This window comes from Gouania willdenowi, chromosome 19, assembly GCF_900634775.1.
Source record: "Gouania willdenowi chromosome 19, fGouWil2.1, whole genome shotgun sequence".
Classification (NCBI taxonomy): Eukaryota; Metazoa; Chordata; class Actinopteri; order Blenniiformes; family Gobiesocidae; genus Gouania; species Gouania willdenowi.
Window position 1 is genome coordinate 3,775,463 of NC_041062.1, and position 72,089 is coordinate 3,847,551.

General features: G+C 38.4%; 1 protein-coding gene across 1 annotated transcript; it reads right to left on the minus strand.

Annotated features, from left to right (window-relative positions):
• Positions 1-12,719: 12,719 nt before the first annotated feature.
• On the minus strand, positions 12,720-48,501 carry LOC114481386 (heparan sulfate glucosamine 3-O-sulfotransferase 3A1-like). The gene is made up of 2 exons (XM_028476183.1): positions 47,747-48,501; positions 12,720-13,829 (listed from the first exon to the last, which is right to left on the minus strand). The coding sequence occupies exons 1-2, from the start codon at positions 48,277-48,279 to the stop codon at positions 13,208-13,210; spliced, it is 1,155 nt and encodes a 384-aa protein (XP_028331984.1). The 5' UTR covers positions 48,280-48,501; the 3' UTR covers positions 12,720-13,207.
• Positions 48,502-72,089: the final 23,588 nt, after the last annotated feature.

The window sequence follows — 72,089 nt, forward strand, 5'->3', positions numbered from 1 at the left end:
TTAGGGATTTAAGCTGCTTTAATGCCTGTTTTCAGAGCTTCTCTGCGGTATTTGAGCCAACACGTTAGCTAAGGTGCATGGAAAGCTATGAACCGCCACACAAGTGGATACAAAGAGGCCAACAGAAAGTCGACTGTGCTGGAATATTGGCTGACAGAGGAACATGTTTTTTACCTTCTTTTTAATTTCTTGTCCAAACTGACGGCCATCTCATTTATGTCAGCATTTATAATAATCTGATCTGAGCATTAATAAAAAAAATAATAATCTAGTAATAGTCTTGTTTCTAGTCGTTTGGGTGTTTTTGTAGTCAGTTTGTGTGTTTTGTTAATGTTTTGTATACTTTTGTTGAATTTTTGTTGTTTTGTATTTTTTCACGTCATTTTTGTTTTTCATTGTTGGTTTGTATATTTTGTGTATTTGTTGATATTTTTTGTATTTTTTTGTTGCTGTGTGTTTTTGCTGTATTTTGTGTTTTTTCACAATTTTCACAGTTTTTGTAATATTTCACGTTTACGTATATTTGTCATTGTATTTTTCTGTCATTTTTGTTGTTGTTTTGTGTGTTGTTATTTACACATACCTTACACTCAAGTACAGTATATGTACAGTATGTACATATATATTTTAATTACTTTTTAAGTACTATCATTATTATTGCACTTTTCCGACTTTGGACAGCGAAGTAAGAATTTATGTGTACAGGGAAACATGTTTTCTTTACTGTGCACATGATAAACACAATCTTTGTAGCTCTAATTTTGTGTGTAACTATTTGTTTACATTTATATTTCTGTCATTTTGTGTAGTATCTGTTGTTGTTTTGTACGTCTGGAGTCATTTTATTCATTTTTCTCATGTTTTCTTTGTTTTTTGGAGTGATTATTTGTGTTTTTACAAACCTTTTGTGTATGTTTTTTAGGGATAAGCCTAAATTAGGCCGAATGCGGCCCAAGGTTGCATGTGTTTGTCCTAGATGGTAGCAGAAACCCCAGAAGTCAAAGATTTGCTCTGACCTGGTTGACTGAGAACCTACACACACACACACACACACACACACACACACACACACACACACACACACACACACACACACACACACACACACACACACACACACACACACACACACACACACACACACACACACACGCCTTTTGGTCCGGAGTGACGGCGTGTCTCTGTTTGGAAACAAATGTAAATGTGATACGAAGCATTCAGCGTCTTATCAACTAAACATGTTTGTCTGCACATGTGGCTTTGTGTGTTTCTTTCTGTCGTTCTTGTCTAACCTCTCAACTGAGACTTTTATCTTATATCATATAAAACTCTTTGTTCTGAAGCTGTAAACAAGAAAACCAACCCAGCTGCTGGTTACTTCGGAAGGTTGTTCCACAAAGTGGGTTATGTTCAAACTCTGAGTCTGTTCGGGCTCAAATGAGGGAAACTGAGTATCCCATTCCTGAAGGCGAGGAATGTTCTTCTCTGAGTCTGTCACCATGGTAACATTCTCCATAAAATGAACCTGCTCACTGGCAGGTTTTATCAAATAAACCCTGGGTTTCTTCCTGGCTCCGCCCACCTGAACGCCACTTCTCAAGGAACACTTTAATTAACTTTGACACTCTTCCTGACACACATTAGTAACGTCACACACCACAGACAAATGTTGTGCTGCTTTACGTTTTTTTTTTTTTGCAAACGGCATTTTTTTTTTATAACATTGTGGATGCAGAGCATTTAGGAAAATGCTTCCTGGTGGTTGCCATGGCAGCTCGTGTGATCTTTGCTCCATTGATGATGGCTTTTTATCACGCTCGTGCATGTAAGTAACCCATTGTTTACATACTCAGGGTCGACTGACCCACTTCATACCAGCTGTAATGAAATCAGATACCCAGAGTTTCTCATTGCGGGGTATGATGACCTACAGTTTATGGATAGACTCAGAGTTTGTTGAACCTTCTTTCTGGAATACACATTGAGCCCACATGTGCTTGTTTTCAGCTCCATGATACAGAAAAGCACAGTTGAATACAGGTCTTTTTCAAAAATTTTAGAGCGAAGTGTAATGTTTTAATGCACACATTCTAAGGACTTCTACAACATCGGTGTGAAAGGCTTTTGCCTCTTTTATTTTGAAGGATGGGTAATATTCACCTAATACTCATTGAGAGCTGGTGATAAATGGGCCAGGTCCTAAAATCACACAAACTGGTCACTGTGTTTTATTCCAGACATGGGCCAAACTAGGCGCCCTCGGAATAACTTTGTGCAGCTCCCCCAAAAAATACAAATAACTCCGGAAAAGCATACAAAATTACAGGAAAATACACAAAATGACAACAAAACTAGACAAAAAAAGGACTCGTAACAAACTCAACAACAACAAAAATACTTAAAATGGATCTAACAAAAAAAAAATAGACAACAAAACATTAAAAATACACAAAAATGAGTCATAACACACAAAAAAATAACAAAAATATATAAAATTACTCCAAAAATACACCAAAAACAACAACAAAATACACCAAATGACTCCAAGAAAACACAAGATGCTCCTGATGCAGTGGACCATAAACATTTTATCATTTTAACATGTAACACTTTGAGATTTTCTTTTAACATAAAGCACATTACAAGTAAAATGGATTATTTTTTATTTAAAAGTGAATTAAATTAATCTAATCAACATTTTCACCCATTTTTAAATGTTTTTTTTTTTTTCTTTGTAGTTGTTTTCTCTAACTTTCTCCTATTTATGTTGTAGAGTAACTGTTCCATTCTCCTACATTTGTCTTTCCAGATGGAGAACATCTTACACCTTGTGTTCCTGAACTGTAAAACCAATAAATTGTCAGGGTTTGTTTCGTTTTGTTTGTGTTTAGCCATTGTTGTCCACTTTTAGTTCTGTTGTGTGTAGTTTGAGTTTGACCTCGTGTGTCTATGTGTTCCCAGGCTTTTGTCTCCACCTGCCACTGATTGTGAGTGATTCGCTGCCTCGTGTTTTGTACTCAGGTGTGGCTCGTTCCCAATCAAACCTCCCTCACTCGTGTTTGGACTGGTTGCTGGTGTTCTGCTTCGAGTTTACATAGAAATGGTCATTCCGAATTGAGGTTTCCATGGAAAACCGGTTTATTCGGCTTTATTCACTTCTTTAGGTCTGGGGGATGAGAAGGCTTTAATTGGACAGGGGGCAAACGTGACGTAGTCATGTCTATCGGGAAAAGAACACATAACGAACCTTTTATTGTCGGATACAACACAGAACACCACACATGAGAACTGTTTTCACCTTTATTTTGATTGCTCGACAATAACACACTTTGTTCCGTGGAGCAGAAGGAGATCTGATCACCGCTAAGTAAAGCCCAGTAAAACACTGGAACACAATAACATGTATAAATATTTGCTCCCTGGTAAAGACAGTAGCTCTAACAACTGGTACAATGATAAACTTGGTGATATTACAGCCTGTGACGCACCCGTCCGGTAAAGCCTGTTCCGTTTGCCGATGTCTGTATTTTGTTTACAAAATAGAGGAAATATTTAATTCAGAATAAAAATCGGAATAAACCAGCCAGCTAATTCGGAATTAGGTTTAATTTGGAATTACATTTGTATTAGGAATTAAGTGTTTACAAGGTCAGTTTAAAGAGGATTTAACTTTAATTCTGAATTAAAGAGGAATTAAAGCTCCCATGTAAACGTGGCCAGTGTCCATGTTACCCTGTTTGTTTGCTGTGGCAGTTTTGTCCCCTGCTCCCTGGCTTCCTCGTGCCTCTTTCTGACTTTTGGGTGTTTGTTAGTGATGGTGGGATGAAGCCTCATCAGGCATCGAGAAAAGATACATTTCTTGAAGCTTCATGTGCACACGAAACCACCCACAACTAAACATGGATTGGTTCTATAAATGCTACGCCTGTCTGCTCCCTCCACATCGTTCTACGATTGGGTCCTCCACCACCACATTTACCAGGCGTGACATACATTTCTTGCTCTGCGTGTGTTAATCCCTCCATCGACAGTAAAACAGACATGGCTTCACCTTGTCGTCAGGGGTAAAAAAACATAGAAAACCTCCACATTTCTACGCACAAAACTGACAAGAAAGCAACAGTGACATGAGAGTGCTGCCGCCGTCGTGAATCAAAGCGCGGAGCAGCGAAAGGTTAAAAGCTCCTGGGGCCTGCAGACACATTTTTCTGGGGGTGGGTAATAGGATCAGGACTTCCATAACTCCCCAGCACAGCCAATCCTCCCTCGTTTCTGCCCGTTTAGCCTTCAAAGAGAAAGTTGGTGTGTCTGTGGCGGCTGGTCAGGGGGTTAAAAGGAAAGAGCATTTTTTTGGTCACAAACTCAATTTCCGTGGTGAGCTGAAGAGGCCACGCTTTAGCCCCCCCACCCCTACCCGACATAAAGCCTGTTTAATTTGTCCCACATACGAAGCTCTCCCTCTGCTGTTGGGCCTTGATTGAACGAGCTGGAGAGCGGCGAGCGCTGCTTTTGAAAGGCTTGACCTTTATGTAACTGTAATAATAACACACCCTGTTCTGTTTCATTCTCCTGTCACTCAGTCTTGATTTTGTTATCTTAGGGCGGAAGGGGGGGGTGAAAGGACAAGAAGCCAAACAAATCAAGCCAGCGTCTCATTAGCCTGTGCGTTATTTTATATCACAGCCCATGCACTGTGTTTCAATATCTGTGACTAAAATGTACAGTATTGTTAATCAATGAAGACAAAACAGTGAAACCACAACCAGACGTCTCGGCTTCTGTTTAGAAAATAAAGTGCCATTTAACCCATGCTTATTATTTACTGTTAATAACCTGTATTTAAAGAAACAATCTTTTATTTTATTTTTTAAACTGCATTTGATTGAAGGTAAATCCAGGATTTTAACCATTCAATAATAATTCAATACATTTATGTTGTCAGCGCAAAAATAAGGAATCATGTGATCACTCTCACCCAATCAGAGTCAAAGCATCTCCTCATGTTCAATTATTACTTTCTGCATTTTAGTTGGGTAAGTAATCAATAGATTTGACGTAATATGATCAATATGTGCTAACATCTAGATGAGAAGAGGAATCCCTGGTAAACAACCTCTGACTCCGCCTCCATCGCTGTATCCTTCACAAAAGAGTATGTAGTTCTGAGTAAACGATGAAAATCTTTATCTATGTGTTCATCTCCAGTCCACGGATTTTTAGATGTTCAGCTCCTTCAACATGAAACTGGTTTCTTCGTCTGTCCAAAAGTGCAGAACGCTGTGTCTTATTTCCGCTGCACTGACATGGCTAGATGTGCCGCTATTAGCTTGATGATCAATCGCATTATTTCAGTTTGTTAATTGAGCTAAAGATTGTCTTTGTCCAGACAAGACTAAGACTTCCTGGAGTCAAGACCATAGAAATCAATTTCAAAAACCATGACAAGGTTGAACAGTTAAAGAACTTTCTCTCTTTAAAGGAGGCAGAACACTCATTAAGCTAATGTTAAATGTTGGAAGTCAAATGACAACTAATTTATCAGGAACAGTTCAGTGTTTCTCTTTAAAATCACATTATTGAAGTTGAAGAACAGCAGATCAGTGCTGGTCTTGACTGATCTTAACGAAATATCTCGAGTTTGGCCAGTCTGAGACCAAGACAAGGCCAAGACCGTCAAAATGTGGTCTCAAGGCTGGTCTTCATAACTAGAACCCTATTTGTAACCGTCATATGGTAGTTTAAATGTATTTGGTGTGTCAGTAGCTGGGTTTCCTTTACAGATTTCCGCAAAGTAAAAGCGATATTTCTAAATGTCGACAAAGTATAATTGCTCTTTGAATGTGTTTCCATTGAAGGTTGCTTTGGAACCTTGTAACTCCTGTGAAATCTCATCCCACAAGACTTTGCTGCGGAAAGATGGATGCTCCAAACCTCCTTAAAAAACTCTGTATTCCTTTGTTGTTTCACGTCTAAAGTGGCAGTAATAATTTTTAAGTATAATGTTAAGAAATGTCTCTGTCTTCTCTTGTTTACACGCACCGCGTCATGTTTTCTCTGCATTTCAATATCAAAAACTTCTGAAATTCCTTCTCATGAAAGCGTAAAAAATAGACTTTCTCCAGGTCTGTTTTTCCCTGATGCTCTATGTTAGATCTATGTAGATATTCTAAATATGTCTGCTAAACAACGCTCTGTTAAAACCCGAACATGTCCCTTGTGTTATCGTCATGCCTCTACATCTGCGTGCCCCAGTGTCCGACTTGCGACTAAGGCAAATACATTTTCCCTGTCATCACCATCCAGGATAATTAAAAGAGCTCCATTGTGTGCGGTAAAGTTCTGCTCCCAAAGCACGCAGAGACGGGATCGGGTGACGGCGACGGGGCGAGCGAGCAGCCGAGCCCGGGACACAGCAACAAGGGAGAGCCGGCTCCCCAAGGGTGACCCCAACCGGGCTTCGCTCACCAGCTGCTGCCTGAAAGCAGACACTGGAGGTCTCTTTGTTACCGTCCACCTGGATCACTTACCTGACTGACACACACACACACACACACACATACACACACACACACACACACACACACACACACACACACACACACACACACACACACACACACAGCCTTAGTTACCAATGGTTTCCTTATTAAACCAAATTACTGACTTGGACAAATAGTTTTGTGGTTTTAGCCTCACTTGCCTGGAAACATACGTCACACCTGTCGACCATTATGGTTTACCCATATTTAGTACGGATATCCACCGTTTCCAATAAGTACCGGTGTGCTGATATAATAGATTATCGTACCTTCTAAGTGAGTCATTTCATTGCGAATACATTTTCTTTCTTAATAATTAAAAAGGAAATAAAACCTCAACACAAATACACAAAACAATAACAAATTTTGTTCTTTCCTGTATCATCTTTTTTTCAAACTATACGTGTATTTCATTAAAAAGTTGTTCTCATCCACTACATTTATAGTGGATGTCGATTTCGTGGCTTCCACGTGAACTATTATGTCCGTTATATCACGGAGAACATAACAAAGAAGCAAAAAATGAGTAAGTGTAAGTTCAGGCAGGGACAGAAGTTAAGCTAATCCAGCCAGATGATAGTAGCTATTAACATCTGACAGCATCCATCCCCTAAATCAGTTAATCATCCAGCTGATCATGTTCCATGCTTCCCATTGGATGGATTCGTACGCAAACACCTCGCAACCCATGTCCACCCGAGCTCCTCCTCTTCTGTTTAATTAAACAGTGTCTCCTGTCGCCATCTAACATCTGTGGTTCTGTTTCAGGGAGTCATGCTGACCGCTCTCTCTGCTTATGCCTCTCCGTGTAGCTCATTAAAGAAGGATCCCTTTGCTTCGGTGATCTTGATTGAATTAGAAATCACAGAATGAACGATGTAAAAACACTTGTTAAAGAAACTCCGGCACCATTTTTGCATTCTTCTATGGGACTTGAAATCCCTCAATGCAATGTGCAAAACTTTTCAAAGTTCAAGTTACATAAATGTTTGACAACAAATCCATTGTTTTTATAAAGTCATTGACAAACTTTCGAGCAGCAATTTCCTATCAGAGGATTTATGAGAAGGCAAACAGGTTCATTTTTTTTTAAATATTGTGAGTTATGTGGTTAAGCAGCTGTAAAGGTAACAAAGTTCATATCTGTGGTGAGCAGAGTTCATGCATACTTCCCACATTGACTCCCCTGACGTTCCCATTTGTCAGAATGTGACAAATCTAAAGGAAAAGGTCAAAGAACCGGCAGGTCAAACTTCTGCTTAGTGTTATTCATTCTAAGTCCAGGAAACAAAACATTCAAACTAACAATCATATTGAATCTGTAACATCTCACTAAGATCTCCTCCATTTAATCACACTTAGTTTCTCCGGCGTCGCCTCCGGTGATGAATAATTGCTGAGTGGACCGAGGACTTTTCTTCTGTGGTGTTTGCATGCTGTCCCTTCACTCAGCACTGTGGCACTCTAGCTTTAATTATTAACAGGGTTCTTTAGCTTTGCTTTGCGTGTGTGTGTACTTTTTGTGTTGTTTCTCTGCGTGTGTGCGGTCAGATAGTTCTGTTTGTGTATGAAGTGCTCGCGTTGTGCAATGCAGGAGGGGTTGAAGAGGAGGTGGAGGTGGGCTGACCCACTGTTTGTAATGAGTGAGAGGTAAACAGGGCCAGGCTCTCATTTATTCATAAGGCAAACAGAGACTGCACGCTGAATGGGAATAAGTGTGGGATGATTTATTTAGACCTATTTGTTTCAGGTCACACAGACTAATTTCCCTCCACAACAAACGCCGCTCTTTCTCCTCGTTTTTTGCTTCACTTTATACCAAAAATAAAGCTTTATTGCATCAAAAACTGAGCCAAACAACCCAAGAAGTCAATCAGTCGCAGAACAAAGTAAGCGTAAAGGGAAAATAAGTGACACAGTACACAAATACACGCCTTAACTAAACATTGACTCATGTTTTAGACTTTATTGTCAAGCAGGAACCGGCATGACATCGTTTAGGAACGTCTCCAAGGCTAAAAACGGAGACAATTCCTGGTTGGATTGTGGGCAGGAGGTCAGGATGGGTGGGGAACATCCACATCTTCAGCCAAAACCACTTCACGAACCACTTTATCTCAATCTGTGGCCTCACATTCCACTAACAAACAAATCCCAAAATGATAAAAGCCCGAGGCAGGGACTGTAGTGTAGTATTAAACTATGTTATTCTGGAAAAATATGGATTTGTCTGTTTTTACTTCAAAGCCATCATTTATAAACACACCTTAGAAATAACACACATTAGTTGTCTTACAATCTGATTACTAATATGTTATGGTTTCATTTATTCAGATAACTGTTCCTTAGGAAATCCACTTTGATTGTCTGACATTTTTCGACTGACAACTGCCAGTCTTCGTCAAAGGCGTCTGCTGATCACTTTGATGTTTCCTTGACTTCCACGTAGTAATTCCTGCAATATTCTTTTTATATCATTTTTGAAAAATGTGTTTTAAGGTTTCATTTATTCAGACAACTGACATAATCTAAACACTAGAGCGAACATGGGCTCGTCTGGGAACGGTCGCATTTACAGACCTTAGAGTCGCTGTTAGCTTACCAATAAACAGGAAGAGATTGGTCACCTTTATAATAAGTGCTGACTAGGCGACTGGGAGTGAGGTCCAAGGCCAAGACAGGCTGACTTGATGATAATGTATCATGTTTTTTTGCAGTCAGTGTCTTCTCCTCGCCCTTCTCTGTCTTCTCTATTTCAGGTGTCGTGAAGCTGATGATGGCAGTTCCTGATCTGTGGTTCACGGCTCAACTAGTCTGGGACACTCTGATGTTCTCTCTCTGTTCTGTTGGTCCTTCTGTTCACTAACCCCAACCAGACGACGCAGATGGCTGCCACCTCTGAACCTGGTTCTAACGGAGATTTCTTCCTGTTGAAAGGGAGTTGTTTCTTCCCACTGTCGCTAAATGCTTGTTCATGTGGATCTTGTTGGGTTTTCTCTTTCTTATTATGAATTTTATATTTTGATAAGCACATTGAGATGACTGTTGTAAATTGCGCTATACAAATAAAGTTGAATTGAATGTTTCGACTGACAACTGCTAGTCTTTGTCAGAGGCGTCTGCTTTGTCTTTCTTTTTTTTTTTTGATTCAAAAAGACAAAAAGAATTTTGTAGGATTTTCTACGCGGACGTCAACTTTTTCTAATTTATGCCTGTCCTACAGTTTTTATATTTTCATTTTTGTTTTTTTTATTTCTTCTGTCTGCTTTTTTTTTTTATCGTGTTGCTACAACAGTTACATTTCTCTGGGGATCAATAAATAAATATTCTATATTCTACTTTATTCTATAAATGACTGCAATGACATTTCTAATACCAGTTAATGACGAAGTTTCTAATATTCAGCCTCAGAATGATCAGCTACAGAAGATTCATGTGATTGGTTGATGTCACTTTTCCTGGAATCTCTGAATGGTTAGATATTATTTTAGCGTTTGGATAGATATATATATAGATATATAGAGTTTTGCTGCCCGTGTTTTTTGAGTTAGCATTAAGCTAACCTGTTTCTCCTTTATCCTCCATTTTCTGCACTCAGTGACTGTGTGACTAAAAGCTTCCAGCGCTGCCGTCGCGGTCCTGAAACAGGACATTCCTCCTCCTCCCCTGAGGATAGCTGGGCTCGGCCCGTCAGACGATCTGGCCGTCTTGTTTAAAGTTCTGTCACCCTGAGTTTTGTCCAAGAGAAGGAAAACTTCGCCTTAACATGAACACATCTTCAACCACGCGTCAAACTCAATTATATCCCTTTGACGAGCAGCAGCCCTGATGAAGAAAGCTCGCCTAAAAAGAGGGATGCGTGAAAAGTTTGAAGTCAAAACACACGTCTGGAACGAATCCCGCTCCCTGACGATCATCACAGCTAATTCGGTGTTGTCTTCTTTACTCTGGGCTCCGATGTGACAGTTCAAAGAGTGCCTTTGCTTTTTTTTTTTTTCAATATCGTGCAGTCTGTTTGTAAAATGCTTTTGAGTCATGAAAACAGTTTGTCATCCCCATGAGAACATCGCTACATTTCAAACCAGTAGATTTGCCGTTCCATAGCCGAGCATTTCTCTCTTTGTCTTTTGTCAAGCAATGCTTGTGGAATTCGTGGAAAATATAAGTTACTTTTCATGTTTTTACCTCCACCCTGAGAAAATATGTTCGCCAGCGTTTGTTTATTTGTCTGTTTAGAGGATTACGTCCAAAGAAATTTCTGGATTTTGACAAAAAAAAGACCTTAGGTCATAGTACATTCCATTAAAGTTTGGAGGGCATCCAGATCAATACAAGGTAATTCCATGTCATTTCACAAATGGCCCACACACTTCGGTCTCAAAGTAGTTTCTTAATTATTCAGGCACACTGTACATTTTTAGTTTGATCGAATGAATACTTTTTGAGAAGCGGACAATTTAGCGAGGGGTGTACAGTATGTGTCGATTTTGTGTCCTTAATTTTCTTCCATATTCTGCTTCCAATATCTAAAGAACTACATCACAAAGGAAACTGAAATTTGGTTTAGTAATACAGCTACACATACTCTCTCAGAATATACAAAATGATCTGCTATACTTCCTATCTGGTGGACATGCCAGCCCCTCAAATATTGGAAAAAAGTTAGTGTGTTTGGGTCTGGATCATGTTTGGGCCTTCAGTAAACAACTTTGCATATGTCTCAGCTCTCTGTAATTTGATCAGCTTTGAGCTGTGAACATAGGCTGTTCACATCACTAATGATTAGTCACATATGTGCATTGGTTCTTGGGTGACAGTCTTTTAAAATCCCCCCACAAAAACACCATGACGATTATAACCTCCAAAGGCAATGTAAAATATTTACTTATAACATCTTCTCATTTGTTGGAGCCATAAAAACTACCCTAGAAATCATCAGTCAGAACAGAATGGTTCGATTTTTGTTTGTTTTTAAAATCCTCTAAAATTTGTCCCTGGCGCTTACACTAGAAAATAATAATAATAATAATAATGCTGATTGTGTGTCTTTCGAGGCACATTTGCTTTTAGAAAGTGGCTCATAACACAGGTAGGCAGAAATTATAGGAAAACACTCCATCATTGTTCCCATGCTAACACACACACACACACACACAACCCTGAGGTGAGGAAGGTCTGTGACATCAAGTGTATTCAGTTCACAGGGAGGCATGTTATGGAAAAATGACTCCCGGTTTAGGGAAGGCAGCGCGGGGGTCTTTTCCCTCCCCAGGACTCGATGCTACTCCCAAAAACAGAGAGCGCTAGCTTAGCCTGTAGCTTCATTAGCCAACGGCGAGGAAGCTCGTCTTGATAAAACTAACTCACGGCAAAGTGCAGACAAGTGTTCTTGCAACACACGTCATCCTTGAGCCCGGATTTTTTAAACCTGGGTTACGACACTGAGTATTTTATTCACGTTTTTTTTTAAAGTGAAAATGTAAGGTTTAATTTATTCAGACAACTTTTTTTTTTTTGTAGGAAATTGTAGATCTCCTGCATGTTTCGACTGCCAACTGTCAGTCTTCCTCAGAGGCATCTAGTGATTGCTTTGATGTATCCCTGAGTTTTCTTAAAAGGAAAGCATCAAAGCCTCTACTCTACAATCACTATCATTTGTCCTAGCAATCACTATATACCTCTGAGGAAGACTGATGTCAGAAGATCTAATTTCCTGAATAAATGAAATCTTATATATTATTTAAAAAAAGAAGACAAAATTAACTTGCTAAGTGAAGGTTTTCGCAAAACAATTTCTAGATTCTCCAAGTTTCTGCAAATATTAGGGTGTATTTTAAAATGTGCTTCAATTCTTACATTGAGTTAAAATGTTTCAAGGTCAAACGAATGAAAGCGTTGGATCTTCTAAACAAATCCAGGATTCTCACCAATCTCCTATAATCATTGAACAACAAAACTCAAAAGCACAACACATGAATAAGTCTTTTATCCGTTTTTAATAAATACATTTCAAAAATACACAACATCTGTTCTTTTCATATTATTTTTTCCCTATAAAACATAATTTAAAAGAAGCTGTGCATATACAATATGGCATTAAATATCTCAAACTGGCAAGATACTGTATGTTAGCTGTGATATGCTCCAGTCAGTGTTAGTGAAATAAGGACAAACCCTGGACCAAAGAACTGCAAACAATACTTATATTTTCTCAAATAGTGCAGAAAATTATGAATCAAATACTCATTATATGCATATCTTTAAGGAAGACAAAAACTAAATACATTGCATATGATGAAAACTTGTGAAATCAGGAGAATAAAGTTTGAGAACAACTAAATCTCAATGTCAAGGCTGACATTATGGACAATACGTGTTAAACTTTACAGAATGAGATTACAGAAGTAGATTTTTCCCAAGAATATAAAATAATAATGATTAATTTGATAAATTAAGAAAATATCCTTTAGCTTTCTGTTAATATATATCATATGATAATCAAACAACTTAAATACATCAAAGACATCCAAGATTACATTATTTAAGCTAAAAAAAAATAGCCCTTTGCATATTTCTGATGAGATCATGAGGAAAGAGTTGTATTTCTAACTTCATTCTCGTAATAAAACTTGTTTTGTCTTTCATCAGCTCAGGTTAAAAAGACACATTCAGTCATCCCAGCCGAAAAAACGTCCCGTCATCTGGTAGAACTTCATGTTAAAGGGCCGGTAGAAGTCCCGTAGCCGCTGCACCACCTCAGGGTGGATGTTGGGGTGCGTCCGGCCTTTGGTTTTCCCCAGGCAGTGTGGCTTGCTGCTGCCCTCTGCTTTCTTCAGGCACGGGAATCCCTTGGTCTGGTTGAAGTAGAAGTGTTTGTCTGTGATGATCCTCTTTAGTCCCAGGAAGTCCTGGACGCGTCCCAGCTCTCCGGCCGGGTCGCTGATCAAGCGCTCGCCGCTCACAAACAGGATCTGCTCCATAGGGAAGTACTGCAGCCAGTTGTCCAGGTGCTTGGCGTAAATGCCAATCTGGATGGCGCTCCAGGAGGTGTCGATCAGACCCGTAGTCCTGTTTTTGAAGGTGAGGCTCTCAAAAGAGGGAATGTCGGGTTTCTTGGACAGAGTCTGTGTGTAGTCCGAGATGGCTCGGGTGACGGGGTCCCTCACCACCACGATCAACTTGGTGTCTCGGGACATGGCGGAGATCCTCGCAGGAGCTTCTCTGGTCACAAAGTAACTGGGGGTTTTCTCCATGGTGATCTGGCCCTCCAGGGTCTTGGGCATCAGCTCCCTGAGAGGGAAAACAGAAAGGAGGAAAAGAAGGAAGTGAGACTTTGAGTTGACCTGCACTGCAGATGGAAACACGTGGAGAAACTGTCACAGTCCAACTACAATAAACACTTCCAGTGTATGAACTCAAATATGTTGAATCCAATCAAAGAAGAATAACACAGGGAAGGGTTTGCTTGCGGTAGGTTATTAATGTGATACTTGTCATGTGGTACATTGATTGGCAGTTGGGGCAAAACGCCATGAAAGAATGTAGTGAAGCCCTTTCGGAGCTCATTGTCTTACGTAGGGGGGAAAACAAGAGGGATGCTAATGATTACATGTCCTAAAGGGTTGGGCTTTGTTGCATTTTTACAAACTTTAGGAATAACAAATACGCAATTAAGCCCGGATTCAAATACATACTCTGGACCAGAAAAATGCCATCATCATACACGAAATGTGTATCAAGTGTGTTCTTTACTAAAAGATCCTACTTTTCTGGTTCCTCCCAACGTATGAAAACAGATAATGTTCTTCCTAACTCTAAAGGGTTAGGAAGAAAGGTCTGCTTACAATCTAAGTAAAAAAAAGCAGGGCTGCTTTGTGGTGAGCTCCTTGTTTCTGTCAAGCTCTACGACAGACTGGCGTCCTATCCAAGGGTGTCCACTGGGAGAGACGTTCTCACGCAAGAATGAAAAGTAATGACTCCCAAGTCCCCACACAAAGGAACTTCTATAAGCCAAACATGTTTCTATTGCAAAATGTTTTATAGAGAATCATTTTGTTGTGAAGTTACAGCTTTTATCCATAAAATTCAAGCTTTTACGTCTCAAAATACATTTTTTTTTTTGTCAAAGAGAATGCCAACTTCTTGACAACATGTGAGAGAATGATTGTGTCTGAAGACCACATTAATCAGTTTGAGGTGTAAAAACAAATCCAAAAGTCTGTTTCCATTCGACCAGCAGTCCCAATACTACCAAAACATTGAAGAATCTAGATCTTCTAGATTGAAAACTATTTCTGCTGATGACTTAAACCCTGAGATCTCATGTGTTCATCTTCTTTCAAGCCTTCTCTTCAACTCTCCCTGCCCACTCTCCTTCTGCCTGGCCGCTTTCAGGACAGTCACCTTAAGTAAAGCAAGTAAAAGTAGCACATGAAAGATTAACACGGCCTCTCTCTACCATTTAGAGTCTCTGCAGACCACAGCTTTAAAATTCACCCAAGAACAGAATGCAAGCGTCAATTATTCATCCGCTTGGCGCGAGCAGTTGGAAGTCAGGAATCGCACCGACCGAACAGTCCAAGCTGCTCATTGGGAGGAGCAGGTTTGTGACCTGTGATAGAGCTACTACGACCCGACCCTAAAGCTTCTCTCATAATCAGAGTCCAGTGTTTGCTTCCTGCAGCGTTTCTCTCCTCGAATGGGCCCGGTTCTTCTTCCTTACATGCTCCGTTTAACAAACACAACTATAAATGAGACAAAGGTCACCAAGATGTTGGTCGTTGCTTGAACGAACAAGAGAGTGTTTCACAAAAACTCTCCATGTCTACTTTAACACTGGATTCACTCACAGCTTAGCCTTTAGGATCTCACGGCTTTATTTTCCTGGAGACAACACCTTCTTTGGACAAATTTGGGTAACTTTGATTTACATATTAATGAGGAAAAGATGAAAGGAGATCCCACAGTTGTATGGGAGATGACAATGAACAGCTATCAAACGAATTATTGACTAAGCAAGAAAAATCTTGTTATCAGCTTTAAATTTTGTTGTAAAACCAACATTTGATATTTTATCTAAAATATGTAAACTGAACTTTGCAGCTCATGCATAACGCATATTGATCCAGAAATAAGTAAATAAAAAAAACTCATTCTGACATCGGGCCGGGACGATATGGTTTTGTCTAATATTGTATTTCAATAGTATTGTGATTTCAAGTTCCTTATTTTCCTTCTAGAAACAATACAATATATGAGTCCAAGAATTCCAACAAACAATGTGCATGACAACATTTAGTGTTAACCTATGACCACATTGTGCAGAAAAATGGATTCTGCGAGAAATAGATTTCTAATTTTATAAATCACCATATATTGTGAATCAATATTTTTTCCCACCCTTATTAAGTATTTTCTAATTGATAATCCTTATGTTTACCTCTTTTGAACTCAAACATTTACTGGATTTAATATGCACCTATATTATTCACATGTCACATAATGCCGCTGCAAGCAAAACGATTAAGGAGCACCAAGTACAAATCTATTGGGAAATCTCTCTGACAAAAACTCATCTCTAAATAAGTAAAAACAGAAGTCTGTGTCGGTGGTTTCATACTTTCACAAAGCTGCCAGTGGAGCTCAGTTGACAAAATGAAACTGACCTAAGGAGCTGAAAGTTAAAGCCTTCAGGCCAATGTCAAAACACATCCAGTCTCTGAGGGGAGGATCCTCTCACCTCTAACCAGAAGGAAACAGTCGATAAGATCAACTACATCAATGCGGGATCACTCGTGTCTCAACATTTGCTGGCAAAGTTGACCGTCACCTGACCTCCGAAGGCCTCTCAGTGCCTGTGGTCTCTCGTACATCTGCACAAGGATCCTTCGTCTCACATTAGCTCTACTCCGTCACACCGAGAGTCCAAGGTGAGGGAGGAGAACGTGAAACCGAATCAATGTCACCTGGGACCACGATGCTTCCGAGCTGACATGTCGTTGACAAACAACAGAGAGACTGGCTATTGATAAATGAAGGCGTTCCCAATGTCGCCTGAGAGTCGACCAAGCAAAGCAGAAAACCTGATGCTACAAAAACCTCTGGACCTTCAAATACAACATCACAGTATCGCAACTTCTCGATGCAAAGAAGAACATTATTGTGGAATAAAAAATGAATGAAGCTGTACTAAAGGAAGCATCCATATTTGATGGTGTGCATTGAGCTTTCCGTGTGGTTGATGTTGATGCACTTTTTGCAGAAGATGGCCGTGCAAGGACACTCGGAAAAGGTGGGTGAGTGGGGGTGTATTTTAAGGGTCAGTGAGGTGTGTGCGTGTGGGCATGACAGCTGGGTTAAAAGGTGTGCAGTGCTCGAGCGTTCAATACATTCAGTTGCATGTTTGAAGCTCCGTCATGGAAGGAAAACTGACATTGCACCACGGTTTGAAGAACCTTCTGATATCAAGCCCATGGTTTCGTTTCACCATGTAACGCCTTCGAGTTTCCTTTTCAAAATTCTGATTCAAGGTTTACCCATTTCCGCGTCACGTTACACTTTTTAGTTTTTTTTTTTCCATTTAATCGTATGTTTTAGTTGATTTACAAAAAATGAATAATTGGTGGCAAAAATCAAGCAAGATTAAGTCGCAAGAGTAAAGTTATCTACACTTAGACCCTAAGGCACTTGTTATAAAATACCATGGAAATGTGTGATACAGTCCCAAAATTTGTGAAACCTTAATTACCACCAACTCACCCTCATGTTTTGCACCAAACCTGAGCAGTCGCGTTCTTGGAGATGCTTCTGGTTAAATCACCAGTTCAACTAATACACCAACAGCTAAACCTGTCTTTGTACCAGAGCAACTTCAGCTTTGAATGTCGTCATAATAATCTGTTCATCACAACACAGTAAAAACACACTTCAGATGAAGCTCTACATTCATTTTCATTCACAGAATATTATGATCGCTATTCAATCTTATACACATAGGGAGAGATTTTAAATGACAATATGGGCAAAATTTGACACATTTGTATGGGTTTGTCAAACTTTCTAGATATTCAGTCACTTGTTTTCTGGTGAAAAATAATATGTAAATGTTTGATATTGTCCCAAAACATGCATATAAGGCATTTCCATGATGATTTTAAATAAAGAGAGAGGCAAATAAGAAACCGAATTGCTTTTTCCATGTCAAAATGTAAATTACTTTTTTTTTCTCGACCATTTCATATTAACTCAAGGGCCCTACTTATGACATTTGATACATCTGAAAACCTTAAGATTCAAAAGTTTTAGAAGTGCACACTACACATGTGGGAAAGTCAAATCTAAATTTTGAAATTAAAAGAGTGAAAAAACTCATGGCAAGCAGTTCAAATTGTGGACTTCTATTCTGTGGCACTGGGACCTTGAACTAACATCATCTCTCACTGCCAGTACGTTTTCATTAGTAACAGGACAAACGGTCCAAGTACTGAATATTAGCAAAACCAGATTCTTCTGCTTTAATGTCTTTGTTCTGCTGCAAAAAAAACCCAAATCCCCAAACTCATTGGTGCTTTGGACGGCAGTGGTTAGCACTCACCAAACAGGCATGGCTATAAAACCAAAGAAATCTGCTGTAAAGAAACGAGACGTACAAAGTTTCAGAAACTCCTCAGCTGCAGTTTGTGCACATGACAGAACCCAAACTATGCTGGAATGGTGTGTTATTCACTAACTGGCTGGAAAAGGATGCAAAGACTGTTTCGGGCAGCTCTAGTTGTCATTAAAAACCCAGCGTAGACAGTAAGAGGCAGTGCAGCGCTCAATGAGCTCTTTGTACGATGTCTATAAACCAACCACCTCGGAATAAAAGACCTGATGCCCCACTGCTTTCACTTCCCCACTGAACAACTTTCACTTACGTATGCATGTTGTGACTCATGTCTGCTCTTAATATAATAAGCAGAAATGGCAACACAAGGGATTATTAACTGTATATATACGATGACAGCATGGCATGTGAATTAGCTGGGAGCATAAACTAACAAGCGATCAGCTCCAAATGGCTGTATCCTGGTGTTATCCGTGACCTTTCAGAAGGCGTCTTGGTGCTGAGCCAAAGTCTGTCAATTGATGGGAGTTGTAAAGACACAAAGGCAAGCGGCCATGAGTGCTGTCCACCTCTCCCCCCGCAACCCTTTGATTCATTTTTCCTCTTCCAGCAGGAAGCCCTGGCAAGCATAAATACAATCCAACCGTGCTCGCTCCAGATAATAATCTTGTAATTGGCTCAATATTTCTGCTGTTTGCAGATGGAGAAAGAGAGAGAGGGAGCCAGTGGCACGCTCCTGGTGGCGTAGACTGATCAGATATTTCCAGGTCAGTGGATGTTAATGGAGGTCAGAAGGAAAAAGGAGGTGGAAGTTAGTTTGGGATTTAGAATAATAGCTGTTGGGTGATGAAGGGAAAGACGACCGCTTCGTGCTCAGAGTTTTACGGCTCTGTCAACCTTGAGCAACAACACAAGATGACTTGCAGAGAGGAGACTCAAGAAAATAAACAAGGAGAAGAACGACAAGGAAAGTAGACGACACAAAGAAGATGGCTAGGAAGAAGCCGAGTGGATAACTAATGTTCAGCAGGCTAGTATATGTCCTTACAGTTGGCTCAGAAAAGGGAGAACTGGATCACCTGCCCTTCAAAAACAACACATTAGCTGCTAAACAGAGTTGCCCGTACCCCAAATAACAAATTGGCAGTCAATTGTTGTGAATTCAAGAGGCTCTCTTTAGTTAATTTTAATTCCACATTGCTTCAATTCTCTGCTATGTCGGCTAGGCGTGAAAATGTAACTGGACATGGGTGTTGATCAAAGCGGTAGTTGCAATCAAACTTAGCTCATTTAAAGGGTAAAATGCCCATAAAAAGATGTGAAAATACTCATTATTAGACTCGGAGCAGGAATGAGGCTCAGGTGGGTATAGATACTTGGAGAAACACACTGGGTTTTCAATGTTTTTCTTACACTAAGAAGTTTGTGATTCACTAAGGCAAAACAAGTCAGACTTCACCTTTGCTTGTTCACTCTATTATTGCCAAAAAAAAAAATCACATTAATACTGTATATAAAAGATATGGTGCATCAAAAACCTTCTGTTAGTTTGAATGCAAATCAAGTGTTAAAATAAGCAGCCTTTCTCTGCACAATCCAGCCAAGTCCTGGACTATCCTGGATTGAAAGTAGCCATAGATTTCTGCTTTGTGTGTTTGCCAAGTAGCTTTAAACATTAAGTGAGTCCAAAGAATGGATGGGATGGGTATAATGGGAACCAATGCAAAGAGCTTTAGGCCAGGGATTTTTTATCTATTGTGTTGTAACATGCTCGTATGTAAAGTCAGTCGAAAGATACCTAAAATATTTCGCCATGTGGTGCTGTCAGAGTTATCAATCACTCTTTCAGGCCTTTGACTTATCAAATGATGTGCAAATGAATCTCACATGGTTTATGGTTTAAATCAATCTACAATCTTGTTTCAAAATGTCCTCAATTCCATTTCAGAGTTCACTCATTTCCGTTTAGTTTCCATTTTATTGTCTTTCCCTCTTTACATAACTTTACTGGCTATTAAACTTCCTGAATTCGTAGAAAACATTCAAAATAACAGTATTTGACTCGATTAATCAACCAATTATTTTAAGGGCTAAAATACCATAAAAATGTGCAATATCGTAATACTATTTGATTTTGAGGGAAATACCGACAAGCAGCCGTGCGATTATATTGCGTAAATGCGAAAGATTTCACATTTGTTTTCTGTGTTCTACGGAAAATGTAAGCATCTGGTAGAAAGTTGAGACAACTTTTTTAAGTTCTAGGATATAACTAGGGGTGTCACGTTAATGCGTTAATTGCGAAAATGAACACCCTAAAAAAATCTCTCGTTAATCACTTTTTTTTTTTGCACCGCACACAGCGCAAAACCTTCTCATTGCACGCGCTCCCGGTATACCCATAAATACTGATGCACAGGCTACAACGGTAGAAGCTGAGGAGTCTGAGCATTAATTTTAGTTAAAAAAAAAAAAAAAACACACCGGATGGAAAACTAAAGCCCAGTTGTGTGCAAATTGTGCAAGAAACAGTTTGTGAATCACCGGAGCTCTTCTAGCCTCCAGTGGAGATTTCCCACATCAATGCTAACTATGTAGCAGCTAGCACGGATAGCGGTACTTTGGACGGTAGTCTAGACCAAGTAGTTAGGACACACAGGACAAGATGACAGGGTTCGGAGCCAGAATGAATAAATCCAGGAGTGACAAATGAACAAAGTGAGTGGATAAATGATTGTAGTGGACAGTTGACCACTATCGGTTGTAGTGGATGTGGGCGTGGCGACCACTACTGAAAGTGATTACTTGATGTTATTACAGTACTTTATTTTGCTATAAACAATGTTATTTTTGATGTGCTAATTTATAGCACTGTGATTGATGGGTCATGTTTCATTTATTTTATATTATCTGAAGGAGAAAAAAAACAAGTTTGGTGTTCAATAATTGTATTAATCAGAAAATTGTTCTTACTGTTTATAATGTGCTAACTTATAGCACTACATATGAACCTGATGTTTTATTTCATTTCTGTTTTCTATTATTTGGAGATTGACCAAACTATACATCCATATTCCTCTGATGGTCTAAACCAAAGGTGTCAGTGTCACATACAGAGGAATGAAAATGTTTGAAGTCTGTTAAAAACAATAAATAACTTTATTAAGCCACTTTGTTCTATATCAATGTTTCGATCTGCCACAATCATGTAAATTAAATGAAAACACAAGTTGAGGGCATTTCTCAGCAATTTTATGTGAGATTAAAAAAGAGATGAATTAGATTAATTAATCGCACAATATTTTTAATGTGCTCTGTGATTAATGAATCTGTTGGCAGCACTAGATATAACCACATCTTTGTGCAACCTCTCCCGTCTTGCAGCTCAGATGACAATCTCTGAAAAGGTTGAACATTTCTTTTTGTGACTTTCCTAGACTCAGCCGATGTCCTCTTTCACAAAACATTCTCACGTCTTAGAATTTTTTAAAAACGGATAAATCCAAGGAAGTGGGAGTTGTGGCTGACGGTTGTCCTTTGGGAAAGATTAAACTTTGATAAAGAGGAAGGGAAAGGGACGCTGAACACGGGTGACACGAGATAACGATGTCAAAGGGAGGAAAAATGCAGAATAACAGTGACTTTTAAACAACAGGATATTCATCGCCGGATTGGCAAGTAGTTTTAAATTAAACCAACGGAGATTAATGGGTTTGAGAGGAGAGCAGGAAATTAGAAACTGGAAAGATTGGGGCTTTTATTAAAAACCTTATTGTTGGTAAATGGTAAACACAGACAGAAAACTATGTTCATAGACAAAATACTAAAAGGAAACAAAAAGGGACTGTTAACGGCTAGAAACGCACTTTTCAACCCTTGTTGAATGCCATGTTTGAAAAATACACCATGGCCTGCTGCCAAAGCAATGGCCGCCTTCTATCTGGAAACATATGGAAAATGTCTGCTTTTTATGCCTTCTCAAATATTATAGAGCCGTAGAAATGGCTGAAAGAGAAGAAAAAAAACACACCTATGGGATTTGAATTGCATTATAAATAGAAGTTCCAGAATAATGTTTGACAAAGCTGCAGTAAAAACCTTATTTCTTGTGAATAAATCTGCCTCCTCACACTCACCTTTTCACCGAGCTTTCAGCCGTTCCCTCTTTCCTTACTACGACTGCTGAGCGATTCAGTTAAAGATTTATAGAGTTAGCTTTGCGGTATGTTCTTATAAATTTGTCAGCAGTGTTTTTAACAGAGACCGTCGTCTTCTTTTCTCAGCCCTGCGTGTCCTTTGGTTTATTGCGTAAGGGGGGAAAGTAAGCTCTGTCTTCATGGCAACAAATTTGTGAATTATTCACCGATCTAAACCGCAGAGGAAGAGTGAGTGAAAGAAAGCGGAGCGGAAGACGATGCACTGAAGAAGAAGCACTTTAGATATCAAACCAACACTAACACCAAGAATTCTGATCAACTCAGAGACCGTTTCACATGTAAACAATAAGGACAGCAACTGCAAGGAAATAGGTGAGAATGGTTATCAGTTCGAACCAGAGAGAATCTGTGTTTCCATTACCCTTAGCAATGCACAAAATCTAAATAGCGCAATAAAAACTGGTAATGGAAACATCTGAATTTTGAAAAAGCACTCGTATCTCTCAAAGGTTTTACGCTTTCATGAGGCGTTTCAGGCGTTTCGATATTGAAATGTGTCACAGAAGCGCTATGGGAAGATTTTTTTGCAAATACACATCACAGAACGTGACATACCTGGTCACGTGACCACTTCTCTCCGAGTAAACATGGCGCGGTGGTGTAAACAGAAGGACATTTCTTAGCATTACACTGTAAAATTATTGGTGCCACATTAGACGTGAAACAACAAAGGAATACCAAGTGTTATAAAGAGGTTCTGAGCGTCCGTCTTTCTGCAGCAAAGTCTCCCGGGATGAGATTTCAAAGGTGTTGCGAGTCGCCAAAACAACCTTCAATGGAAACACGTTCAAAGCGCAATTATACTTTGTAGACATTTAGAAATGTGGGCGAAAATCTGTAATGGAAATCCAGCTAGAGATACTGCTTGTGAGGGCACATTCTAGTGATTCCGAGGAGGAAAATGCCACTAGAGATGTGCGCTATGTGAAGAAAACTCATAACTTGAACGCTTTAATACAGATTCAATGGCTTTCTCTAAATTGATGTTATAACACCAAATACACTTCCAAAAATTGTGTTGAAAATGCCTAAAAGCGCATGACTACATTAACTTTAGCCAATAATTTTATCTTTCTTTGCATCAGAAGTGTGGAATGGACGTGTTCATCAAATCTCAAGAGTCTCTGTCATGCTAGCTCTGTTTATTTCTCCCCACTGTAGCAGATGCACATTCATTTGGATTTGTTTGGTTTTTTTTCTTCAGAATTTTATATTTTGACAAGCGCTACAAGATTACTTGTTTTCATTTGTGCTATATAAATAAAGTTGAATTAAATTTCCTCTTTTTACACTTGCTACTCATTCTACCACCTGTCCCAAAACATGTATGAAGGTTTATTCTGTGTAACATCAAGTAGGCTTACATATTTCTGTTTCAGAAGGTGAATCCTGTGATTATCGTACATTTTTTTCATGATTGTGGCAAATGAGGAGATATTTCTAAAAAAAAAAAAGAAAAGTCGTCTAAAGATTAACTTCTACATCAAACCAGTTTCCCAAATGAGTCCAAATGCTAAATATAAGCCCAGAATGGAAGAGTGTATCATACAGATGTCATCATTATGGGTGTGGCTTTGAATGAAGTCTCAATCAGAACAAGTGGGTCATGGGAATATAAAAAAGTAATGCGAGCACTGAGTTCCACTGCGTGTGGAGATGACACTTCAGAGGAATCGGCTTTGGCAAAAGACTCGCTGCTATTTTTCATTCTGCCAAGTCAGTTTTTAAGCACTCGACAGCTTGTGGCAGATAAGACACTTAAAGTCGGGCTTAATAAAAAAGCTTCATCTCCAGATATTGTGTCTTTGAATGTTCATCGAGTGTGTGCTCTTTAGGAACATTTGAATGTTTCTTAATTAGCTTGCTGGAATTTTTCTTTCAATGAAATACATTTCACAACCATCCCCACTGGAATCAAACAAGTTTTAATGGATATTCAAACGCAACATTAAATCCTAATTTGAATACAAAAATTGAAAAGCTCCGAGTGCAAAATCAAATGTGATTTTGCACAAAGCCAAATGAGAGCCTTTAGGGCGCCGACTCTGATAATTACCCATGACAAAAGGCTCAGGCTTTAGTTTTTGGGACCATTGCCATGGTGATCGTCGAGCGGCTGAAACATTTCAATATAAACATTTCAGGAAGCTGAATATGCCTCATAGACAATGATATCCACCACGGACCAAATGTCTCCGCAGGGCATAAATCCCACCGCGATGCTATTGTTAAAAGAGACGTAACTGAAGACGAGAAAAGGCTCAACTCTGAAAACTAAAGTCTGAGCACAGCTGCAAAGATGAAGGCTTGGCAGAAAAATGGGCACTTAGCACTGAGTATTTCTCAATGACTTTTCTGCTTTTTCAGTTCCCCAAACATTAAATTCAGGCGGCCCGGGGGCCACATGTCTCTCCGTCTAATTTTGTATGACTCCCAAAGTAAACACACAAAATGACTCCAAAAACACACAGAATGAAAGTAAAACAAACAGAATAAAAAAAATGCACAAAATTATTTCAAAAGCAAAACATTTCAAGAACTAAAGACTAATTTTAAAAACAAAAAGAGAAAAAGCCTAACTGCAACCAAAGCACACAAGACAACAAAATGCACAAAATTATTAAAAAAAATAACAAAAATTAATTTAAAAACACACAAAACGGTAAAAAAGGGGTGAAAGGAAAACCGCAACCAAAGCACACAAAACAACAAACACACAAAATGACTCAAACAGGGATAAAAACATAAAAACACAGTGATTATATACACACAAAATACCAAATACAAATACAAAATACCAAATACACAATATGACAACAAAAATGAACAAAGAAGGAACAAAAAACTGAAATGTGACTCCAAAAGCATACAAAACTAGAGAAACACACAAAGCAAGTCAAACAACACAGTAAACAGCAAAAAAGGGGGAAAAGGAAAATGGCAACCAAAATACACAAAACAACAAAATGACTCAAAAAGGACCAAACATACAAAACGACAACAAAAAACACACGAAACAGCAACAAAAACCACAAAGTATCTTCAAAAACACAAAAAACAACAAACACAAAACGGCAAAAAAAAAAAGGGCGAAACGAAAACTGAAACCAAAGCACACACAACAACAAATACACCAAATGACTCAAACAGAAACAAAAACATAAAAAATGACACCAAAAACACAGAAATACACAAAAAAAAAAAAAAAAAACCAATACAAAATTATACAAAAAACACAAAAGTGACTCCAAAAGCACAAAAAACAACAGAAACACACAAAGCAAGTCCAACAACACAAAACAGCAAAATGAATGGGAAAATATACAATACAGCAACAAAAACTTGCTCAGATGAGTTTTATTCTTATTAAACATTTACAGTCTCTGCCACAGAAGAGAATAATTACCAATCGAAACATTAAAGCAGGAAAAAACAAATGTATTTGTTTTATTTTGGGTTGTCATTTTCTGTATTCTTTTTTTAACCATTTTGTGTGTTTTAGGAGTAATTTTGTGTATTGTTTGCACAAACATCTGCTTTAATCTGCTGCAGCGCAGTAATGTCTGCACTCATAATCACACAATTGAATTCAGAGGCTGACAAGTTGAAACTCTGAAGTGTGAGTGTTGTTGGCACACTTTTGATGAGCCGTGTCTGTAAACCGCCTGGGATTTTCTAAAATAGAACAACTTCTGAAAAGAAGTCATTGTTCCTTTTAAATGTAAGCATATATAGAGGAACCAAAATTAGTCAGCGAGTGTCTCTGGAATCAGAGCGACTGGCACTCACTTTCACTGTAAACTCATTTTCTCCACGTCACAGTCGCCTATCTCACAGCACAGCGACGGCGTGGAGCTGAATTTCAATCGTTTCCTCTTTCCTGCAGCGCTTTTGTCTCAGGACATATAGCTGGAAACGGCCACAAGGCAGTAAAACATAATTTCTATATGAAATCTGATATATATCCAATAATAATCGAGCGTTAACTTTAAACACTTTTAGAATCCAAGCTAGACTCGCTGAGCTAGAAAGCAAAATTGCAGCACACATGGGGAAAAAATAAAATAAAAATCTACAACAGCTGAAATTTCAATTTACATCAGTGGTGTCAAACACTTCACGTGGACAAAATGGTCGACCACAGACCATGTCTTACCTGCCATATATCCCTGCTTTTCTCATTTATGCTTTAAGGAAAGATTTGGGCACTTTAAGAGAAACATAGCATAAACTCGTAGACTGGCATGGCAATAGTTTGTGCATTTCATTACCTTAACCATTAACTCATTGACTGCCATTGACGTCTATAGACATCATTTGGTTTAGTAACGTTGACTGCCAATGACGTCAATTATGTTTTTCAGTGGGAACGGGTGCAGTAAAGCCTTATGCAACTTTCATGTAAAGATTGATTGATGATTTTATTGAGTCAGCAGGTCTTTGGATGCCCGATCACAGGTAGCAGAAGTAGAAACCGCGGTTACTTCCTTTGATCTGACCGTGATCTCAGACGAGGGTAGGACGATGGCGACGAGAGCAGGAGAAGATCGAGAGAGAGGGAATGGTGAAGTCGGAAAATCACATAAAGAAAAATACTTGAACAGGTTTTGGTTAGCGGTGGTTCCCGAAGTAAGTGTGTTGGAGAAGATGATGGTGATCATTGCTAGACATTCAATCACTTGTTTTGCAAGGTAAAATAGCGTGTAAATGCATGTGAGGTATTCCCGTGTAATGTCGGGACCTGATTTTAGCAGGAAATACAATGGTTCTGATTGCTCTATGCATCCCTATTGTCCACATTCTTTGGAATACAGATCCACGCTTTGATTCATCAGAACATTTTCCTTTAATATTCAGCTACATTTGCCTTAAAATGAATGATAAAGCATATTTTTCCCTAATTATGAGCAGTAAATAACTGGTTTTCTTGTCCATCAATGTAGTTTATAAGTTGTCACTCACAAAACACTTTAAAAAAAAAAAAAAGGAAAACTTTTAAAGTTCATGGTCATTTTTCAGTTCAAATGGAAAGATTTCATCAGTGCTTGTTTTCCTTCCAGTAGTGGAAGAACTTTGACACTCCTGGATTGGAGTGAATCAAAGACGAATGGAGGAAATGAGCAGTTTGAGATGTATTGGGGAACGTGTCAGGCGGACATCTCTGTATTGTTGAGGGTAAAACTAATGACACTGTCTCTGCGCTCGGCCTCATTTTCCCCATTTCTTTCCCTCCGCCTCCTTCTATCCTACAGCCTCCATCCTTCTTCTCCCAGGCTCCAAATACAAAGCGGCTGGCACTTCCCATTGCCTCCTTGTCTTCATGCCAAGAACACACCAGAGGAGCACACACCCTCTGTGGCCACAAAGGAAGCAGAGAGGGCCAGAGATTAGCATGTGGAAATGATGCCATTCCAGACATTTACAGCTTTTCGTTGTCCGAGATGGTAAATGAAGGTATTATAGTCGCACGACCTAAGAATTTCAGAAGGGCAACAATTGCATAGATTGATTTTAGCGATGACCGCGAGGAGGGGGAGCAGCGTGGCAAACAGGTTGTTGTTGCGGGGTGAAGAAAAAAAAGGTTAAAAATGGTCAAGCGTGGAGTTTCGCTTGAACTAAAAGGACACTAAATGGCTGAAGCTGAGCCAGCGGTTGCCTGGGGCCAAGCTGTGACCCAGAATTTGAAAGACCCCCAGTGAGAAACAAGGAGGCCCCATAATGGTTTGAGCTAAACTGGCTCTTTCTGCACAGAGAGGTAACCCCATCTGGCATGCTGCGTTTAGGCTGCGAGATAATATGAAGTGGAACGGGGAACGGCGGAGTCTGAGCAGCCGCTGACAACGTGCTAATGTTTTAGCCTGTCAGCTCTCGGTGGGCAAAGACGGATGGTTTTCGAAATAGAATGTAATTACAGGGCAGACCTCTTTGTCACAGAAGGAACAATGCATTTAGTGTAGCGAAGGGTTCTTTTTCTGTCAGCTAAAAACGGAGATCAGAAACGAAAAGATTTCCAGAAAACAAACAAACAGCAAACACTTTCTGCCATTTAAAAATCTACCTTAAAAAAACATCATTTTGAATAAAATATTTATTATTGGATCAGTAAAGGGCAACACAATATGTTTGTTTGGCATGTTTCTTATCCTATTATATTCTAGGCTTCTCACCAAAGGTCATGGAGGACCTCAGTTCTGCATGTGTTTTAGATATCTCCCCGTTCCCACCTTATTGGCACATGTTGCCATGTTGTGCTGCATATTCTGTACACTGACTGTTTGAAACATGCTCAACAAAAACGTCCAATAAACACATTTTTCCGACTTCTTGCTTCTTAAGCCGAAAAACACTTTTTTTTTTAAAATCATCTCGTAGCAACAAAGCATTTCCAATGTCCCATTTCCTTGCTTTTTTTCTCTTTTCTTATTTTTGTGAAGCAGATTTGACTAAATTTAAGATTTTCAACCCCTGCAATGCATATGAGCTCAGTTTAGCCCGCAATAGATCAGGTTAATCTTATCCTTCTCAATTAATATTCTGCACAATAACCTTTACCGTCTTTGTTTCACTTGACGTACAAATGACAAGAACAAAAGCTCTCAGGTTCATGTAGTAAAAAAATATTGTTAAGTCAAAATGAATTCACAGACAGTAGAAGTTTTAAAAACAAGTGTATTTACAGTTAAAAAAAAAAATAGGAGTTTCTATTCATAAGTGTAGGACTTCTTATTGTCTATATTTTCCCACCTGAACTTTCCAAAATCGAACCAAAAATAGGGATTCATTGAGTAAGCTCTTGTTTATCATTTTATTTTTAAATGCATCAGAAGTGCGGAACAAACCTGCACGTCAAATCCCACAAGATTTCATATTGTGAGATTTTGCACGAGATTAAACATGTCAACATTTCAACGCTACACGTTAAACCATCTGTTTTACGAGGTAAGACATTATGAAAATGTGATTTTCAATTGCATTATGTTGGTTATAATGATTTATAATGGTTATTTGATTTATTCAGTGGCCCTAAACGTGCAACGGGAACTGTTGCTCTAAGATAGATACAAATATGAGGTTCAAATGAAAGACCTGTCAAGCAAAATTATCAATTTAAAATATTAATACCAGAATCAGGGTTCTCACCAGGAATTTTTCACAGCATATGGGGATCGCGTGGCGCGTGAGCGAGCACTGCTGGTGCGGAAAATTTTGAAATTAATAACTCTCTGAGGGCTGAATTTAGTGAAGTAAAGCTAAAGTTGGGTTTGGTTTTGTTGTTCCAGGCTTACTTTAAAGCTAGACGTTATTAGTTGAATTGGTGACGGTGATGATGAATGTAGTTAAAGAGTTACTCATGCTTGGTGTATTTACGTTCTCCACTAATAAATACTTCCAAGTGTGCAACAATTATTATGATGGTCCCTGCTACGTTGCTGAACACGGAACGTTGAGGGCACCATTGCGCCGTAGGGAAGCAAAATAACAACGTTGGGGGCCCCTACGCTCAACAGCGCTGTTGAGAACCCTGCCAGAATCAACCTGATCTGGATGACTGAGAAACTTAATGTTCTTAGATTCCTTTTTCACTGTGGCGTTTTAACCATGAAGTTTATCACTCACTTTGACATCTTCAAGTATTTTTCTGAAGGAAAATAAATGGATGTTTTCTCAGTATCGAGCAATGACGCTAACCTAGAAGACTAGAAGGTTCCTACGCTCGAACGGCCACAGATTAACAGTCGTCTCCGTGAGGAATGTCGGGCTTCAGTTATTTACAGGCGACTTCTTGGTGTATTTATGTACAACATTAGCCAAGCCTGGCCCGTGCATCTGTTTACTCCAATCTTTTCGATAACAAATGTTCCAACGCTTGCCAATGGTCTACCTGATTAAAAAGCCAATGCTGTAACCTTAGCTCAGGGGAGCTGGTGATTGCATGTAGGCAAATCATCTGGCTCGTTGCCATGGATACGGCAAATGGGGTGTTCGGGAGGGAGGGACCAAGGCGTGATGATTCATGTTATCAATCAGAGCGATGTTTTTCAATACCTCACATTGATGTAATCGCCCTAAAAACGCATTAACATTGAGGGAGAGCTCCGTGGAGAGATAACGGCTGGATATTCATGTCATTATTGAGTCAAACTCTGCCAGCTTCGAATGACGGATGTGCCACCGATACAGACCCGGGCTGTGCCGTGAATAAATAGGGTCTGTCCAAACGGCAATTAGAAAGTAAATAAGTAGAGTGTAAAGTCAATAATGAGGATGGGCTGGGTGTGAACGATCATTCAAGATTACATATTCATGATAAAAAGAAGCAAAGCAAAACGAAATGCACTCTGAAGCCATTCGTATTCGCGACACTTCAATTGAGGTTATTATGAACCATTTTCAATCACATTTGCATTTACATTAAAAAAAATCAAATGTTGAATTCATTGCAGTAACAAGGCTGATTTAATGAGGCAAGTAGAACGAGTCCTTAAAAATAATACAAAAATCTAAACATGCAAAATACAAACCAAGCTAGAAGTAAAAAAAAGTGAAAATACCAGAGTCTGAACCAAATTCCTAATCAGGCGAAACCGGAACAGATGGGAATGACGATACAATGAACAAGCAACCACTCAGTGTTCAAGCTTACCTTCAAGCTGCTTGGGACCTGTATTTCATCCAAAAGTTGTTCTCATGCACGACCGGTGCCAGTGCACCCCCAAAACCACTGCCAACGTGACAATTCTGGCATTTTTACAACTTGGTGGATGTTGAAATTGCAGCTTTCCACAGAAACAACCAAAATGTTATGTCTCCGAGTAGCGTTAAGTCACAGGGAAAAAAATGAAGTAAAATCACTTTCCACATCGGCATCATCTTTGCATTCTGCTCCGGGATTCTTCACACCAAAATGCAACGTACACAAAATATCTGAAGTTCATGTCACATGATAATTTGGCAACAAACCCAATGTTTGTGATGGAGTCAAAAAAACGACCTTCAACATTTGTTTGGGAATAAATTGTATATTTTTTTTCTAATGAAACACATTTGGTTTATTAATCTTTGTGGCCTATGCTGTTAGTTATCGTCCTGAGGAACTGCAAAGTAAGAATGAAGTAAATCCATGTCTATGCATCTGTATACAGAACTCCACATCCCACAATGCAATGCATTAACTTTTCTCACAATGTTTACAAGTGGAGATCAAAACAAACATTTGAGCGCTGATTTCAAACTTAAAGACCTTTTTTTTTTTCCAAGCAACTGATCTTGGATTTATTAATCCAGGGGTCCCCAATCCTGGTCCTCAAGAACCACTATCCAGCATGTTTTAGATGATTCCCTCTTTCAACACACTTCATTGAAATGACCAGGATCGTTGTCAGGCTTCTGAAGAGCTTGACGATGAGTAAATCATTTGAATCAGGTGTGTTGGAAAAGGTAAACATCTAAAACATGCTGGATAGTGGCTCTTGAGGACCAGGATTGGGCACCCCTGTATTAATCGATGAGGCCACACTATGTTTTAATCTGATGAAAAAGTCATAGTCTCCCGTATATTTCACTAACGCAGGGGCTGCAAAGATTCTAGTCTGTCTGCATGTTGAAGTTTACACTTATGTTCCTCTCTTGCACATTTTCTTAACAGTAATACATGACCACACACAGACATTTGTCATGATCATTAAAGCGGTGCCAATGAACCCTTCACAATAAGAGCCCTTATTACGCCACTGGCACAAAGGAGCCATAAATCGATGTTTGTCATGAACCCTGAACAACCAAATCAATACCGTGGTGTCTCCGAGGCCAGAATGAGAACCTTGAAGATTTCAATCAGATACACATGGACTGTTTGTAGGCCAGAGTGCAACAAGGTGGAAAAACACACATTGGATTACATTATTATTAGTAAAACATGAGTAAAACCCTTTCAAGCTGAACTAAACCGCTCCAACATCATTGAACTGTAGTTTAAAGATTGATCACTGCAATAATGTCAGCCACTGTTTATTATTATAAGAAACATGTGTTATTAACGGTTCTGTGGGAGAAGACAGACGTGATACAGCCTCTAAACTCTCATTCAAGTTAATCAATCTTTATATGAATTGTTTGTGTAATCGCGTTGTTGCAGTCGGGGATGCCTGGGAGGCATCAATTAGGCAGATAAGCAAATGAAAACAAATCACGATCTATCAAATGTTTGCCTGCCGCCTGCTTGTGTGTCCGGTTAACACAAGAAAAACAGGAAGTGAGCTGGTGCAGCAACTCGATGGATCGTAAATCATACGACGAGCAATCAGGGCAAGCATGGAGTTCAAAGTTAAATCAAAACAGGAGAGTTACAGGACTTACTACTGTTTGCAATAAATCTAAAATTATTTTTGATGATGAGGAGGAATGTAGAGCGTCCGATTTTCAGTTTAAAATTCTGTTTTACAGTTTACCTAATTCTATTGCGTTTCAGTTTCATTGCTGATTGGATGTCATTACTGGCTTAGGGTTAAATCTGGTAACTAATTATTATGCTTTAGAGGTGTGAAAGGGAACGTGAGGTTGAAATCACCATGTCCTCCTGTTTACTAGACCTAGTCACCTATTTTTTTGCGAATAATATCATGGAAATGCGTGATATTCTCCCAAAACATGCAGGTGAGGGTTTAGTCCGTGTCGTATAGCTAAATAGCTCCGTCATTCTGCAAAATTTGATATTGTGTGATTCCCTAGTGCTATATTGTGTGAGATTTACTACAAAGCATTTAACCACCTATTTCAATTCAACTTTATTTATATAGTTCTAATTATAACAATGTCATTTCATCACGCGTATGGGGAAAAATTGTGTGTAAATGTGTGACAGTGTCCCGAAACATGCATGTAAGGATATATTCTGCGTCATTGAAGCCATTTCCATTTCAGGAAGTGATTTTTGTGATTTCTGTCCATTTTGACTATTACTAGCCTTCTTCTTTCTTCTTCTTCTTTGTTGGTTATTGGCGTGGTGCAATCAACTTGAATAGGTGCATATCACCACCTACTGTACATGTTTTATTTCATACTATCAATGTCCGAGGTCAACCACACCAGCCTTCATAGTATTATTAGCCTTAACATGGTATTATAAACATCTCACATGGCTGACCTTACGTGTTAAGTACTTGCTATAAGATTTATTTTTCAACATTTCAAATTTTTAGAGGACTACTGTATACTGGCTATTAAACTTCCCAAAATCATACCAAACATGCTAAACAGGGTTAATAGAGTCAACTAGTTGATATTCTTCAGATGACGTACAGATGCTTAAATTTTGATGTGAAATTATGTCGTGAAAAATTTGACATACATGTTGCTACACTTGCTAGACACTAGCACAAAAAAATATTCATGATATGATTCCTAAACATGCATGTGATGTATTTTAAATTTTTGTCCTGTGCATCATATGTTAAATATTTCATCCACAGGAGGACAGTTACATTTCATATGCTTTTGTCGTGGATCCTTATTTAAAGGTAAAATGTATCTCGAGTTTGGGAATTGGAGAGTCACGTGCAAAAGCCACAATGTGGGAAAACCATGCAGTTAATAGATGTGATCACAGCTTCCTGGTGAATAATACAGACATGTTAATTGGCTGGTTTAATAATTGATGGTGACCCGTGTGAGGGAGGAGTTCTGGGAGCTGCAGAGAATAAAGAAAAGACTCGTTGTCTTCCAGGAAAGGACTGAACAAGGGAGGTTGTGCATCTGGATTTACAAAGGCAAAAAAGAATCATCTTATGGTAGAGTTGATTTAACTGCTGTGCTGAGAGAGATGTAGGGCCCATAAAGAAGTCACGTCTCCGTCTGCGCGGGTCACCACCCTCAAACCAGTGCTTCCTTCCCTCAGGAAGCAACAGAGTCAATAACCGACATGGGCTTTAATGGAGTTCTGAGCATCCAGTAGCACTCACTGCTGCCAGAGCACAGCTTCAGATTAAACGTGTGAAAGGGCAAGACACAAGCAAAAAAATACTCTCATACTGCAGATAACTATTCACATTCCTATGATGCGCCACATATTTTCCATCACAAAATGTCCCCCTGACCCTAGTCACATCCACTGAGTGACATCTTAGCGTGGCATACAAGGTTACGACTGCAAACAACAATTTTCAGATCGTTGAATCAAATCGTAAGCTCCGAGGAAGAATCGGCCAACGCAAGATGGACCGATCTTGGGTAATTTTGTCAATCTGTGACAAATTTTGGTTGCTCTTGGCCCCGGCTTGACCAGCCTGAACATTGGTGCTAACTTATTTACCAGCTAAAGATATACTCAAGACAACACAAATAATAAACTGTAGATAATGTACTCTTAAAATAAAATATAAAAAAAAAAAAAAAAAGTAGAAAATGTGTCCATTACATTGTGGGATGTGGAGAACCGTAGACAGAAACAAATAAGTATTTTTGCCTACTGTGATTTCTTGATTTTGTCCCCAAAAACTCTGCCAAACTGACTTCCCAACACACTTATGATGTCTTAAAGAATTGAATGTTGCAGCAAAAAAATACCAGATGTTTATTTTGGGTTTTACACGGAAAGATTCAAATTTGGCCAAAAGTGAAAGTCTGGTGGAGTGAGATGAACAAACGAGAACACAAATGTTGTCAAACCAATCACGGTCCTCCTTCTCTGGTGAAGAAACACAAGAAATCACATTAAGAAATTAATTAAGTATAAAAGTATTAATGCAGGATTGGTTTATTTTCCTATGAAGACGCTACTTCAGTCAATCGCATTGAAGTGAAGAACGCACCCCAATGAGGGTTTTCTCCAAACATTTATTTTGCCACGGTTCGTTTCCCACTTTTCCACAAAAGGAGACAATCTGCTTCATTCTTCCTTCATTAACATGCAAATCCTCATCTTCAGAAGGAAAAAAAGGGGCTATGATGAAAACTAAGCTCTTGGATGTTCCTTTGCGCTTCTATTAGCAGGACATGCCTCTTTGACAGCAATCTCCCACCTGCCTAATGTACAGTCAGACCTGGTTACTGTAGCAATTACCAGTGCTCAGGTTGGATTAATTGAATTACCGTGTGGCTCCTCCGCACTCTCCTGTGAGCACATCAATCACTGGGCAGAAACTACGCTGGCCCTTTGTCACCCTCCTCCATCTTTATGTAGAGAATATGTTACACTTCATTTATCTACCAGCAGCCCTTGGGTGGCAGACTCGTTTTCTAACATATCGCTCTTCTTAATCAAGCTGCCAGACGACTGAGGGTTGCTAATTTAAACCTGTGTGATGTTGGTCCACAAGAGCATTGCAAACAACTCAAACCTTTACAGCAGACATGGCAACTGGAGGCCCGGGGGCTCAGTTAAGGCACAAAAAGACAACAAAACTACACTCTATAACTCTAGAAACCCAAAATGACTACAAAAATACACAAAAAAATGACCCCAAAAACACAAAACATATACAAAATGAGAGACAAATATATACAAAAAAGACACCTATAAAAACAACAGGAACACTAAAAATTAGTCCATAAACACAAAACATGAACAAAATGTACAAAAGGTTATCAAAAATACACAAAAGGACTCCAGAAACCCAAAATGACTACAAAAATACACAATGACTACAAAAACACAAAACAACAAAAAATATACAAAATGAGAGAAAAATAAATACAAAAATGACTCCACAACAAACAGGAGCACACAAAATGACAAAACTACACCACAATTACTCCAGAAAGCCAAACAACTTCAAAACTACATAAAACCCCAACATAAACCCAAAAACACAACAAAAATACTCCAAAAACACACACTATGACAGAACAATGCACAAAAAGACAAAAAAAATCCAAAACAACTACAAAAATACATAGAACGACGTCAAAAACACATGCAATCACACAAGAAATACACATGCACAAAATGACTCCAAAAATACACAAACCTTTAGTTTTTTCCTGTATTAATGCTGAGACTGGTCATTATTGTAAATGTTGACATGAATGTTGAAAATGTGGCCCTTGGTATACATTTTTAACAAGTTTTACAATAATCTATATTTGCTTTAAAAAAGATAACATTTGATGTTAAAATGGGTCAGATTCTTTTCATTTGATATTTGTGTTCTATGTTCTAATAAATGCTTTGAAAGCTGTGTAATAGCTGCTCAGACGTGCATTTGAGGAAAGCTTGTTATGAGGAACATTAGTGATACATTTACTTTGATAATTCATCAAGTGAAACCTGCTTTGTGACACCATGAATGGTTCTTTTGTACCACATGACCTTCCAGCAGTGAAATACAATAGCCTTTATTTGAACAGCTGGATTTCGACTTGAAGAACCAGGTAGCTTTTCAAAAGCCGCACATGCAATGAATAGTTCCGTGCTGCCTCTGTATGAAATGGTGCTCGACTCCGAATTAAATGCCACTCTGTCATTCCTTGTCCATTATTAGCCATTTTCAAAAATCCAAGGAGAGATTTCTGCTCCGTGCGGCTGCCAAACTGTAATCCTGATTGAACATGTTTTGTTCCACTCGTAGCTTCCATGCTGGAACGATGGATGTGGAGGCAATGAAAGCTTAAAAACAACATCTGAGGGACGCCATATGCCAAATAGGTGACAATCCTTTCTTTTAGATTGCAGACACACACACACACACACAGGATAGTGTTTGGGACTCAAACTGAGGTTGTGCTGGAGGTGGAGGCTGCCGTACCTTTGCCAAGGCGACCGGTCTGAGCCATGCCCTGATAGAGCGAGTGGGTAAAAAAGCTTGTTTGGTGCCATGATATCACCACACGGGCAGCTGCAGATAGCAAACATGGCAAGTACGACAGCGTCCATGCCTTTGAGCGCAGACACAGAAAGGAAAACAATCCCATGTATGCCAGTAAGCCTGGAAAAGACCCTTAAAGTGGCAGGAAAAGCCTTTCCAGCTGAGTGGAGAGACATTTCCTCCTGTAGTAAACACTTAAATGTGTTTTAATTTTAAATGCACTTGAAATAAACAGCTTAATGTGCGCCAGGGAGGGGGGGGAAATGGATTTGCAGAAAGCATTTCAGAGAAAACTGTTGGAACAGAAAATGGACGGTTCCAGAGGGGACGGCTTTCTTCTTTTATGGGTTCAGAGACTTTCCACAGCGAAGGTTCCCCCCCACTCTTTCTCTTTTCTCTCTCTGATAGAATATATGGATGGATCCCTGTGCTGTGATAAAACTACAGCCTGTGAGACAAGGAGGAGAGATCCATCACGCTGAGGCGTTGGTTTTAACCCGCCAATACGTCGACATGTTTCGTCCATGCATCATTTACCGAGCCCTGCAACAGCCAAATGACTCAGGCTTTGGCTGCAGTGTCTCCCAAGTTCAAAAGAACACGGAAAAATCCTTTAAAAGTCCAAATACTTGTAAATTCCGAAGGTTGTTCGTGGTTCAAATGGACTCCATTGAAGTCTATTGGCTCTGCTGTTCCATGTGATACGGTTAGAGCCTCACTTTGTTTGAAGAAGCTTAGTACCAAACTCCCATCAACTTTCAATGAAAAAAAGTACAACAGCATGATAGAGCACAGGCCTTCCCTCCACATCACTCCTACAGCCTGGAGGCTGACATGCTATGTTGCAGGTTTCCACAGGATTTAAGGGGAAGAAAAGCAGTATTGACATTTACTGTCCTTGTTTGAAAAGTATTAAGACTTGCCACCGGGCTTAGAAACAAAAGACACAGTGCTTTAAGTGTTAAAATAATGACTCAGAAGGGTTCAAAACAAGGATCAAAACAATAACTAACAGTCCCTAACAACTAATCTAGGGTTAGGGTTGGATAAATGACAGAAAAATCCATCTGACCCTTTTTTCTTCTTTTCCGTTTCTCTTCAACTCAAAATCAGGACCCAACATGACATGGAAATGACCCACGTGAATTTTGTGGGACAATATCACACATTTACACACTATTTTTCACCGGAAAACGGAAAGTGTGAGATTTTGAATGCCCGTGATCCTGTTCAAAGTGTGGCGCTACGTGTTATGATTCGACCGGGGATCATGTTATACTGTGACTAAAAATGAACGCAGAGCTTCATCTGAAACGTGTTTTGAATGAACAAATGGTTCAGATTATTATGACTGAATTCATATTAGTTTAGCTGTTGAGCTATGGCCCTCAGTCTAATTTTGTGCGGCCCCCATCACAAATCCCCAAAAATTGTTTTTTCAAGAATTTGGAAGGAATATAAAGCCAGACATAATACACAAAATAACTCCCAAAACACACAAATTGACAGCTAAATGCAAAAAGTACACAAGTTGGCTCATACAACACAAAATGACAAAGAGACACAACAACCACTTAAACAAAATGACTAAAAATAACAACACATTACAGAATAGCTCCAAAGACAAACAAACTGTCAACAAAATTGCACAAAATGACAGGGAAATACAGAAAACAACAACAAAAATGCAGAAAGTGACCCCAAAAATAGAAAAAAGAAAAAAAAAAAAAAAAAAAAAAAAAATCGACAACAAAAATTTATAAAATGACAGAAAAATACACATAATTACAATGAGAGCACAAAAATAACAAAAACACACAATGACTCCAAAAACACACAAAATGGCTAAAAAGTGACAAAACAACACCACCACAAAGACAAAACCCTCCCCTCCCCCTGTATTAATACTCAGATAAATTAATATTCCAATGCTGGCATAAATGTTGATAATGTGGGCCTCTGATCAGATACAGTCACATTTTTGTGGCCCCCGCTGTGATACAGTTGCCCATCCCTGGTGTATTAGCTGAACTGGTGATCATTTTACCTGGTGACACTTCACTGCAGAAGCATTACAGCTCCAATCACATGGCTATGCAGCATATTGTGCAAAATGTGAGGGTTATTTGCCGGTTGAGGTTTAATTCAAGGTTTCACAAATGATGTTTTGGGATCATATGACTCATTTCCACGGGATTTTTCCTGTTAAACGGGTGGCTAAGGTGCTAGCATTGCTCAACAATCAATCATTTCCATTTACGTTAAAGCGTAATGACCATTTCAAAATTAAATTCAAAGCTATAAAATTAGCTTGTCCAACTTTTTGTAAATAATGGTTCCAAACATTCACTGAGAGTGAAACGTCTACAAACAAAGCAGTGAAACTTTTGTCCAACCAATGGAGCCTCTCGCCCTCCTTATGAAACACAAACCCCAGAATAAAAGTCTCGTAATGTCGAGTGTAATACCTCATAAAAAAATGCTGACAGCTGCCAAACTGATACGATCAGGTCAAACCAGTGAACGCTCAAACCTGAAAGTGTACAAACAACACAATCCTGGAAACAATGTCAACTGATCCCAAAGTTACAGAACCATCTGTTGACATGGTGAACTCCAAGGGTGGCAATGTTGTGGCCCGGCTCCCCTGAGGCCACCCTCCCCATGGGTGATCAATCACACTCCATTTCCTCACGTGTTCATCAAAGCTGCAGACGCCTTTGATCTCTGACACCTGAGATATTTGCACCTCTGTAAGCACCAGCGAGGCTCTTATTTTAACCACGTCAGGTGAACGCATCAGGTGTGAGGGACTGATGGAGATCCAGGTGGTGTCTACGGAGCGCCCGGCACCTGCTGGCTGTCCTCACCCCCCCACCCCACCCGGATCGGAGGCCAAATTCCCAAGATGCCGCAGGGCAGCTGCTGACAGGCACTACTTTGGATATTTCCCCTGGCCTCCGTCCGCCTGCCCTGCGTGGCAGGGGCCTCCTGGGGTCAGCTGCCAGGGGCGTGCAAAGATGTGGGTGGGGGGTGGCGGAGGTCAAGGAGTTGGAGCTGTGGTTGCAGGGGGCGACTGTCCCAGGTTTTACAATGAAACCCCACGATAATCACTTTCACAATCCAACAGCTCATGCTCGGGAAGGTTTCTGGAGATCAGGTTACATCTGCTGTGTGTGTGCATGTGTGTGTGTACGTATGTGTGTGTGTGCCCTCTACAACCCCAACTGTGACCTCCCCACCTCCACCTGTCCCCTCCACTCCACCTGCCTTATACAACCTTGCCTTTATTCAAGACAACACTGAAGACAAATTCCCGTATTATATATATATATATATAAAAAACATGTTTACCTTAGTTTTATTTTGAAAGGGGTTTGAATCGAGCCACCATTCCTCTCCGTCAAAGTCAGTTACAAAAGAAAGATTACCATTCAAAGTCATTCCTCAAGACAATCTCATGACTCCCGAATATTTTTCCAAAGTGGCGTCAAAACAGAATAAATCAAGCAGGCACTCCATTAGAGGAAATAGGAGAAATCTGTTTTCATAATCTTGACGGCACCTCTGAGAAAAACCTTCGACAAATTGCTGCTTTCAGAGCCTCCGTAAAGAGACCGTGGAGATACGTAAGGAACGGCTGCACGCTGAGACGGATAACACAAATATTCCACAGTAGTAGTTTCTCAGTGTTTTTGACTTCCATGAAAATTAAAACACAAACAGGCAAGAACAAAACATTTTTTTTTTAAAACACTCTGGAAATTAAGTTTGATAAACGAATGAACAGAAATGTGCTACAACACTATATTTAGTTAAAAGAAAAGTCAAATTAGGAGAGACTAGACCACAAATGGTGTATTCTCTTCGATTCAAGTGAAATTGGATATATGCTTGAAGCAAATATTCCCAATTTAAAATGAAATAATTTAAAGTAATCAATATTTTTTTTCAAAATAAAGGGAAAGTTAGTGCAAGCCAATTCAAATGAAAAGCAGACATATAGGTATCCATTATTGCATGCCCATGAATTAATTTGTTTAATTGGTTTTTTTTTGCAACAACTTTTAGAACTTAATTAAATGAATATTCTCCAAAAAACGCCAGTTTTTAAACTCTTATAAAACACATCAGTGGAAATTTTTAACGTGATGAGAAATGAACTCTAAACAACACAAATAGCATCAGTTTACACGTTTATATTTAGTTTCCTTTTCATCTGCTTTACATACATTCTTAAAATGGGTAATAACCATATTACCAATTTATTTCTGTAAAATCCCACAGGGTTTTTTCGCTAGATCTGACACGTTTACAGGCTACTTTCAAATACAGAAATAAATCAACAATGAACAATGTTCCAATAATACAAACAATTACAAAAGAACAAAACAGCCATATGGAGAATTTATTTTTGAACATGTAATGTGTGATTTTGGCCCAAATATCACAATATTATGTGATATACATATATATATATACATATATATATTTTTATGTCAGTGAATTCTGTAGTGTCCGTTTGTTTGTCTGTGATCACAGAAAATCAAATTACATAAAGAGGCTTGTAATGTGTTATCAGGGTGTATTTATTTGTTTTTGGATACAGTACTGAAATGAGTTCAACTTTCTTGTGGTTTTATTCAATTGAACAAATATGTTGATATGCACTCAAGTCAAGTAGTGTTCATTATTTCATAATACCAACTGTATGCTTAGATTAAACTTGGTCAAAGTGCAGTAATTCACAAGCTGATTTGTCAAAGATAAAACAGTCTTTATTGACTTTGCATATCATACATTGTAAAATATTAAAATACAATTAAAAAAAGGACTATTTCACCATGCTTTTCTTTAGATACTTCATTTAGGACCAATTACTAGAAATTCTTTTTGTTAAATTTTGTCAATTAGAAGTAAATACATTATGACTGATATATAATGTTACTGTTAACTTAACAATTGAGTTTTAGGCAAAAACCAAGGATCAACAACGACACAAGCGAACCCTGAGCGTTAATGAACATTCGTATTCAGTTCAATAGGAGTCAAATTGAGTTTGGTTACGAGCTGGAGCAGCGTTAAGTGTAAGAATGAACCTTCGTCGCCAATGACGCTGTGGTCCGTCCACAACTTCCCCTTCCTTGGAGTCCTTCCGATCAAGGATTTCCAACGCAAACCAGTAAATCCTCAAAGAATCTGCAGTTTTTTGGCAACAGTCTGCCTTCAGTTTTTAAAAATAACACTATATAACCATGATGCTTTTCAGCAGATATTCCCTTATTTTAATCTGTTTTACCTCAAAACCCACTGTACACAACGTGCTATATGGGCTGCAGAGCTTTGGTTAGTTTTTGACACCAATCTCCACTTTCATCATTAAAACCAGTTTTGCTTCACACTTAAAGCCAGATTTACAAACTGAGGACTGTAATTTATTGCAAAGCATAATAATTCCCCTTTCATTTCTTGTGGCTTCAAATCCGATGTACACGAGGAAAAGCATTAGCAGGAAATCCAAACTCTAGTCCATTTTACACAAAAGATTTGCCAACACACACACAGACACACACACACAAGCCTCGGAATGTGCAAACAGACTGATTTCAGCATTATTTCAGCTCTGAGTACAGTTGTGTTAAAGACGTGTGTGTGTGTGGTGGAGTTGGCAGCACGCTGCCCCCTGTGTTTAAAGGGTCAGACATGTTTTTATGAAGGGTAATTAACCCATTAAGAGATCAGGTTAGGCCTAATCCGACCGGTCCGGGTTTAGACAGGTGAACGGCGGGGTGTTGGGTAACCTAAGCAGGGCGTAAAACATAATAGCGACTTCTCCGCAACACAGACCTCTGCCTCACTTCACAGAGCTCGTGCTTGACCTCCGTGTTCCCCCTTCGAGTGTCCACATCCACAACAAAAGCCCGACAGGTTGTGTGTGGTTGTTCAGCGCGATGTGATGTGAAACGTAACGCTGACCCGACGGGTTAGCCGTGTCGGGTTTCCGCTCAACAAAAGGAGCAGAATTCAATCAGCAGTACTCGACTGTAGCGGCGAGGAACCGGACAAATGTCAGTCAGACGCACCAACGTGTCTTACAAACGTTTTTTAACATTTCAGGACAAAAACAATGTCATTATTGGAATCAAGTTCCCAATATCTGCACGAGTTCAAATGGTGAGATTTAAATTAAAAGTTTAACATGCACTTTAACCGTTTAGCGCTGTAGCTTTAGCTTGAAGATCAAGTTTCCTGATTTGTTTCCTTAAAATTCTTTGTTTATATTTAAAATATATCTAAATTTAACTGGTGGTTTTAAGGTTAACACTTAGAGAAAATAAATGAAAAATTAGATTTTAATATGTTCCTGTTTTTCACGTTTGAAATTGATTTTCTACTTACAGAACAGATTTAATTCCAATTTCTTGGAAAAACAACATTATTGAGAGAAAATGTAAAACTTTATCACCAAAATAAAGTCTTTTAAACCAGCTGTGGTTATTCATGTGTATATAAATCCAGGGTGAAGTTTAAATATCACACATCTGTCCAATTGTCACATGAATTCAATTGTGCTTTTCTTGAGTTTATTAAACCTCCACACTGTAGAAACGCTCTCTCTATACTTGGAGTTTGTACACATTCAATTATTATTTGATGTTGAAAAGTCTATGTATATTTTGTTTTGCATTTTTAAATTTAGGAGTTAACTTTATAAAGAAAAAGTTTTTTTTTAAATTAGTGTTTTTCATGAATATAAAGTATGGCAATTGAATAATCTTTAGAGAATGAACCACAGTAGGTAAAATAAATAGGTATAAAATGTAATTAATAAAGCATTTTGTGCTGTTTGGAGCTTTTGTCTTATACAGACAGAATTATACGGCTGATTTAAAGCCTCAAATTCTCTGTGATTACAGAAAATAGGCGAAAATTAACTTTTCGAAAGGATATTTTGGGAGAAGATCCTGCATTTTCACCAAATTTTCACACTTAAAACGTGGTTTGATGTGTAGGTACATAAAAGACAGACAATCAAATATCGCGCAAGATTTCTCACAAAATTTTGAGCAAATTGTTGCATCCTGCACTTCTGAAGCACAGAAAAATGAATATATTCCCCTTATTTCAACTTTAATCAAGTTTTAGGAACATTGAGCATGTCAGCAATTGTATCAAATTAGGGAAAGCCGATAAAATGTAAACAAAGAGAAATTTCGAATAATCGGAAACAGACACTCCGATCAGAGACCGTAATGACTGACCCATGGCTTTGCTAAAGCTAAAACTTTAACACCACATTGTCATGGACGTAATTTTGGTAAAGACAGTATTCAGTTTTCTTAACCACATTTAAGTTGCCAATATGTTACTGTATGTTATTTTGAAAATTCCATGCACAACTTCCAAATGCCAAAATCCCAAAGGGAAAATCCTTACGACACGTTTGCTTGTGTCAACTGTATAATAAGCCTTTTCACACTCTTGCTCTGGTTCAGTTCTTGCGCATTAGGTCAAAAATCAAGAGGTATAAACTCGCCATAGCTGACAGCAAGTCTGACAAAGATTTAGATCATTTTTCCCCCGTTGGAAAAATTGCAGAAACGTGGTATCGGTCTCCAAGGTAGAAATGCAGAGTTAGCTGCTAAAGCTAATGCTGCACATGAGCTAAAAATTCAGCTTTTTCCTCCTGTTTTTCAACAGTGATAAATCAGCTCAACAGTGCCTGTTCGTCTTGTGCACTTCCTTCAAATTTGTAAAATAATAGCTTAATAAAATTAATCATGGACCTGGTTAGTGAATGGTGTACGTCGTAATTTAACCTTTTCAAAGTGAGAACGCATACTGCCGTTTTCACACCGGAAATCTCGCTTTACCATCAATAATAACAATTATGGGTGTTGGAAAAAATCGATTCGGCAATATATCACAATATTACGTCGCACGATTCTCAGATCGATTCCAAATGCATCCATATCGATTGTTTTTTATTCATTTTTTTTACCTTTATTCAACCAGGAAAGTCACTGCAGGAGACATTAACTGCACAAAGAAGTGCGCTGAAACCTGGGCATGTTGACCAGCTTGTGTTTTTTTCAATAAAAGCTAAAAATAAAGAACTAATTTTCTGCATTTATTTGTTGTTCTAGGGATATACCTCAGTTAAGATGCACTAAAGTCAAAGGTGGTTTAAAAGCCACAGGCAGACTGTATGTTATTCTTTTTATATTTTAGGTTGTTGGAACATGGCATGTTAAAGCCAATGTTTTGAGTGTAAATACATAATGTTCCCATGAAGGTGTACACATGTACAAATTTTTCATTTTTTAAGTCATATATTACATTTTTTAAATATCAGAATAATGGCCTTATACTTTAATTTCGGTTATATCGTATTGCATCGTGGCTCATGTATTGGGATACGAATCGTATCTCCAGATGCCAGGCAATACACACCCCTAATAACAATGCATTTTATTTATAAAATCTTTTCAAAAACCCTTTACAGTTGTCAAAACAATTACAAAAGTCAAAAAACAAAACTACCAACAATAAAGGTAAATAGAGAAAATGCAGGAGGAGGTCGGTTGCTTTAATACGGCTTCTCCCATCAGTTTTTAAAAGTGCTCGGGTCGGCTGAAAGTAGTAGTAGTAGTAGTAGTGGAAATCCCTGGTCCAAAAATGTGTAATAATAATAATAATATGAAACACTAAAGATCTCTGGAACAAAATTACAAGCGGTTGGAAATATCAACAGAGTGAACAAGCTTGTTGACGTTTTTATACCTCTTGACCTATGACCCCCCCAGCTCGTGCATGCGCAGTTCCAGAGTGTGAAAAGGCTTATAGGTCTGATGTCGCTGTGGGTTCTTGTTTTCTCATCCATCTTTAACACTTTCCCTAAAGCTTGAGTTTGTCCTCCTCTCACATGCTTTAAATCCAGAAACACAAAGTAAAAAAAAAAACCCTTTCTAGATCTTGGATTTCCTCTTTTCAATCAGGCTTCAAACAAACGCAAACTTAATCAAAAGCTCTTTAAAAGCGAGGTCAACAGAAAGACTCTCAGGCATTCTAAAGAAGATGAACTCTCCGCGCTGTCCGAGGAGATATATATTCCTATTTTCATTCAAGGGTGCTTCTGTTCTTAAATGGCCAACATGAGGGCAAACCGGCACTGAGCTCTGAGGCACGGTCCAAATTCCTGAGAATCTTGGCAACTGGTCGGGATGGATGGGACCCTCATGGATATAAACCCCCACAATGGATGAATAGGTAAACAGAAGGGGTGTGAGAGAGTGATGGCAAAAAGAAAACATTCACCCTCAGACGGGGGGGAAGCAAGCGAGCGGGGATCTGAGTAAAAAGTTTGTCTTCACACCCCCATTGGCTGATGCATGTAGTGTTAACTCAATCAAAAGGTGAATTATACGTCCCGAGACACTCAGGTAACCTTTCATTACGGTCGTAATCCTTCTTAATAACAGCTGCCATGTCGGCCTTGCCCCATTAGACAGAGAACCAGTGAGAGGAAGAACCATTATTCCCCCTGAAGGCTTGAAAAAAACATAACACTCACACTCCACACACACACATTCACATACACACACACTCGCAGTGGCAGATGATATAAATCACACATTCAAAAACCCAAAATACAGCACAGAAGTTTTCTATTCTCCGAAACTATTTCTAGAAAGCAAAATTTCATCAGAACACAAGCTTTCATCAACGTTATCTTATTTATTTTACTTAAATTAGAGAAAAAGTCGTTTTACTTTACTTTTAGTTGATGTGCTTGTTGGTTGAAGGAGGACAAGGGTCAGCTGGTAAACAGGTCCATTATTTCAGAGCTTATTAGTTTGATTTCTGACTATATATTTCCTTATGTTTCAGGCTAATGAAAAATATTCCAGTTTTGTTATAACCACAGAGCAATGGTTCTAAAACAACGCCAAAAGTCAAGACAATAAGTGAGCAATTTTTTTTTAATATTATACATTATCAAGCTGCAGTTTATAAATTATGTATGCCTAGTGTGTGTGTGTGTGTGTGTGTGTGTGTGTAATCCAAGTGAAGTTAACGTGTCATATTTGACTCACATTTGTGATTTAGAGTTGAATTCAATTTAAAGTTATTTAACTATTTTACAAATTTAAAAATGTAATAATAAAAATAATAATAAAAAAAACTGTTTACTCAACAATCTATTGTGGAAATAGTGTAAAATATTTGCATGTGTATTTTGCTTTAAAAAAAATTACAAGATTTACTATTTATATTTATACAATAAAAACAAACTGAACTAATACAAGTATGTAAAGTGTATTTGAAATATATTAATATATTGGTTCATGTGTTTAACAAATATGAAATAGTATTGATTTGAATGATATAACGTTTACTTCAAAAGTAAAAAAATAATTAATTAATTAAAATAATAAGTTTCCCCAAGTAATTCAAGTAAATGAGAAAAAAAACAATCATATGTACTTATTACATTAAGCACCATTTTGTGTTATTGAATTATATTTAGTTGACGAGTTTAATCCACTAAATAAATGATCTAATTGCTGTGTTTTTATGTACCTGTACCAGTCCAGGCCGTTGTCGTAGTTGCGATCGAAGAAGTGCGGCTCCGCTCCCACGGCCCTGATGTCCGGATGAACCCGCAGGAACTCCAGTAGAGCCCGGGTTCCTCCTTTCTTCACCCCGATGATGATCGCCTGCGGCAGCTTCTTGCTTCCCTCTCCGAGCGGGCTGACTTTACCTGCAAACCGAGGCGACAACCTCCGAGGAACACCCATCCCTGGAGGAGGCAGCACCGGAGCCTCGTCCTCCTCCACAGCCGGCCGTCGGACGCTTTCCTCGGCCAGCACCCTTGAGCTGCGCCTCGCTGCCCCGTAGCCCCACAGCTGGGGCTCCCTCAGCCCTCTCTCTGCCCGCCCGGAGGAGGCTGTGGTACCACCAGTGATGGTGCATTGATGGGAGAACATGTGGAGGAGGAGGAAGAGGAAGGTGAGGAGGAAGCCCAGCATGAGCACTGCTCTCCGGGGATCCGGTTTACGGACGCGGCTAAAAGCCATTCCGGTGCCGGTGCTGGACCCATGTCCGCCGCACATCCCCGGCTCTTCCTTCCATGAGGAAAACACGGAATAAACCTTCACCCATGACAACACTCGCCTCTGGAATCTATTAAAAATGACTTTTTAACAACCGAACAGGTGAGAACAGACGAGCCGGGCACACATGGGCTCACACAGGTGTCTGAAGCCCACTGGTACCGGTAACCACTGCTACCCACTGATACCCGTCCTCCGTCTGGATGCTGACACACTCACAGCCAGCTGCACGTGGATAGAGTTGTAAACTTGTCTCACGCGTCAAGTTTCTTGACAGCAACTCTCTGACCAATAGGGTGAGGAGAAGTAGAGGGCAGCAGCCAATCAGCGCTGTAGGTAGGCGGAGACAAAGGTAGACATGTCAAAACTAAACTAAACGAGACTTACGCACAATTTGTCAAATAAAGGACTATGGAGGTAGATTTGTGTCTTTATTATTCCATAAAACAAATACATAAAAAAAAAAAAAAAAAAAAAAAAAAAAAATAACTTTTTCAATAAAAAAGAAAACTCTTCAAATGCAATTATTCAGGTCTCAAAGATTTTTTTTAGTTATTATTATTATTTTTTTGTTTTGCATTTGAACACGTTTGTTTCTTTGATAGAAAATATTTACTTTTGATTGAAGTAACCTTTTTTTAGATTGAAAAGTTTTTTGGGTTTTTTTAGTTGAGTTATAAGGACACAAATCTACCTTCATAATGGACCGTATATTTAATTAACCCTTTTATTTATTTAATCAGAATCTGAGTCAGAAACTTTAATAATCCCAGGGTTAAATTACTTTTGTGACAGTGGCTCCAAGTAGAAACAAAAAGGTAAAAGGAAACAATAACATATATAACAGCAATTCTCAACTGGTGGGTCGGGACCCAAAAGTGGGTCGTGGACCTGTACTGGGTTGGTCGCAGACAGCTGGTAAAAAAAATAAAATATGAAAATACTTAATGTTTCTCATGTTGGACTTGTCTTTTATTTTGAAATAAACTTTTCTTTTGACAGGCATAATGTGAAATGCATGTTGCACAGGAAAATACATAGATTTATGTTTTAAAAAAGAAAATAAATATATGTGTGTTTTCATTAGCTATTTTTAAAAAAATACATTTGGTTGGTTGAATTCTAAGAAACAGTGGGTCACGATTTAATGACCATGGCGAGATGTGGGTCACGGGTTGAGACCAGTTGAGAACCCCTGATATATACGATAAAAACATAAAAACATAGGGACTAAGACATTGATTATAGTAAAACAATAATGGGAATTAAATATGCATGCAACTACAAGTTCATACATGCATAGTCAGCTGTCTTCAGTACTGACCACAGGTGATATAAATTATGTATTAATATTTTGGCAAAATTTGTGGACCAAAACTAACAAAAAGTAGCCTAAAGCAAAGCTAACTTTAAATTTTATATATATATATATATTCATATTATATATATATATATATATATATAATATGAATTTTAAACACAACAACTTGTAAACATTGCTTTAAAATTGTGTTTAAAGCAAACACACAAAATGACTCAAAAACTCACATAATGACAGGAAAATACACAAAACAACAGTAAAAATGCCAAAAAAAAACCAAAACAAAAAAAAAACCAAACAAAAACCCTACAAAATCACAATAAGATGCACAAAAGAACAACATTTTTGGATCCTCAAACACTGAAACTTCCTCACATCCAAGCCGGGCCACCAAAGAAGATGGCCTTTGCCACAAACTCCTCTTTATGACTCACTGGGGAACAAAAAATTAAAATACTGATAACAGGTCACATTATTTCTTTACAAGTGAGCAGGAAAGGGACCAAATGTTTCACATCTGCTGCAGCCTCTTCGTGTATTAGCATGAGAATGATGGAGCAGTGCTTCAATGCTGCACAGCTCACTGCCCCAGAAAGAGGATGGAGAACTCACCCTGGGTGTGTAAAGCCAGGACCAGATGTCCCCCATGTTGTCCCCACAATACCAGAGGGTGTCCCACATTTAACAAGCCACACCCCGGGTCTTTTCTCTGTTGCTCCGACACTCAACGCCTCAAATGGAGCGTGATGACGCCCGGGGTTCCTTCACAGGGGGTCACATTGCTTCACATCCCCTCAGAAAACACCCCCACAATGATGAAGCTTTAAAATATATATTTCAATGGCAAGTTAAATTGCGATTTATGTGAGTTTTTAGTCTTTTTATTTGTTTATGGAGTCATTGTATGTATTTTTATGTCATTTTTGTATTTGTTGTTGACATTTTGTGTGTTTTTGGAGTCATTTTGTGTATTTTTACTCTTGTTTTTGGAATTTTTTTGTGTGTTTTTGGTGTTTTTATGTAGTTTTTTTGTAATTGTTGTCAGTTTTTGGGTTTTTAAAGTCATTTTGTGTATTTTCGTAATTGTTGACATTTTGTGTGTTTTTGGTGTAATTTTGTGCATTTTTCTGTCATTTTTGTATTTGTTGTTGTCAGTTTATGTGTTTTTGGAGTCATTTTGTGTATTTTTCTCTTGTTTTGGAATTGTTGTCAGTTTATGTGTTTTTGGAGTTATTTCTATGTTGTTTTTGTAATTGTTGTCATTTTGTGTTTTTTTTTTTTAATTTGTCATTTTGTGTATTTTTCTCTCATTTTAGTAATTGTTGACATTTCGTGTGTTTTATGTCATTTTTATATTTGTTGTTGTCAGTTTATGTGTTTTTGGAGTAATTTTGTGTGTTTTTCTCTCATTTATGGATTGTTGTTGACATTTTTAGTGTGTTTTTGGAGTTATTTTTACATAGTTTCTGTAGTTGTCATTTTGTGTATCTTTCTATAGTTTTTGGAACTGTTGACATTCTGTGCATTTTTCATATTATTTTGTATGTTCATGTTGTCATTTTGTGTATTTAAATTTTATGGGCGTAAATCCAAATCCATGGCTCTTGCCATATAATGCTGGATACTGAAATTAAATTTATTTTTTGAGTTCAGCCCTTGGTCAAATGTAACATAACCTTTTTTTTTTACACAGGAAGTTGCACCCATACATAGAGAGTAATGGCCCCATTAATATAATAATAATAATGAATTTTTTTTTTTTTTTTTAATTATTCTAAGGGTAAAAACAGGAAAATTACAAACTGAAATAGAAAAACTCATTTAAAGGTTTTCAAGATAATAAATGTCTTTATTTTACACCTCATACAGTCTGTTAAAAAAACAACAGAACTCTATCAATTTCATTTTTTAAAAAATGTGTAAAAATGTGAATTATGGTTTTCCATCTTGATGTAGATAATGATAATTATTATAATTTATCAGAACAAATGTTTAATTAATGCACACACTGCTAAATATTTTATTATTAATGATGGAAAAGTGGGTGGAATTAAATAAATCATGACTCCTCACACTCCTTTTCTCTTTTTGTTATCATGCCTGTTCACATTTGTGTATTTTTTTCCTTTGTTTTTGTATAATTCTGCTACATATTACAATAAAACTTCTCTATGTGACTATGTGATGAGTAGTTCACATGGGATGAAAAGTGAACTGTCCCCCTAAGATAGAAGTTAAATTAACTGTAAATGAAAGTCAATTTTTACTCGTGTGAAGGACAAAGACTATAGCCTACTTTCACAAAGTGCCTCTAAATTGTATTTAAAAGCAGTATTTAGAGAAAATGTTACTTTGTTGGTAGAAAAAGTGTCAAAGAACAAAGAGAATCACATGTGGAGCCGAGGTGCTGATGAGGCCCATCGATCTCATGCCTTTGTTGTCATCAGTGGCGTCTGATTGTAGGCGCTCGGAGTCTGGGGTGTGCCTTTCTCTGCGTAACCATCGTGGGTTCACGTTTGTGCAGTGACACACACTTCCTGAGAAGAAAAACAGCATTAAGGGTATAATTACACACTTTGGAGCTGGTGCTTTTAGAGGAATATGCCAGCAGTACGAGCAGGCATGTTAAAACCTAATTCAGCTTTCATCTTCGCCGTTTAAACCAAATTGCAGCACCTTGGTTTCAGTGACGCAGCCGTTTTGGAATCTTGGACGCCGAGTCGTGGTTTTTAAGCTCCAACAGAGTTCAAACACAAACTGTTTATAATGCTTTGGATGTACTCGAGGATTTAAACTTTACATATTGAATAAATACTCACAGGAAAACCCAGTCTGTGCCAGAGCGGAGCCAAAAAAGGCCAGACTGAATGTTCTGTAATGCAGGGGTTCCCAACCTTGTGGTCAGGACCCCATTTGCAGGTCACGAGACGCTGGGAGGGGGTCGCCAGAGGCCTTTAAAAATCTAGGAACATTTTTTGAACAATTTGAGCCAATTTTTGCTAATTTTTACCCTTTTTCTACACCAAACTTGCCATATTTTAACCTAATTTCATCACTTTTTCCACATTTTTGCTCATTTTAATGCGTTTTTGCTACATTACTCCCATTTCTGCCACTTCGCCATCAAATTTTAATGCCTCTTCCGCACATTTTTTCCACTTTTTCAGCACTTATAAACACTTTCCATGACTTTTCCCATCCATTGTCACATATGTTGACTCATTATTTGTCACTTTTAACCTCTTTTCACCATATTTCATGCTTAATTTTGCCAATTTAACCACATTCACAAATTGTCATGCCCATTATTTACCAGTTAAAACTTTTTCTGCCATTTTTAAGCCAATATTGACACTTTGTATCCTTTTTTTTTTTTTTTACCACTTTTTCTGTCCATTTTTGGCCACTCTATTTTCCTACTTTTAACCAATTTCTGTGGGTTTTAAAATCAAATTTCACCACGTTTTCCACCACTTTTGGTCACTTTTAACACATTTTGTTTCTGAATAAAACAAGGATTTACATCTTTAAGATGACTTTATACTATGGTGCAACCAATAATAATAAACTTCCTGGATAACAGTGAGTAATATTCAGATAAATGTGTCTGTTCTTTATTGTTCCTGTCTGTGTTCAGGTGCAGTGGGGGTCCCCGGTCTTTGGCACCTTTATTTTGGTGGTCGCTGGGATGAAAAGGTTGAGAACCACTGCTGTAATGAACCGGCGTTCAGCAGAACTGCAGGAAACATAGCTAAAGTTGAAGTTTTGCAACACCTACACGCAGAACTGAGTCATGCACAAAGTGTTTCCATTGCTGCGCGCCTCAAGACTGTCCATAATCTCCAGACAGGTTTATGAACTGAGGTTTGGGAGCTGTCAGTTCAGCGGAGACAACTTTATTGCCAATGTTACGGCTTTAAGTTTCTCCACCAGAAACCGACGGCGATAAAAAGCAAAACAAAAAAATCCTGCTATTTCTTCATTTTTTGCACAAAATACATTTTTACATGTCAACGAAGTGATAAATGTTACACGTAGACGTGTGAGGGGAAAACTTACTTGAAACAGTCAGAAAGGTGCATTTTTTTTATGTGTTGGTTATGATTTATATGACGACTTAACTCAGAACTTCAGCTTCAACAGTGTGACGAAATTTCTAATATTGAGAAAGCCAGAAGGGATTTTTTCCTCCTAAAATTTCACATTGTGGGTCAAATTGAAATGTAATTTCCATCTTGTGAGCAGAGTTTTGATTAAAAAAAAAGAAAGAAGAAGAAAAAAAGAGTTCCTTTAAAATCATCCTGACTTATTGTAGGTTAAAACCAATGCAAGTAGAAACATAAAAACCCCTTCGGAAAATGCATTTTACTCCTGTTCCTTCCATTGTGCTTGCATGTGCGTACATAATCCTCACATAGTGTTATTTTTCTGTGCCAAACACACAGCTGTTGGCCATCCATCCATCCAGGTGGGGGTCTTCCCCTTTGTTGACAGCCCGTTCTTTCTGCATGAAACGTATCTATTCAGCACGAAAACCCAAATAATTACCTTTTTATTTAGACTAAGCAGTGCAGACGTGAACGTGAACAGGCTTTTTTTTTTATGATTACATGCTTAAAAACATAGCTGAGTTTGATAAAACTTTGGATTTCACAATATTTGATTCCAAAACTGAAAGGAAAATGAAGTTACGTGTGCATGTGTCCGTCTCAGCTCGTGCATTCCTTCCTCCAAGAGGCAGCAGGGTGCTGTAAAGAGTAATATAGTGAAGTACTGTTACTTGATTGAAATTCTACTCAAGTCCAAGTACAAGTAAGTAATACATAAAATACTCAAGTACAAGTAAAAAGTGACTCAATTAAATAGTACTCAAAGTAAAAGTTACTAGTTATACTTTCAACCCCAGTGTTTATTTTTGGTAATGAATCATACAGTAAACATCTCATGTACTGTATAAACTTAAAAAGGAAGAAACTAAATTTTGCACAATTGGAACTTAATTTATTTTCCACAAAGGCATCTGTATAAATTAAAGGTTTGTCAAAATGTACAATTCTTTTTAAAAATAAAATAACACCAATTAGTTCAATTCTAAAAAAAAATTCTCAGGCTCCTGAGAAAATAACCTCCATTCAATGCTGTTTTGGTGCCGTTCATTACGTTTAAACTGATCATTTCAAAACAAAAAATGCCAATTTACTCAGTCACAGTTGGGTGTAGAAATGCAATGAATGACTTTACTTATTTTAAAACTACAAGTAAAATTACAAGTACCCTTAAAAACAGCTCAATTACTGTACAGTAACGTGAGTACTTGTAATCCTACTTTCACCTCTGCTGCCAAGTGATTAACTGGGATGGGAAGAGATGCTCTGTGAGCGTTAGACGCGTCCATCTCCGTAGACCAATAAGCAGGTGTAATGACAAGCTGGTGCGGTGCACAAAAAGGTTAATTGCACATATGGCCGGCTGTGTTGAGTTGCGGACGGGAGAACATTTGTCCAGAACAATCTCCACGCACACGTGTCGATGGGAAAATAAAGTCGCCGTGACTTTCAGCTGTGGTGATAAGGTGAAACAAAGGTAGAACGTGACCTCTAGATGTTTTAGACTCCAAGTTTTTACCTTTGGTTTGAAATCTGAACCAAAATGACAAAATCCAACTCATCAACTAAGCGCCATCTTTTTTTAAAACAACACAGAAGTAAAGGACGTAAAAAAAACCTAATTAAAGTCAAAATGTACAAAACATGACTATCTTTTGGTTGGCAATTTCAATGACACCGGTATATAGCTAGCTAGCTAGCTAGCTCTTGTAAGAAAAAAACAAAACATTTAAATAAGACAGATTTATTCACTGTTTAATGAAGAAAGGTAGAAAGAAGACACTTTTTTATGTATACTATATTTCATATATTTGTGTATATTTACCTGAATTGGGAATGTATACCTACTGAAGTTAAATTAAACAATGCTAGCTCTTATTTAGCCTTCCCTAATAACGTATCAACACAGCAGCATTTATTTAAAACAAGTGAATAGTACAGGATAAAGCAAAAATCTAATCAATGTACTTAAATATGACCCCGTTTTCACTGCAATGAGATTCAGCTCAATTATAACCTAAATGTATCTTTCAGTTGACACACATTTTGGTGACACCTGCGTAGCTAGCTAGATAGCTAGCTTGTCTGTAAAAAAAAAAAAAAAAAATGCTTAAATAAATTAGGCAAAAAAAGAAAATGCATTTGTATTTAGTCACTGTTTAATATAGAATGTCAAAAAGAAGAAACTTTATTTTATATTCAATGTAGGCTATATATTTACTTAAATTGGGAATTTTTAATTACTGAAGTTAATTTAAACAATGTTAGCTCTTTTAGCCTTCCCTAATAAACAGTGCACCATTTATTTAAAACAACTGAGTAGTACAAGATTTAAAAAAAAACCTAATTAATGTACTTAAACATGACATTGTTTTCACCGCAATTAGATTTAGCTCTATTTTAAGTTATAACTTAAATGTATCTTTCAGTTGACACAAATTTCGGTGACAGCTGTGTAGCTAGCTAGATAGCTAGCTGGCTTGTATAAAAATAATAATAATAATAATAATAATAATAATAAAATGCTTAAATAAGCTCGTTTAAAAAAGAAAATGCACTTGTATTTATTCACTGTTTAATAAAGAATGTCAATGAGAAGACACTGTTTTATATTTCATGTAGGCTATATATCTATTCAAATTGCAAATTGGTAAGAAGCTAAAGGCTAAAGGCTAGCTGTTTTAGCTTTCCCCACTAAATACTAGAAGGAGAGATCTGCTGTCCTACTTTTCATACCAGTATATATATTATTCACTATTTAATAAAGCAAGGCAACAACAAGACACTGTGATTTGAGTATGCTATCATTTTATTATGCCCATTTTGCTATGTTTTGGTATTTTTCTACCATCTCAATAATTTCACTTTTTCACAGTTTTCAACTTTTTCAATACATTTCAAAATGTTTCAACTTATTTCAATGTTATTTCTATTTATTGATCTTATTTGAGAATTTCAGCGTAGGCTAATACATTCTCACTTGCAGTTTCTTCCCAAATATTTGTCCTCGTGTTGTGTTTTAAATATCGTTTAGTTGATGTAATGAAGTGCATGGCACCTAAATATTCTCCTGTTCCTTGTATATATATATATATATATATATATATATATATATATATATATATACAGCAGTTTATGTCCAGACTAATAAAAAACATAGAGAAGTTATGTGATGATGTAGTTTAATGGCATGTTGCATGGCCACAAGCGTGTTTCATTTCACCACTTTGATGACATCATGGTTATAACACCCATTAAATGCAGGTCTGAAGGATTCAACATTGAGGCACACGTTGCCCACTGAAATATCATGTTGTGCCTGCTCTTGATCGCTTTCACCTGCTTTTCTCGAAAGTGGCATAAATCCCAGTTTTGACTCCCTCTTTAAATGACCTTGGCTTTGTGTGGCCTGCGGCTCACGCTGACGTGTGAGGCGTTACGTTGACGGGCAGGTGAAAAGTCCAAACAGTGTCCAAGAACAACACGAGTGTCAGCGTGTGCGATTACGGTGCACACTTAGGATAATTCTTTTGAGAAAATCCCGGAGCGGAGTCGACCAATCTGTGGGTGCACCGCGTGATGAATGAGCAAGGTATGTTTTTGGAGATCCCAGCCCACAATCCTTCTTTTTAATGAACTCTCCACAGAGTATATGAGCAGAGATTCAGCCACAGACAAGACCGTGGACCTGGATTTAGCGGATATTGCTTTACCTCTGGAGAGGGCTCTTTGCTAATGACAAATGGATGGTTGAAGTGAATGGAAAGGGATTAATAGCGTCGTATTTTACCTCGTAGACATCGTTTTCCTGGACCACATACGAGATGTGCATTCTGGTCTCAGGTGCGTCCAGGCTGGAAATGGGACACGGTCCACCTCGACGGAGAGGCCGTGAGAACTATGGATGACTGGCAGTGAGAGCGTGCCTGTGTGTTTGTTTGGGCTGACGTCTTTGGGGGATCATCTTACCTCTGATGTCACCACCAGATGTCCTTGGGGGGCTCGAGACAGATTCCAAAAGCAAGCAATTTGTGAGCAGTTCTGATAAGGGATGGCAGCAGGAAACCAAAGTCACTCCCTTAGTCTGAAATCTATCAAAAACCATCTGATCTTTGACATAAGATACGTAACTTCTACCTGAGTCCAATGAAATGAAATAAAGGGGTACATGAAGTGTGTCTGAAACTTTCATTGTAAATCACACGTGCAGCAAGACGTTCAGTGGAGAATTAAACAACCAAGGTCATGTCTTCTTCTGGCTCCACATTTTTCTCATTGTATCAAATATTTCATCTAGGAGCAGATAAGGAACAGCTGATTAGCTCTCATAATTACCAATTCTGTGGTAAACATGTTGTTTCTTGAGTCAAATTGTAAAAACTGGTGGAGAAATCCAACATTATTGAATTATTCCAGCAAGTTCATTTTGTCTTCTTTTTTGAATAATTTGTTAAGGTTAAGTTATTTTGTGAAATTTTGCTTTGATCTCCTGACATGTTTCGACTGCCAACTGTCAGTCTTCCTCAGAGGATGGGGGAAAAAAAATGCACAACAGGAAAATCTCAGGTCTGCAATATCAGATCACTGCAGAGACCATCAGACAACAGGTGGCGTGGCTAGCCTGACAGAAGTGTCAAGTTGGCCACGCCCAAAAACAACTCACAAGGACACATCAAAGCGATCAGCAGATGCCTTTGAGGAAGACTGACAGTTGGCAGTCAAAATATGTCACAAGATCAAAGTAAATCTCCCGAAAAAAGTTGTCAATAGTTCAGATTTTATTTATTCAAACATCATTTGCTCTAAAAAATATGCAAAAAGTTGAAGTCAATGCTTAAAATTCAGTTTTGATCTCCACTGTAAACACTGTGTTTGTTGACATTGATGGAAAAGTTTTGCGCATTGCATTGTGGGATGTGGAGTCTATAGACGGATGCATAGAAGTGTTTTTACCATGATTTCTTGTGTTAGCCCCCCAAAAGTGACTTCCCGACCCATTTCTGGTGTTTTCAACGACAATGGCAGATGTTTATTTTCAGGTTTACACGGAAAAATCCAAATTCTGCCAAAAAGGAATGTCGCACGAAGTGAGGTGATATCAATCAGAATTGCTTAAATCAATTATCAATTATCAAGGGCAATACCAGGAACAAACTAGAACAAAAAATGAAGTCAAGCTAATCACTTTCCTCTTTATCTGGCAAAGAAACACAATAAATCACAATAAGAAGTATGAAGTAAAAACACTTCACTGCATCGTCTACAAGACTCCACATCCCACAATGAAATGCACCAAACTTTTCCATCAATGTCAACAAATGCATTGTTTACAGTGGAGATCAAAAGTAACTTTTGAGCAACAATGTCAACCTTTTACATTGTTTTATGTTAAGCAAATTATCTTAGATTTATTGATCTATGAGGCCTACACTGTGTCTTTTATCTGATAAAAAAACGTTGTCTCCAGTCAATCAATCAAAGCTCTAGTTATTGTTTATCTTTAATTCAAGCCGTGGGCTAACATTCTTCTGTTAAATTAGCGAGTCTTAAAAGTCTATCTTTACAAGAAAATCACTTAAAGTTAATCACACTTGAGCAAGTAAAGCCATAAATGTTGCTCAACTATCAGAGTTGTAACTATGTGGCGCCTCACTGCAGGCTGGACACTTAACCTGCTGAAAAGTGCTGAGACCATTATGGGATGAGAGTCCCCGAGCAGAAGAACATTAACCCAGATCCATCAGCGCCAAAGCCAACGCAGACAAAAAGTGAACACTAAACTCCCACAGAGAAGAGAAAAATAACCCAACACATTTATCCAACGCTGAACGCATTCAAACACCCACTCTGGGTATAATCGCAGCGCTCAGACAGATGCGACTGCCCTGACATTAGACACAGCAGCACATCAGGGTTAATAGTTAGGTGTGTTTGTGTTTCCCAGGAGGGCTAACCTCTGTAACCCAAACATCGCTCTCTCTCCACCCACATAGACAGCAACAAAGCAGATATGTGCATTCACGTCTCCATACATTCAGATTTGTTTTCCCTCGGTTCAAACTCGGAAAGGGCTGCGTTGCTACAAAAGATTCCTTCAGCTTCAATGGCTGCTACGGCAGATAACAGAGAGACAAAATAAGGGTACCGTCATAAAGAATAAAAAAGGAAGATAAAACAGGCGACAGGTCAAGGTTGTATCATTTATGTATCATAAATAGAAAGATTATTCAATGCAGAAAGGACAAAAGAAATATGAACATAATAACTGCTGTTGTTTGAAATGGTACACTCTGGATCATACACAAGAAAATCAATGAGTACATACTGTCTACTATATACTATAAGTATGATTAGAATGATGAGTGTTCCGACTGAAGTATACTTCCAAGTTTCCCAAGATGCATTTTCAACCTACAAGGCAAGGCAAATGTATTTATAAAACCCATTTCATGCACAAGGCAACTCAATGTGCTTTATATGATCAAAAAGTGCAACAGAAAACATTCAACAGCTTAAAATCTACAAGAACATTAAAGTTGGCAAAAAAATGAAAATTATCAGTAAAATCATGAACAACATTCTGAGGCTGACTGGGAGCCAGTGTAAAGACTTTAAAACTGGAGTAATGTGTTCTGACCTCTTTGTTCTGGTTCAGACCTGAGAAGCAGCGTTCTGAACCAGCTGTAGATGTTTGATGCTCTTTTGGGGGATTCCTGTCAGAAGACCATTACAATAGTCCAGTGTGCTGGAGATAAAAGCATGGACCAGTTTCTCCTGATCTTTCTGAGTCATTAAACCTTTCACTCTGGAGATGTTCATTAGGTGGTAGAAGATGTTTTTGTGATAGATTTGATCTGACTGCTAAATGTCAGATCTGAGTCAATCAGAACACCAAGGTTTTTGACTTGGTCTTTAGCTTTTAAAGCAGTCCTCTTTTCCTTGTTACCAAAGACAATCACCTCCATCTTGTTATAATTTAGTTGAAGGAAGTTTTCACTCATCCAGCAGTTAACTTTTTCTAAGCAGTCACACAACACCTCAATGGGACCATAGTCATCTGGGTTCAGTGATGGATACAGTATAGTTGTGTGTCATCTACGTAGCTCTGATAATTAACCTTACAGTTCTGTAAAACTTGCCCTAGAGGAAGCATATGAAGGCTGAACAGAAGGTGCCCAAGAACAGAGCCCTGAGGAACCCCACAGGACATTGGTAATCTGTCAGATTGAAAGCTTCTATTGCTTACAAAATAACTTCGCTCCTCCAAGTAGGACTTGTTGTTTTGCTTGTTTGTTAATACTGTCGGTCATTTTTTGTGTAATTTTCTGTAATTTAGTATATTTTTCTGAGTAATTTTGTGTATTACTGTTGTCGTTTTGTTCAGGTTCCTGTGTTTTCTGATAATTTTTTGTGTTTTTATCTTGTCTTTTACTGTATTTTCCTGCAATGTTGTAATTTTTTGTATTTTTTAATATATTCTTGCTCTTGTTGACTTTGGGGGCCGCATAAAATTAGATGTGGTCCCTGGGCAGCTAGTTGCCTATGTCTGCTCTAGCGACGTTTAATACAGCCAATGGCAACAATTAAAAAAAATATATATATAGCCTCACTCTGAGAAGTACACATATGTTTAACACAGAAGCTTGAAACAAGACCTTTTTCTCACTCCCCTCCACCCACGACAATGTCAGCACAAGCTCATTTTGAGCCATAGATTGGGTAAATAGGGCCAACACCTCTGCCGCCGCAATGTGACACATCTAATTTAGAGCTGATCTGTTTAGGGGAGCCAGGAATACATTACCTTGCCACAACATAATAATAATGGAGACGCATCAATCAAACAGGCCTTGTGGATACATTGTGTAATAAGGCTTATCTCCGGGTGACACAGATTGTCTGACTCAGCCTGAATCAGCCAGAAGGAAACTATACGCGAGCCCTGCCATCAGGCGTTGGTTAACGCTGCATAAATAAGCAGTTTAGGAGTCAATGACATTTTAATAAGGCTAAGCTGACAGTTTATAGCTCGCACAAACACCGGTTCTTTTCAGAGTTGGAGAATTTAAGAAATAGACAAGCAAATGTTTCGTTTAATATGCATTCACCCCCCCCCCCCCCCCCCCCCCAGCTGTCAGCACAGGCAAACCTTCCTAATGGTCAGACATCAATGCCCCACCCCAAAAACGCCATCGTCAAATGTTTCTATAATTTTTTCCAGGCGTTAACTGGATTCAGCTGCCTGTGAACTACTTTGGCTCTCATCCCCACTTTCCATATTATTTAGAAGGGGCCTTTTTGTTGATGTATGGTTCGAGGCTTGTTTTGCAGACTGTTCTCACCGGCAAACTCTCAAAGTCCTCATTGTGTTCAAACAGCAGCAGCGTGATGTCATGGCTCCCAAACACCTGGGAAATCCTGGACTTATGTCTGGGTCTGTTTGGACGAGGCTTTCCGTAGGCGGCGTGCATGTCCGGTGCATTTGGGACAGCTTAGTGTTTGTTAGCTGTGATTAATGGCGATGATGGGTGGGCATGTGGGGTTTTGGAAGAGACCCGGCAGTCAGCTGCGGTCATTAAAAAACACCAAAGGTTGAACTAATATAAATCTTGCATTGACATAAAGAGACTATGTTTCAGCTCTAATTTGTCCAGAGATTTCCTAAAATCCCACGAATGAGACTCTAATTTTTGTGCTTTTTGGAAATATTTGAGTAGCAAAAAAATCCATCCTATATATATATATAAAATAATAATCAAGGTTTATTTATACATCATATTTATACAGGAAATTTACTTTGATCTCCTAAGATCAAAGGAGATCAAAGTAAATGTACTGTAAAAAGTTGTCTGAACAAATGAAACCTTAACATATCATTAAAAAAGAAGACAAAATGAATTATTCAATCAATATTTGCCGTAAAATGTAATGTCCGTTGACTTCAATATCGGTCTTTCCACCAATATTGAAAAACAGAATATAGCATTTTTTCCATCGCTGAAGTTAAATAAGTTGACTTTTCACAGATGATGTTAATCTGTAGAATATATCCTCTGGGCATCACATTAAAATTAGGTTTAACCTTGGTATTTTCATCGAGATACAATATATATCATCATCTGATCTAAAATTAGGCTGGGGAAAGGAGATCTACAGTATGTATACTGTATATCAGTATCTAATTTTGGAAACTGGAAATCTAGTATTGGCCAATATTGGCATATTGGATAAAAAGCTAATATTGAACATCCCTACAAACAATTGATAATAATATTGCAATGATGATTTTTAAAAAAAAATTTTTACAATACAGAAATAAATACGTCTGAAAAATGCTTTATTTTATTTGCATTATGACTATTAGCTCCTCTATGTCTGTGAGAAAAACAGCTTTTACTCCAGTTCCCATGCTCCTTCTTTATTTGGCTCACTGTTAAATCCACTCGTAGTCGGCACCGGTAACGTTTCGGGTAGCCTGTGATTACCTCGCACCACATAATGCATCACATTTAGCGCGGCCTTGACATTTAACCTACAGAGGAATGCGAAGACGGATAGAGGCGGAATGAAGGCTAATGTGGATGATCCCCTGAACGCGGACCGTCATTGTCACTGTGGTCTGAACATTCCCGCTATTAAAAAAGGTCAGAATATGGTCATGCAAACAGTTGTAGCCATGCTTCCTCCCTTTGTAATGACCGGGCTCAGGGTCCGAACAGACAGACCTCAGCTGCTTCTGATATTTCCTACTTAAGTACAAGTGCTGTTACTTAACTGAAATTGTACTCAAGTACAAATACAAGTAAGTTATTCATAAAATTCTCAAGTACAAGTAAAAAGTAGCTCAATTAAATATTACTCAAAGTAAAAGTTTTACTTGTTACTTTCACCCCCCACGTTTAGTTTTGGTTGCCACGGTTCCCTTGCATACAGTAAACATCTCATGTATGAACTTAAAATGTAAGAGACCGAATCTCGTTTTTTTTACACAAAGGCATCTGTATGAAATAAAAGGTTTGTCAAAAATGTACAATTCTTTTTTAAATAAAATAACACCAATACATTCAATTCAAAATGAATAAAAATAATCCCCAAGCTTTAAGTATAGATACATTTATGAACTATATGTGGGTAACAACATAATAGGTAGAAACACCAACCTGAACCCAAGGAAGTGGCTGGGCGTTGACCAGAAATCACACAACTAAGAACATATAGATTATGTTTAATATTTATTTCAATCGAATAGAAATAACATTTTAAAAAATAACGAAGTAGGGTTGATGATTGATCCTGGTCCAAGTCTCAACTCAATTTTATTCAAAGTATTTAAAATATTCATATTTAGTTGTAAAATGTTAGAGTAACTTCCCTCTATGGGTTGAAACCAGGATATTATGATTGATTTTTTTCTATTGGCTGAGAACAAGATCATGTGATGTCTTGGGACCATCTAGCGTAACAAACAAGCACTATTAGCCCCGCCCCTTTTATAAAAACTAGCACCTGTGGGCTTTACAATCTGTGGTGAGTAGGTTGGATTGAGAGAAGAGTGAATATATAAGAGATATAATGAGTAATTAGTAGCTAGTTAGCATAACATAGATTGTTCATTGGAGATTTTATTGTATAGACTGGGCGTGTCTTAACTGCTCCAGGAGCCACGCCCATAATCAAGGTATTTTTTAAATTTCCCCCCTAGTGGCAGGTCAGGAGAAAGCAGAGGTTTAGTTACTCTTAAAGCATAAGTGCAATTACTGATTCAGGAATAAACTCAAAAAAGGTACAAGTACCAATAAAAGCAACTCAATTAGAGAAACGTGAGTACTTCTGTGTAGCGCTAATGCTAATTTAAATATTAAATCTTAACTCAGCAGAAGACAGTTGAGGAATAAAGATGGTAGCCTATGTCCCACATTTTCTCACAAATCTATTTTTGTGCGAACAGGCTTTGATCCATCCTAGACGAGTCCTTTTGTGAGCCCACAGACGTTTTCCTGTCCACGCGTTTTTAAACACGGGTTCGCTGACACCTCATTAGGTGACAGCCAGTCCAGTGATAAGCTGCAGTCAGACACGGTGAATCCCTGTCTCGTCAGATGGCCTTAGAGGCCACGCCCACCCCAGGCACACACAGGCTGGTATAAAGCTTTGCTGAAGAGCAAGAGTATACAGTGGGTAAATACACACACTCGGCTGCAGACACAACATCCTCAGCTGTCACAGTCTTCACTGATGATTTAGCGTCTTGCCTTTGAAAGCGTGGACAGCCATATACTTACCGAGCAGGGCAGAGGAAGGGTAAGGCTTTTATTTTAGGACGGCTGTGTATCACCTCCGCCATAAAAATAACTTGAAACCGTTCTGAGGAAGCGCTGTAATATCTAATTACTTCATGTCATATTTTCCTCTCAGCGTATCTCTGCTGTTTACTACACTGAAGGAAGAGATTCTTATTCATGTTTGCAACAAAATATTGACTAAGATAGTGTTAAGATAAGGATAATGAATAAATAGGATGAGGATCTTGTTCTCCAAAGGACTCTAGAGAAGAATGGGGTGAATAAGAACAAGATGGGTGAAAATGACAAGACAATAGAATTTAGAATCATGTACATATCAAAAAACGTAAGTAATTCAACTGTATTTATAAAGTGTTTTTCACAAGTAAAAAACCACAAAGTGCTGTACAAACATTTCAGTTACATCCCGTCCAAAGAAACATGGAAAGACAATCACATACAACATGGAAGGACAGGAACGGGAGAAAGTGTGGGTCGCCATGGGCATGGGAGATGAAAAATGGGAAAACAACAGAAGGATGGGGGGGAAAAAGCAGGTTTTAGACTGAAGCTCCGTACACGCCCCTTGCCATTACAACTTGGTCCGGTTTGATAATGGTCTGTGACACATGAATCCCACAAGTAAAAAATAGTGTGAGTGATTGTCTGACACCCTGTCCAGGGTGTACCCCCTGCCTAGTGCACATTGAGAGGTGGAGATAGGCACCACGGGACCCCTGTGACCCTGAACAGAAATAATCGTATCAGACACTGAAGGAATAGAAACTGTGTTTGTCTGTATCTGTCAGGAATGATGATATGATGAACGTTCCTCTTGTAGAGAATCTCAAAATGACACCACAGAGTATTTATCTTCACGTTTTCATCATAAAAACCTTTCTTTTAACCTCAAACATGACCAAACAAGCATGTTTTGGGGTTATACAGCTGTGAAAACACTTTTGTGTGTTCTGACTGAGATGGCCTTTTCACACAGTGGTTGCTTTTTTTTTTCTTCTTTCTTTCTGTTTAGAATGTGTTTACATTGTGCCCCTCACATATAACAGTTTATGTTTCACTCCAATCAATCTTTATTACTTGAGCGAGTGCGCGGTGGCGCAGACAGATGGAACATCTCCAAATGCTGCACTATGGCAGCTTGGAAGGATGTCAGTTCTCCCTAAACAAAGCCCAAGCCTTTCCATCAGGACCGTTTTGTGTGTTGCACAGCTCTAACTCATCACTGTCATCGCTAAATGCCTTTCTTCTCCTCTCACAGACCTAATTACAAGCCGTGTATTAGGACAGAACTTTGATCCACACACGTTCGGAGTCAAACCAAGCCAACTAATCCCTAACATGCTAAATGAGTACCTGCTTCTCTAACCTTTGATCTATCTGGGTACAGACACGCACCAACCCAATTATATTTAGCAGCAACGTGGTCTTTCAAAAGTATCAGGATTTAAACATTTTATTACAAAGCCAGCTTTGTTTCTTATACGGCACCCAGTGGTATTAAGGATTAGACGTTAGAGAAAATTGAGTTTTTTTTTATTAATGTACGACCACATTTTGGCTCCTTACAAGCTTTAGGTCTAACCCTTGGCCCCGGTGGACCCCCACAACTCACCACATCCACTGCTAATATTTCAGCCATGCTCTTTGAGGCTAATGATTTCTTGGCAAAACTTTAGTCTGTGAAATTACTTTGTTAGATACAGCTTTTATCAAGAAATGAGCCCCGTCGTGTTTAATGGTCCAGCACAGAGGGTTGATTGAAAATTAAGTTGAAGTTTGAGATTTAATTGAGTTGCTTGATGTGACATAAGTGACCAAAGTGTTTCGATTTGTGTGTTTCAACATCGCCTTGATGTCTGAACTTTGGATACTAAGTGTGTGTTCACACAAGCTTGTTTTAAGTGCTCTAGGATTCGTTTCCCTGGAAAGTAACTACAGCGTGATACGTGCATTCATGTTAGAGTCTCTAAAAAGCACCAGAATAATCTCCAGTGATACAAGATTAAGTCCATACACTTGTCACTATGTCTTCAAGTTGCAAAGAACAGTAAGGGAGGTTGAGTTTCATTTCAGTTTCAAAACAGAGCGGAGAGGAGATTCTACAAACTGCAGCTTTACGTACATCTACCAGAACATGCATGTTTGGTTTGAAGAAAAAACCTTATCAGAAATCTGCCAGTTTGAAGACCTTGACTTTAGGTGATGACTTGACTCTGTGGCATTGAAGCAACAGGTTCTAGACTAGAGAATAGCCAAGAGTTTGGACTTGGGTTATCCACTCTGTTCACCACCCCTGCTTAACTGGTCACACTGGTTGAGATTTTATAAAGGGGGTACAAGATCCAAAGGACCAATTTCATTTCAAAACTCAATCCTCCGGCGCAAGGGATTTGCATCGCTAATTAGACGCTGCTGTCTTCCTCTTCTTTCTCTCCTTCCTCAGAGCTTGGCTTTGTACTGACAGCAAAGGGAGGATGAGCCCGATGCAAAGACCTCTGAACTCAGCTTATCGGGCTCAATGAGACACCATGTTTCTAATGTAAACTATTTTGCCGCTCATCACCAAAGCCCGCTGTCGGATCAGGCTTATGCTCCAAGTTTAGGGAACTTATGGCTGCCCTACTTTTACAGCTAATGGACTGTGTTTTCTTTTGTGTGGTTTGTGTTCTGCATTATAGCATGTAGAACGCTGTGGGCATTAGCGGTAGCACATCAATTTGGCTATTTTACTCTCAATGTAGTATCAAAGAGTGATTAGGATACATAAGAAATGGGCCTTACAAAGACTCTTAGACTATTTTGTTTTTGTAATCTCTAAGGTTTGATAGTCATGCTTTGCAATAGCCATTTTAGGTCTTCTTTAGAAGGGGAGGCTTTTGTCCACAAGGTTTGTAAATGTTTAGTATTTTTCCTTAAATGCTCCAAAAGATGTGATTATTAATACAGATATGCATTCAGTCAAAGAGTGAGTTGCATATGCCTCCTTGTCACTAGGTGGCAGTAAGGAACATAATAAAGTTAGTTGTGTTGGAAACGTTCATTTTAAATGGGTTGTGGATTAAGAACTGCAGTAAAACACTGTAGTGTTGAAATACTCGAGACCGGTTGTGGTCTTGAGACCATATTTTTTTCATTCAACCAGCACTGATCTGCTATTCCTTAACTTTATTAATGTCATAATAAGTAAAAGCACTTGGAATTGTTCCTAATTAATTCATCTCGTAATTTGACTTCAAACATTTAGCGTTAGCTCACTAATTGGAAATCTTTTTGTGCCTGATGTGTCATTTTTAGTCAAAAATATCTCTGAACACTTATGTTAGGCCTCATTCACCTGAGAAATAAACATCTGGTTTTCAGATATTTAAAATACTTGTTGATTTATCAGTAGAAACAGATGACTTATCAGTTTAATACCTTAAATGATTTATTTTTTGCAGGAAATTTAGTCGAACAAATTTGTCAAGATTTGAGACTTTCAGACTCAAATTTAAAAGAAAACTAAAATTAAAGTGAGAATGCTCTTTCACTGTTTAACCGTGTCACGGTTTTTAAAACACATTTTTGTGGTCTTGGTTTTTACTCGGTCTCGACTCCAAACATTCTTGTTCTTGGTGCGTTCACTGATCCACTGATTTACAGACTCTGACTAACCTAACATGCATGTTCAGGGCTTTGGGTGGAAACTGGAGCACTGGGAGGAAATTCATTGGCGCGAGGCGCGAGAACTCGTCCCTGATGGTGGGATGAATCGGCATCGGAAATTAAATGCATTGTTGTTTCCAATGAGCAGAAAATAACAAGAGGAGGGGGAAAAAGCAGAGACCACCATGAAAAGTGATGAATAGATGGATGAAGATGAACCACCAAATGACTACAGCATTTATATTTGCAAATCTTCACACCTAATTAGCCCTAAGTGCTCTTTGGAGCGGATGTGAGGCGAGGGTCCTGTAATCATAATAGAAATAATAACACTGTGATACATATGTAAATGATCGGGAGGGAAGGGGATATTTGAGACGGAGTGGAAATGGATAATGAGGGTTCAGGAGTTCAGTAGGGACATTAGAAAATAAAAATGTCTGTGTGCCTTTGCTTCCAACCGCTATTCAGCATGATCTATGGCTTCTCTATTGATTTTCCATATCAAACTCCATGTCTAATGTCATTTTATTGCTTCTTAGACCAAATTAATCACAATGTTTACTTATTTTACGATGTTAGCTAAAATTAGACAGAAACTATCTCAAGCATTTAGTGCTGATGGGTTTCCAGCTGATCTCTCATATCTATTTATTTTCTCGTACCAGTATCTTCAGAGATTTGGCATTGAGTGTTTTCATAATCATCTGCAAATTACGGAAATCTCTGGACACCGATCAAATCCTCAAATCTTCTCGCCTTCCAAAGCCCCGTCCGTTCTCGAGCCAGGCTGGAAACATCTGCCTCGTCGTCACCACTACATGTTCACCATGTGAGTGGAAAAAGTTCACTGTTTGTAGATGTGTGAAAGTCCCACAACCTCTGAGTTGTAAACCCTCGTCTCCAGGTTGTTAATTCCTAGTTCAACATGAGTTCACGTGTGTCTGTTCCATGTCTGTAGGTCGTGTTGCGGTGGCTATGGATACTCTTCATGTGGGTGTTCATGATACCATGCATCCCAAAAGCAACCAGAAAATTTATATTAGACGACTGTGCGATGATGAATTTAATTTTCAAAAGTGTGCTGTCGAAAGTCAACACTAGTACAATATTTTTCGCAACAGCAATGCATGTACATGTAAACCCATGTAAATTTGCGATGGTAAAACAGGGGACGGGACCCATATAAGCAAACTGCTTCTCTCGTCTCCTTTTTCGGCATGTACAAAAAAAAAAAAGTGAATGTAACCATGTCGGAAATAAACTGAATAAATAAAATAAAATGTTTTGTTATTGCAAAAAAAAAAATAAACTTTAGTAAAGGGAGAATATAAAAAAAGAGGGCAGTGTTACACCTTGGTGAGGGGGAAAGCAACAGGGAAGAGGGAGTCAGGGTAGGATAATAAGAGGTGTAGGGAAGAGTCAATTATTTTAAGGTATTTTGTTGTATTTCTGATCCAAAAAACACACTAAAAATGACTAAAAACAAACAAGAACACTCTTAACAAGAGCACTCACAGCACGCCTCTATTAATTATTTGGAATTGTTAAGATTAGAGTCGAAAAAAATGTGACTTATTACAAGAAAATGATTATAGAAAAAAAATAAAACAGACTGCAAATGTTTATTATTGCCTGTCTAGATGCTCAGATTTGAAATGCTGACATTAACCATTATTACCAAAATGCTTTACAATCAAAAAAAAAAAAGGGCAAAACAGTCACATTTTCGTTGCCCCGTCTGTGATCTGTGTGTAGTATCTGACTGAAATAAAGCACAGGTGCTTCTTGTACATTCTAAGTCTTTTAATGATGAATAAAAAGCTGCCTCTGTCCTCTGGTTTAAACATATCCTCCCAGTGCTCCCACTATCACTATGCCTTCTTCCCCCCACTTTCTCTCCCACACTATCTCTCCGTGTCCTTGACTGCTGGGTTCCTCCTGTAAACAAGTCCAGGAATCACATTTTCCCATTCCTGAATCAACCCTTGATTTGATTTTATAACCCAATTAAAGCTGGGTTGTAAATCAACAGGCCCGCAGAGCGTTTCTTTCCCTCCCTCTGTGGTCAAACTTTAGGGCTCTTACGCACCTTAAAAAACCAATGTGGAAACAGGTCTACTTTAGCCGTAATTAGCCAGCACAGAGGAGACTTTGTGGAGTGTTTACACAGCAGAGACGCCACCGTGGGTGTCCTATCTATGTGTGGAATGTCAGCACACATGAAATGGACACACACACATACTCACGTGTACCATCATTCATTTGAACTGTAGAAGGAGCTCAGAAGCAGCATCCCCCCCCCCCCTCACGCTAGCACAAGCTAGCGCACCTGACTTGACGTATGCTAAAGCTGTCGCTAAAACGGACGCGTTTGATTCATCAGAAAGAATCAATAGCGCTACATTCTCCACTTTACCAGTGTCCCATTAATCTAGCGGTAGATTAAAATGTCACACAGAGTAGCGGACGGGAGCCGCAGCCGAGCTGTTTTTCACGCAGCTCCGCGGCACCAGACAGTAATTGCATGCTAATCAATCAAAGGGATGTGCGCCGCTGTCGTTTTTCATTACAAAGACAACAGGCGAAGACAGACAGTCGACTCGATGGGAAGAAAACGTGCATTAAAGGAGTTTTCAATAAGTGACTACAGTTGCAGTGAGGGGGTGGGATTTGAAAAGAAGATAATATGAAACATTAATACAACACCAACACATCAGATACACAATCGTTCTGCTTATGAGCTCGTGATGTCTTTCCACTACACGGCGTTGTCTACTCGACTCTTTACAGTTGTGTTATCAGGTACTCTTACAGTATGGTCCTGTTCTTAGAATAAAAGTGCAATAAAATCAAAAGACGACATAAACACAGGAACAATAGATAAAATAGAGGGAGTTACTTCTTTGTTTGTGACTGTATTCCACAGGAATAAAACACTATATAGAAAAAAAAATTGCCTGGTATGGAAGAGAACAAGTTGACTGAAACAAAAACAAAAAAGACAAAAAATGGGGAAGAAAAACCCAAACAAAAAAGAAAAAAAAAAGAGCTAAAAAACATCCCAAACATTCAGTTTAATTTTGACCAGCTCCCCAAAATAAATCCACAATAGGACTCAAAAATCACACAAAATGACAGAAAAATACACAAATGGACTCCATAACCATGCACACAAAACATCAAAAATACACAAAATGAGCCTTAAAAATCCCCACAAAGCAATATCAGCTTTTAAACTAGGGTCTGGCACAAACACGCTGTCTTAATAAATGAATAAATGAAATCAAAAATACACAAATTGACAGAAAAATACACCAAATGACAACAAATTTACAAATTGACTCAAAACTCAAACCCATTTTCTTCCCTGTATTAATGCAGGAAATGTCATCTTCATTCTAAATGCTAACATGAAGTTAAAAAGTTAAAGTT

Excerpts from the sequence above, each read along its gene's own strand:
- LOC114481386 (XM_028476183.1), bottom strand. The coding sequence starts at position 48,279 with ATGTGCGGCGGACATGGGTCCAGCACCGGCACCGGAATGGCTTTTAGC. Across the intron at positions 13,830-47,746 it reads AACGGCCTGGACTGGTACAG|GGAGCTGATGCCCAAGACCC; the intron begins GTACATAAAAAC and ends TTTCCCTCTCAG.